Here is a 69,511-nt window from a genome sequence, read left to right as displayed (position 1 = left end):
GGGTTTGATGGGGTTGGTTGGGGGGGCGATGGGGGGGCGTGGAAATTTTATTGTAATCCAAAGGGGGGCCCAGAAGAAAATCTTTGGGAACCACTGACCTAGACAACCAGCGGTTGAATGACAACACGCGGCTAAACATGTCATCACTGGTCAGATAATTAATTTTATAAAAGAAAAGAAAAGAAAAAGATAAGGTCAGTCTTATGTCAGTTATCGATAACAGCATGACAGTCCAGCATGTCTACTACTAGTACTAGTGTGCGCAATTCAGACACATTAAATTGTATTTCTGATGCCAGTTTTGCAGAGCACTTGGCAGAGTTTTATGAACTAACAAAGGAAGACTCGGACAGAAAAAAACAAATTTTTGTGCAAACTGTGCCCCCCGGGACTTAAAAAACAAGTCAATACACTAGCCAAGTCCACTTAAAATCTAAAGCGACGCATCAAGTTAAAGCACCCGAGCTATCTTGGGAAATATTTGCTATTTAATGAGGAAAGTAAGAAATCATTTTTGATTGATTGATTAAATTAAGACATGAACTTGAACTAGTTAATTTATGGGTTTGTGAACTTAGTTCTTTTTTTCAAATGTGAACTATAAATGTGAACTATTTAATTATCAGCGGTGTCAATTGAATTTTGAGCTAGTGCTTTTTAACTATGAACTCAACCAACATGGAGTGAACTGGTCGACACGAGTGTGCCAGCAGCGAGACCAACACAAGGTGTTGATGGGGGTGTGTTTAGAAACAACTCAGGGCAGAAGAAGGTAGACGGCTGTGCAGGCAGTGCTCATGTCTGGCGAGCTATTATGAAGAATCGAGAGTGGCAACCCTTCCAAGTCTGAATCCTGCATGGAGAGAGCAGTCCACTCTGATCAGGGAATAAGCGTGAAATGAAAAAAACAATGGTTAGTGAAAGATAGAGGTTTCAGATGTTTTAATGAAGTTTTTCATATCTACCATATAAAGAAGAAGTCTTTTCAGGAAAGGAATGTTGTCTTGTCACCCCATTTAATCCTTCATTCACTTTAAGTGATTTTTCTTCCTGTCTGAGCGATTTTCAAGCATACTTTTGCTTTTTCTCTTTTAGTTACATTTAAGTTTGTTCACTAACCTTATTATTATTATTACATGAAAGCTAACTGATTGCGCAAAACTTCTGCGTCTTTGTTTTAGTACTCTCATGAAACTGGGCATGGCATCTCTGCCATGCTGAATGGTATGTGCCAGAGTTGGGTGAGGCAGTTGCAGAGAAGGTAGATAAACAAACTCTGTATTCTTACAGACATGCAGGGAAGTTTGTTGATGGGGTCATATTTATTTTGGATGCTTTTTTTCTTGTGCTAAGTCTGCCAGTAAGAGCAAAAAAATCTGGTAAGATGAGAACTACTCATCTTACCAGATTTTTAAATGAACTCTCCAGAGTTGTCTTCATCATAACAGTTTTTGACCACTCGAATTTCTCAAAATAAAGCAAAGCTATCTGGTAACTTGGTTTATGCTCAGAAACAAAAGGCTCACAAATATTTTTTTCGAGTCTCTTACAATTTGATTGATCAAAAATCAATTTTTCAATTCTGGATGACTAATTTAGGTTTTAATGAGAAAACTAACCCCCTTAGACTGAAAATAACGGGTGTTATAAGACATATCTCAAAGACAATTTGAGATTCATTTTATCTTAACTAATTGTCTGTATTTAAACTTTTTGTTAGATCTATTACTTAGATACATTTCATTTGTAAATGCATTTTCAGTTGTTTTTTAAAAGAAATGGTCACATGATGTGAATTCTAACATAATTTTACTGGAAGACTCCACCCTGCTGGATGAAAATAGAAATGAATTTCTAAATGGTTTAAACGAAACAAATGTTTCAATCCAGACAGCCTAAGCTCTTACTTTTCAATTAACTAGTTTTAACAAGTATTTCAAAGTGATCTGTGATATTAAAAATATGGGATGTGGGAAAAGTAAATCATAAGGGAAAAGTTTTTTTGTTAAAACAATTAAAATGTTTTGAACTGTGTGAGCAGAATAGTTGTTGAAAAATCTTTTTGGTTGTGTAGTTAAAACGTGAAAACCATGCTTACACAGTGTTACAGTTCACTTTTTATTTTTATTTTTTCCCTGCTTTTGAATTATCTGCAGTATCCTTTAAGAAAAAAGAAATTCAGTTCAAATATAATTTAACAAGATAATTCCTAAACATATATTTAGTATAATCAGAAAGAAAAAACTACAAGCAAAATTAATTATTCTGCTGACTTGAAAATTGACATAAGGTACCTCCACAAAGATTGTAAGCTATGTAGAAAAACAGACAACAGAAAATGATGTCCTATGTAGAGATCTAAGCTGTAGACCTCAGTTGCCACAAAGTATTGATAAAACATTGTTCTTTGCTGCCTACTTGTGGCAAGATGAGTCACACATAGCTTTCTAACTAAATAAATAGTCATTTCAACTCTATGTTTTTTTACATATCTTCTAAAACGTGAAGGATTTCTACAGTCACACTAACTGGGTAGAAATAGGCAACACAATCCCGAACTCAAATTTGATTAAAAAACAACCATCAGACACATAACAAGTAAAGACATCACACTTTGTAAATAAGAAGTAAGATGTTTGGTTGAGGTAACAGAAAAAAAGAAAGATATAGGTTTTGTTTATTTGTACATTCCAGTTATTATATCTATTTTTTCATTCCTAATTCAGATATGAACCTGCAGCCAAAACTAGAGCAACTTGTAGCAGCTGCAGTGGAGATGACAGCAGGAAAAATATCTTGGAGGATATCTTCCAGCAAAGGATCCTCACTTTGGTATATATTACTCTTTTTAGGCCCGCTATAAAACCACCAGATAAACATCTTTTTGGCAGATAAAACTACTACTGTGGTATTGTTCCTCTTTAAATACAAAGTTTTATATAGCATGTGATCTAAATGGATCTTAATGCAAAAATGTGATTATTTTTTAGTCTGGTTAGAAGGTTTTAGATCCTGGTCTCACTGGGAATTTTTTCAGTAAAATCTGTGTATTTATTGACACTTGCATTGACACATGTGGAGCAGTAGACCTGATTTTCAGCATTAAACAGAGTATATTAACTTTATAAAGGTACTAATACTTGTTAGTCAAGTGTAGATATCTTGTTCATGTTTATGTTTGGGAAAAACTTTTACTTTACTGCCAAGCACAGCTACCCTTATCAAATAGATTTGTTACCTTAAACCTGTGGGATGGTTTGTAAAAGATAAAATGGTATTAAAATTTAGAATGACCTTGAGGTCATAGAACTAAACAGAATATATTTATAGTTTTTCCAGGTACCTGTTAATTCTCTAAGAATTAACCTGGCTTTATAGTCTTAGTTCCATCAGCTCTACTTCTTGGCCAAAAGACTCATCCGCCTTAGTTACACAGCTGCTCTTTGTCCTTGGAAGGTGGACTTTAACACCAGCCGGTGATTTGGCACAGTGTCATTGGCTCTTCTAACTGAATTAAGAACTCAATTGTAAACTTTCCGAAAAGCCATCTTTATAAAATGGATTATACAATAAGATTACCAATGTAGGTGTAAATGGTTATAGTAAATAAAACAACACAAACAATACAGGATACTAAAACCTGAATTAGCACCTTTTTTAATGGCTTTTTGTTTTTCTTTGCATCGATATTGTTCTCCCATGTATGACTATCTTTTATTACAGTAAGAAAATGCAGTATTTGAACACCCTGCTATTTTGAAAGTTCTCCCACTTGCAATGAAATTGTCATCGTAGGTGCATGTCCACTGTTTTTAACTATTTATTTGTATGATTCGTCTGCAAATAAGCATTTGAACACCTGATGAAATCAATGTTAATATTTGGTACAGCAGCCTTTGTTTGCGATTAAAGAGCTCTAACATTTCTTGTAGTTTTTCACAGCACACAATTTGCACACACTGTAGGAGGGAATTTAGCTAACTCCTCCACACAGATGTTCTTTAGATCACCCAATGTCGAGAAACATTGGGTACATTCAAACTCATGGGCTGTGTCTTCCAAGGACGCAGTCTACCTGGACTGGGTCCTTCGAAGTCTGTGAAAATAAGGAGACCGGAAGAGTTTGGGCTGTGGATTCAAAGAGGTATAGCCTTCACCTGCTTTCACCACCATGTCGCTGTAGCTTAGCAACTGTGATGGATGACACACACAAAGCAGGAAAAGAATGAATACCGAACTTTTCAAAACTGTTTTTTTTCTCTTTTTTTTCCTTCCGTATTTTCACGACCATAAGGCGCACCATACTAAAAGGCGCAGTCTCAGTTATGTGTTTAATTATCTTTATACCCTGCATTGTCAATTTCTGAAGGCTTATGTATGAATTGATCTTGTTTTTTACTCTGCCTCTTTTATTTTAGTTTGTCCTTCCATTTGTCTTTTTACTCTCTGTATGATCAGATTGCAAGATACTTTCTAGTTCCTTTGTCTTATGCATTTTCTTAGTGTTTCAAATATGAATAGATAATGTAACAACCAATCAGAATCAATAAAAATTAGTAGAAATAAGTAGAAACTATTATTTGATTTAAATACATACAGAAAAGCTATTTAACTCAGAACAGTACTACAGACATAATTAATACACACTAAGAATTATTCAGTGTCAGTTTGATTCATATCATAATGGTTTTAAAATGTATTTTTATGCAGAAAAATTAAGGCTGTTTTCTCTCACTGTCAAGTCTTTTCCATAAACCCAGCATCTTTAATTGAAATGTATCTTTCCATTGTCGCCATTATTAATGCAAGTCTTTTGAAATTGTCGGCTTTTAGCTTAATCCCAAAGAAGAACAATGAATATGCTGAAGTGCAACATTTGCTGATGAAGACTAACCCCCATCATGTACCTATGCCTATAACTGGCCCTGGATCTCAGTTGTGTAAGGAAAGGAAATACGGGGTAAAAATAAGTCTGTGAAGTTTTATTAAAATGCTGCAGCGACCCCTGGTGTCTCTGTTGTTGCCCTTATGCAAAGCGTTTAGTTTTTTTTTTCTTTTTGGTTAGACTCATTGAAGTGCTGTGCTGCTCCGGTCTATCTGTCTTTCTGCATTTTATATGCAATTTAAAGAATCTCCTGACAGTTAAAGCCTGTTGAATAATCTTTAATTGATCCCTCAAAGGAAAGTACACAGTAAATTTTGCAGTATTAAAGTAACACTCTAAGAGTGCTTTTGTTCCCACTCGGAATCAATGTTAAATTAGAACTCTATGTAGTGTATATTATACTCCAGTTGTTGTTGTAATAACTCTAAAAGAGTCAATGTACTTTGACACTGCATAATTAACACCGGAATTTACTATGTATCACTTCGATGTTCACTCCTTTCACATATTTGTAAAAAAAAAAAAAAAAAAAGAAGCATTTTGAAGTAAAATTTAATCTCATTTTTCTAAATCTAAAAGCTACACTTGAATGCATCAGGCAGTGTGCTGATACAAAGACTCTATGCTTAAATAGAATGTTAATTGAACTTGATTCTGGGATTTACGTTTCTTTTCCTTTGACAATTATATTAATTGCAAAGCAAACTGCCGAGTTTATTGCTTCTGACAAATGCTGATGAAAAAATTTGACTTCCATCTCTATGGTTGAATTAAATAATACTTGTTATCCATTTGAAGACTTGAGGGGAACTGAGAAGTCCTCATCTGCTTAGTTATGGTGCTGCATTTCAAAGCTGCACCAGGAGGTGGTGTTGTAAACTTTAGATCCACACATAAAAATCCTGTGTATTTCCATGGGTTTCATCTCCAGCCCAGTTTGCCAAAACAGAATCCTTATAGAGGGACTCATAGATAACTACTTTGGGTCTAAAAGCCAGACATACCCAAAAACAAACATCAGAGGTAGCCAGGGTAATCTAGCCAATGAACATTGGAGCCACCAGTGGTGTCAAAAGTACACACATTTGTTACTTAAGTAGAAGTATAGATACTGCAGTTTAAAAACACTTGGTAAATGTTGAAGTATCAACTTGACCTCTTTACTCAAATAAAAGCGAAAAAGTATGTGCTCCAAAAACTACTTAAAGTATAAAGTAACCTTTAAAAAAAACAGCCTGATGCCACTATATGAATTGAAAGCTCAATTTTTCAACTATTTCGAAAAATTCTTTGTGATAGGGCCAAGGATGAGAGAGGTCTTGTTGGTCTCTGTCTCCATCGCTCTAGCTTGTGTCCGACCTTTCAGACATTTCAACACCTTTTTTCTGAATCCGACATTGTAGCATGGCATAGACATAGACAGTGCTACCCACTGTGCCACTCGCATAAGTCTTATATATTTCAAAAAACTAACACTGTTTATTTTAAAGATTGGATGCAAACTATCGGTACTTCAACAGACCAGGAAGCAGATTTCTCATCTCCATCAGAAACTGCACATATGCTGGGAATATTTTTAATATGTCATATTAAATTAAACGTTAATTTCTGCATGTTTTGCTTCTATGAATTTAATGATAATATCGCGCATACTCCCCTAAAGCTCAGAGGATACGTTGGGGTGCAGCAATACGGGAGGAACAGCGGAGGCTGTAGGCTTTGCTTTGCGCAGGTCTGGCATGCTGCGGGGCGGAGCAGTGATAGAGGATGTGGGTTTTCGGGGTAACAGGAGAAGAGGTTCAACTGATGTTTAGATACTGTCGTCAGACAACATGCAGTAATTTATAAATGCTTTAAATCAGGTCAGGTCCGGATGAGCCAGCAGGTGGGTCCGGGTCCGGACCGCGGTCCGCTAACACGTGACCTCTGTAAGCCAAGAATAATGAGTAACGTTTGTTTTAAAAATGTAGTAAAAGTAATGGTAATAGAAATAGTACAGATACTTGTAATAGAAAGTACAGATACTTGTGTGAAAATGTAATGAGTAGAAGTCAGAAGTAGGAGGAAAAATAAGTAATGGAGTAAAGTATAGATACCTAAATAGTGTACTTAAGTACAGTAACGAAGTATTTGTACTTTGTTACTTGACACCTCTGGGAGCCACACAGCATACCAGATAGAGGCAGCCTTTATTATACCAGAGCACAGAGGACAAAGGTGTGTCTCATGCCAGGTTGTAGACCTCTAAACAAATTAAACCACATAAAGTGCCTTTACCTTCTGAAAAGATATGACTCTCCCCACAAATCACACTATGTGCCTTGCACTATGAGCGGCAGAGAACTAAATCGTCTGTGTGCTCAAATAAAATGCTTAAAATAACATACATGAAACAGAGAAAAAGATCAGACAGGTTTGTATGAGTTTTCATGAGCCGTAAAACACTCCCACACGGGAAGTGTCGACCTTGTGGTTAGAGAAGTGAGCTTGTGCTCTGAGAAGGTTGCAAGTACCCGGTTCGATCCCCACAGCCTCCACTCTGGGTTCCTAAGCAAGACCCTTAACCCCACACTGCTCCCCACGGGCCGCACAATGGCAGCCCACTTCTCCCCAAGGTAATGGGTTAAATGCAGAGAGTGAATTTCACCCTTTGGTCTGAGGGGCACCATGGAGACACTCCAGGACTGTTTTGAATACTCTGACTGGAACATCTTCAAGGCTGCAGCAACATATGACAACTTGTTAAATATTGATGAGTATGCCATGACTGTGTCAGCCTAGATCAACAAATGCATTGAGGATGTCAGCATCAAAAAGAACATCACGACCTGGGCCAACCAACCACCCTGGATGAATGGAGAAGTTCGGAAATCGCTAAAAGCACTGAACACAGCTTTCAAGTCTGGTAATAAAGAGGCACTACGAACAGCGCGTGCCAACTTAAACCGTTGTATCAGATTAGAGAAGCAGAAGAACCACTGCCAGAAAATCCAGGATCTTTTCCACGACGACAGCAACACCAGGCGGATGTGGAAAGGCATTCGGATGATCACAGACTACAACACCCCCTCCCTCCCGTTAGATGCAGCCAACACTGACTTCCTAAATGAACTCAACAACTTCTTTGGAAGGTTTGCGGCACTAAACAGCACTCCAGCAGTGAGAGCTGTTCCACACCAGGGGGAGGACGCACTAAACCTAGACGTAGCTGAAGTGAGGAAAACTCTGAGGAGATTCAACCTAAGTATGTTATCAGCCCCAGGGCCTGATAACATACCTGAGCTGACTACCAGTCAGTCCGGGTTTTACAGAACACCTCTGATGTCATCAGTCTAAGCACAGGCTCCCCTCAGGGCTGCGTCCTGAGCCCCCTGCTGTTCACCCTGATGACACATGACTGCGTCCACAGGTTCACCACCAATCACATCGTGAAGTTTACAGACGACATCGCAGATTCCACAACAGTTTCTTCCCCACCGCCATTAGACTGCTGAATGTTATGTAAAATGGGTTATTATTTTTATTTTATTATATTTATTGTATTTTATCATTATATTAAAAAAATGAAAATGATAGAACTGTAAATTTACAGTCATGTGTTTATATTACAGATTTTATATACATTTTTTTGTTTGTTTTTTTACAATTCTTCAAGGCTGCACTTTTAAAAAGACGAAATTATCCAGAGAGCTGTTCCAAATGACATTTCTTTTTGTTTTTCACTTGTGTAAACAAAATGACAAGTAAAATCTAAGTCCAAATCTTTTGTGGGACAATAAAGGGATTAACATTTTCCGTAAGCGCTGTCTTTTTGTACCATTGTCACAAGCTTCTTTACTATATGTAAGAATGCTGAATCCCTATTGCTAGGAAAAGAAGAAATTTGCTAACCAACTGGTTTGGTGAATGTAAATTGAAGGACATATAGCTAGATGCATATTTCAGATAAGTTTAAGGATATAACATCTGAAAACCTCAACACACTGACCTAACAGCAAGTGTGGTAAAGATTCTCAGTCAACCAGGATATGGTAAATATAAAAAAAAGTTTACAAAAATAAAACGCTTAACATGTTTTGTCTTTAATCTGATGACTTTTAAATTCAAAGTTATTAAGAGCGAGTATAGCAGTTCTTTTAAGCCTTTTGGGATGTGCTGTTCAGCAGAACAAAATTCACATGATTTAAATTCCCCTAATAATAGGGCGTTATTGGTATCATTGTTAACTGCATCAATGAAAGGTACTGGGACAGAAAACACCTAACAAAAGAGGTCTCAAATTTCAGCTTTCAGTCATGCATCTCGTCTTGCATGTAACAAAACATGTGTGTGAGTCATGCTAACAATGTGTTCCTCCCTTAAATATTGTAATGATACAATATGAGGGGAATGCAGTGGTGGTAATTTGCAGCTTGTTAAAAATCTGTTGTTGATTTACAATTCAACATTTAACTCAGCAATCAACATGACAAATCTTTTTAAACTATTTTATTACAGTCATAATAGGTGTTTTTTTCCTCTGCCATGAGCTCAAAATCTACCCTGTTTTAACACACCTGAAGGGCAACCTCTGTCAAAGTCCAGTTCTTAGATGGTTTGTTTACTTTGCGTCATCCTGGAGTGAACATTTTGCATGATTTAATAATCAATCAGGGTAATTTATTGGTATGGAGAGGTAATAGCTCCCCCAAACAATCATATATCTGTTTGGTTCGAATAGGAAAGCATAATGGTATAGAAAAACAATGATAGAAAATCATCATCATAAAAAGTATTTGACCCCGTCGCAAACACACTCTGAAAACCGCAACAGCCATTTTTTTTTTATGTAAATAACTTCTCTGACTCATGAGCCAGGTGTTCTCTGTTTGGGAGGTATTGCTGAAGACTTAACATAACTACAATTCCAATGTTTATGCAAAGAACCAATGATAGTTTTACTCATCCTCATACTACACTCTCATGCTGGGTGTTATTTAATGCCTTTATAAACAGCTCTTTTCTAACTATCAGAATTCATTTTTAGATCCCAGTATTGTTGAAGCTTAAAAAGAAATAAAACAATCATAAACAGGTTGTTGTTTTTTTAAGCATCTTCAGACAATTAGGTGTGGTAAGGTGAACTTTCATCCCATTAGAAACCAAAAGTTAAATTTCATTTGTCATGCACATTCAGATAGGGATCCTGCCCTGCAACTTTTGCAGATTTTCATCTTATGATCGAAAAGATAGTTCATAAAGCTGTCTTGGCACCTGTCAGTGTTTCATTATGAGCATGCATTGCTAAATGTAAGCATTCACTCACCTTTGTTTTATGGAACATGCTAAAGCAGGAATGACAAATATGCAGGAAGTAAAGCTGTGGTTTGAACAAAGATTAAAAAAAAAAAAAGGTCAGAAAAAAATATTACAGTGGGCTTTTTTCTCTTAAGAGGACATGAAACAAAGAAGGACATTGTATTTGATTAAATTGTGTTCAGTATAACAGCAGAGATTTTGGTAAGGGAACATATGACTGATCTTATAAATGTGAAATGTAAACACCGAAATGCTCAGACATAGATTATAATCTGCATTACTGCATGATTAGAAGAAAACCCAAAACAAGGTCAGCGTTGCTCCACCTTGATGCTCCCCCTTAGCAGGTAGAGCAAGTCCAGTTTGACTCCGCCTTAAAGCTAACCCATATGAAGTAGGTGTTGACACAATAACCACAGACTGAGCAGAACATCATTCAGGTGAGCAGCTTTTTCCTTCTACTCCAGTGAAAGAGAAATACAATGAGAATGAGCTCTATCATCATAGTAGGTTTGAAGTAAGATCGAATAAAACCGAGATACCTTCTATTTGACCACTGTGTGGAAATGCAGGTGTGTCAGATGCAAATAGGCAAATTCTAATGCAAAAAGCATACAAATACAGATAAAACTACAGGAATTATTAAACAAATCAACACTTAGAATAGCCTGCATTGCAAAGTGCTTGATAAAAGCTTTACATCAGCTATCAAACTAAAGAAAAAAATGTATTTGTTTTACATGCCCTTTCCAACTGCCTTGAATTGTTTGGATTAATGTAGGTTGTAGTTTCAGAGGTTATTAATACCAAAAGATGAAAGAATCTATTGTGCTCATAATCCTAAAAAAGGAAATTATTATTTATGATAAAGTGTTTGGATCAGAAGTTTGAATATATTCATATTTGGGATCAATGTCAGTATAATTTCAGGCATTTAAATGATGTGTTCAAATATTTCATTTTCCTTACAGATTGAAAAAAAAACTACAGAACTGGGACACTTATTTGATTCTTATGTAAACTTTCTCTAATCAATTAAGGGGCAAATTTACACCTGTTCAAATATATACAGAACGATGCAGGATTGTTTGAGTGTATGTTCCTTAGAACAGTGATTTTCTAACTCGGTCCTCAGGAAGCATGTTTTAGGTATTTCCCCTCCTCCACACGCATGACTTAAATAAATTGGTAATTAGCAAACCCCCTTCAGCCTGTGGCGGCTGATGAGCAGAGAGTCAAATCAAAATTGAAAAGAAACCACAAATTATTTCAGAGCTATCATCCAGCTTCTGTAAAGTCTTTTGTAAATATTTCACTACTTTTCTAATCCAATGTGTTTTTGTTTTGTTTCTTTTCTGGTTAACCAGTTGTTTAGACCAATGTTTTTGTTATCATCTGAATAACAAAACAATTTTTTTAGTTCTAATGCCAGACTGTGACAAAGATTCAACCATCTAGCTATTGATTTGAAGTGAAATTGAATAATTTATATGTAGTTCTCAATTTGTTAGTCTACCAGCTTTATGCACTACAGCAGCACTGTAAGTGAATCTTACCCACACCTTTATGTTACCACCATTCTTGACATCTGGTAATGGGTGAACCTTAGGTTTAAAGCATTTCAGAACAGTTAAATAGCTCAATATTTTTGCCTCATTTGTTCATGCTACTTTCCCTTTTGAATTTGACATTTGCATGTGAGCTCCAAGAAACTGGAGAAGGTGCTTTTTTTTTTTTTTTTTAATAGATCTCTGATTTTATGTTGATGTCTATAGTCTACTTCCCTTTTCACTTGAGGTTGGCATTATAATAAAAAAAAAAAAAAAAAAATATATATATATATATATATATATATATATATATATATATATATATATATATATATATAATTTATCTCCTGGTTTTGTCAAGAAGTGATCCATGTACGTATGTATGTATGTGGTATTTTTGTGTATATGTGTGTGCTATTATTTTAGTTATAGCTTGGCAAACTGAATTGGATATAGTTGGATGTTTCAAAAGGACAATAACTCCAAGCACAATTTAATTGCACAAATATATTTATACTACATGAGCTAGGCTAACATTAAGCTTTTGGAACAGCCTTGGCTTTAATCTGAATGAACTTTTCTGGACTACAACTAAGGCTTTAAATGAACAATTTCTTACAAAGTAAGAGTATCAAATATTGATCCAGATTATGTGAGAATTTCTTTTTTAGGGTTTAACTTGAAGGGGGGCCTTTAACTACATAGGATTAGGAAGGGATGTTTGGGTCTTTATGTAAAATATTGACCCTTTGCAGTTTAAAATCAAATAGAAATTAAAATGTCTGCCAAAAATGTTTCTATACCTTAATATGAGCATATAAGTTTAGCAGTTTTTAATTCCCTCTGGAGAATTAACGTTCTGACAATTCAGTATTGAGCCAAGTAGAATATATTAAGACTTTGAGGACAATATTAACAGTATTTGTTTCACATTCAACATAAATGACTGATTAAGATTATTAATAAAAAAAATTATCTGAATTTCAGGTGTTGGTGAAAGTTGCAGCTATGATGCGCTTGTTGTTGGGTGTGTTTTGTTTCCTCTTCCTACACATTGGACCTCAGGCTTTTGAAATATTGCCAGGAGACTCTTTAAATCACCAGGAAATTACAGAACGAGCAATTCTGAATGCAACTGTGCAGACATGCCGTGCTCTGGCAGTGGCCGAAGGAGTCAACTTCAATTTTCCAGTAGGAATATACAGCCTTTTTATTATTCTAAACAATGATGGGATGTCTTAATAATTTTGCTTTCAATGTCCAAATATACCTAAATAGGCTCAGCCTTATACAGCAGAAAATGTTGCTGCTGCTTGCGGTGCCTCACAGTCATCGAAGACTTTCCGAAAAGCCATAAAGTCTATCACACTGAGGAACATCCGAGTGGACATCCGATATGCTTTGAATGCAAGCTACCACTTTGATGAGGAGATGTTTGTTCAGGGAAGGGGAATCATCACAGAGGGAATTGCTGCTGTCAAAGCCAGCAACAGGATGGAGAATTATGAGACTGCTCGACAGCAACTGGGAGAGATTATGCATCCTTTGCAAGTAATTAAAATCTTGAATTTAAAAAAAAAAAAAAAACATTGAAGGTATTTGGGTTGAACGATAATTCATCTTTTCTTGTTCTTTTTTTTAAGGATTTCTACAGTCACAGTAACTGGGTAGAGCTGGGAAAAACAGTCCCAAACTCTAATCTGATCAGAGCAGAAAGCAGCATTGGTAACATAGCAGGTAAAGAGATGCTATGAGCTGATGGCTGAGTTTTCAGCTGATGGTGGAGATTTTGAAAGATATTCGAATTGTAGGTTAAAAATGAAAAGTGAAACATTTGTTTACCCATTATCAGATGAAAGCAGAGCCACATGTCGCAGCTGTGATGGAGACGACTGCACCAACAATATTCTGGAGGACATCATAGAGGAGCAGATCCTGACCTCTGGGTACTTTGGGATTGTACCTATTGTCTCAACCAAACCACCCGGTAAATACAGATATGTTTTTTTTTTAAGGTTCATGTTGTAAGCTGACATGTGAAATTCAATCTTTGATCTACCTCTAGTAGTGTCTTGCAGGCTGGTTGTCTATTGCTATTGATATCCACACTACAAGTTTTAGAAAAAAGGCAGAAAATCATTTTATCCATTTCTCTCCACTCTCACTCTGTCCAGCAAGACTATTTTAGGCTCTTTGTTTCCATTTCTTAAGTTTATGTGATAGCTAAATGAACTGGATCACAGGACATTTGTCAAGTTTTACTCAAATTCAACTCCATTTAAATTATAAAGCAAATAAAAAAACAGAATTTTTATTAACGTAATGTACTATCCAAAAATACAGGGTAAAATAGGGCATGGGAACAGGGAGCATGATTACAAAGGGGGGGAAAAACGCCAGGAGCAGCTGATCAGTTGACATTAGAGTTGGTGTAGGATAATAAGGGTGGATCAAATTTTAAGGATAAGGGGGAGAAAGGTGATTAAGACATTTAAATACAAACACAAGTATTGTACAAATCAATTCTGTATCACACAGGGAGCCAATGGAAAGCAATCAGAGTAAGAAACATGCCTCTGCTAAAACAAAATCTTGTTTTTGAAACAGACCTAATTTAAGCATTTGATCTAAAGTCCCCATCTAATTTAACCCCAGACTAGTGGCAATGGATGTTACATGAGAATTCAAGGAGCAATGATTCACATTTATAATTTAAAGTTGGATTACTAATGGTAAGTTCCAACACTCATTCTGCAAAATAGGTTTACAGTGCTGATTTTTATTATCTAAAATCACTTATTTACTGTAAGGTAATGCTGCATTAACTATTTCTTTTATTTACAAAATCAATAAAGTATGGCAATTTAATATTTAGATAAGTCATTTTTAATCAAAATTCCCTACCATGTTTAAAAGAGCAATCTGCTCTTGTATGTTTAATTCATCAACTTTAAATTATTTTTTGTGTTTTCCTTGTTTCAACCAACTTTTAGGAAATGAGGCAAAGGTAACTTTTTAATAACAATTGGTCTGAAAGGTTTAGCATTTCTGATCATTTATTTTGGAGTAATTTGACTGTAAAGCACAAATTCATAGAGCAACAGTGGTTTATAAGAAGGTTTTGGACTGCAAAACACAAGGCGTGGATTTAACATGAAAATGAAATTTTATTGTACTTGACTAACAAAATGCTTGCAAATAATTTCAGAATCCATCCATATACAATTCTAATCAATCAGACACATTCAGATCAAGCTGTATAAGTTCAATTTACTTGAAATTATGATTCGATATAGCCAAATATGAACATATGTCCCCACTGATGCTGTGTTAAGTCCTTTTTGCAACACTTCCCCTTTTAAGAGTACTGTCTCTGGACTAGAAACAGTAGGGATGGGTTTCCTAGTTATGTCCATCACAGGACAATCATCCAAGCAACTTCTTTTATTGAATTGTGCATTTAACACTTCCCTATAACTCTTCCCCCTTCTGTGAAGGCAACTTCCTTAGCTTCATTGAAAGGTAGATTTGGATAACTGAAATATATCTATATGAATCACTACCGCTTTGGTAAAAGCACCCATAGTTTTATCTTGTTTGAGATCACATGTTTGTTATCACATGTTTGATCAAACAGAGACAATTCCATTTTCACAATCATATTATAACTATTAACATAACCATCAGGCAGGATTGGAGGAATCCTACTAGCTTCAATGAACACAAGCAGTGCTTATCAGTTTTCTGTTGGATTCACTCCTAAGTTAATTACATTCAGAAATAAGTATGTGGAAATATGAGTTTAGCTGACTTTCTGAACATACTCAACGAGACCGGTTTTGAAAGTTGTTTATTCCCCTCAGGCCACATTCCCTCCTGCCATGAATGTTCCTTTACCTGGGTTTTCTGGTTTAGTGTGTGATTCTCTGTAGCTTAATCATGGCTTCTTTTTTCAGTTCTGAAATACTACTTTGAGTTTACAGTGTTAACAAAACCATATTATTGTTGAAAATACACTAAAGACCAAAAGTATTCATAAAAACTGTGAGTAATCTCTTAATTTGACCAAAATGCTGCTTCTGAGAGGAAGTAAAATACATTTTGTTTTAGAGATACTGAGCCACAGTCTTGAAGGAGTCTAATAAAGAATTTGTAATGAGAGCTAAACATTAGGGTTATAGGAATACCCTATTGTTGTTATCAAAAAAAAAAAAGAAAATTATTCAGAAGAGGGTTCTGTATATAACTTTTTGGCATGCCACTCTTTGATAAAATATAAAAATCACTTTACAACTTTCCTATGCAAAAGTTGTAACTTCTCAAAAGGGAAACTTAGCTGGGAAGAATTACTTACAGTATCACCTTTTCCTGTCTAATAAAAGGAAAGTGCAGTCATGGAGGAGGAATTGACCAAACTAGTAAGATCGAACCAAAGGGTGGGATAAACAAGGATTCCTTCAAGTCTGAGCATGGACATCTCCACACACAAGCAGCAAATGTGGCGATTGCTGCAACCAGTCAGCTGCTGGAGGATGTTCGACTGGCAGCAGGAGAGAGACCCTTCCTAGAGTATGTTTATTTAATTATGGACCAATGCTTTATTATTAGTGTTGGTTTTTGCCTTATTTTGGTCCAACTATTTGTTTACCTTAGGATGGTGGGAATCGCAAGGGGTTCAAGCAGAGCTCTTTGTTTTGTCACTGACACCTCGAAGAGCATGAGTGATGACATTGCAGTGGTGAAGACCGTCACCTCCAGCATCATTGAAAGATATAAGGGAACAGAGAATGAACCATCACTTTACATCCTCGTACCTTTCAGCGATCCAGGTAAGGTTGAAGAATTTAGCAAGCTTTTTAAACTGTAAATGCAATTTCGGATTTTTTTTTCTTTTGCTTGTGAAGGATTTGGGCCACTGATTCGAACATCAGATGCCAACCTTTTCAAAAATATTGTTGATAGTTTAACAACTACTGGTGGAGGAGATAAGGAGGAAATGAGTCTCTCTGGACTACAGGTAATGCTATCTGTGTTCAAATGTTTCCAACACTGCTGATTAAAAAAAAAATGAATTAAAATTATCTTTATTGCATGCATGCATTGTCTTACAGCTGGCATTAACTTCTGCTCCGTTCAGCTCCGAGATCTTTCTCTTCACGGATGCACCAGCTAAAGATGAACAACTGAAGAACACAGTGATCGCCCTCATTGAGCGGACCCAGACAGTGGTATCTGTTTGCATACTAATATTGAATGTGTTTATAGCTCCTTGTAAAAATAATCATCTAGATCCTCATTTTTAATATAGATTTTGTCATTTTAAACACAACAAGCTATGCAAGTTGTTTTTTTATTGAAATCATCCTGTTTACTCTGCATTTAATTAAATCAACATTAGGCTCCTAAAATAGTAGACTTTAGAAGTCCCTAACTGGTTGCAGTGAGTAGCTTACATCCAGTGTTTCTGTAAAAGTTTCGAAAGTTTTTAAAAATGCAACAATGAGCATCTTAAAGACAAAGGAATGCTCCAGACAATCAGGGGAAAAAAGTTGTGGAGACATTTAAATCAGCGTGGTTTAAAATAATATTTTAATAACAGCTATTTGGGGGAGAAGAAATCCATTTCTAAAAAGGGATGTAAAAGGTAAATTATCTTTAAATTAGTAGCAAACCATAAAGAAAACTTGTGGAGTGAGGTTTTTTGGTCAAATGAGACAAACATTGAACATTTTGGATCGTGAATCAAAACTAACACTGCATATCACGCTGAACACACTATCCCCATAATGCTGTGGCGAGTCTCAATTGATGGCAAGATGAATGGATGTAAATCCAGAACAATTCCCGATGTCTACCCTCCTTGTACCCCACTGATCTGGGGCACAATGATATACGCAAGCAACCCCATCCACACATATTACTAGAGTTTGGTTCCAGGTGTTCACGGATACACACTAATGCTAAATACTAAGCTGCAGCTACAGATATACAGCGTGTGAATTGAAGTATTTAACACGCCACCATTTATCTCAATAAATATATTTCTAGAGGTGCTATTGACATGACATTTTCACCAGATGTCAGCAACAATCCATGCAATGCGCACTTGAAAAAGAAATCAAACCATAGATATTCTTAAATTAAGTTATCTGTTATAATGTGGAATGGCACAGGGAACTGAACAAGTACTGAACATGTGAAGAAAGGGAGGTGCAAGAAGGCATAGAAAGCCAAAACACCTGCCAAAATCTCTCAGTAGTTAGAAAGCAATACTGCCCATTGTCAGCGCAAATTAATATCAGCTGGTTCAATCCCAAATGATGGCCTATAAAAAGGTGTATCTGGCATCACACAAGAAACATCTCATGATGGGTAAAACTAAAGAGCTTCTGTGTTGTCTATTTGAGCTGTCTTGTTTTATTTTCTCTCTTTGCATATACTCTGTCTTGTCTCTTCCTCTCTTCCCTTAATTCTTATCCCCTTTCTTTTTCGCCTCCCTTTCCATCTCTGTGTCAGTTTTACACATTTTACTCCCTAGATAATTTTCCTTAAAGTTAATATACAAGTGTTGAGTGGAACCTTATGGTAAGAGTCATAATGGTCTGCTTGTAAACGCAAAGCTGTTGGGCTATCAGCTAGCTCTGGGAGATCTGTTCCCAGACCCATATTGGCAACAAACAAAAAAAACACACAAAAAAATACAGAACAATTCCATGGAAAATTTGTGGTAGTCCACACAGTAGGGGAGAGTTTCAGCTTCCAGCAAAGAAGCAACCGGAATCATATAACTAGGATAAAACTGTTTACATAAAGCCCCTGTCACACCATGACAATTTAACCAGTGTATACCTGATGTCCCAGAATCTTCTAAAACACTGGCATACGCTGAACTTTCTATGTACTTTTTTCAATTTTGGGCATATACATAGAGTATAGATAACAAGTCCAGAACTTATATCAAACCACAGCCTAACTTGTGCATAACACACAGCAGCGTAATACCTATGAAATGTTACCAGCCAGCAATGTGCTTGGAGGTGCCTGGCATGGATAAAAGATTTCTTTGATCGCGGTATTGACGTAGCTGTTGTTAAGCACTCTGCAAAAAAAATTAAGAAATTAAATAATTGAAAAGAAAAAGAAAGAAGGTTTGCATTCTCAGCAGTATTCAGCGTCATGTCTGCAAGGAAGTTTGTTGGCCATGGCCTTGGGCGTAAATGCAGGGAGGATCCATCACACTAACCTTCTTTCTTACTCTATGAGGGGGATGCACTCCAGAGGGGTACATGTGAACCCACATTTCTACCAAAACGCTGCCAGTATGCCATTATACAGTAGCTGTAAGTTAGAAAGATGTTCAGCAGTCGTCTGGAAAACGTCAAATAGGTTGATATGCGTTGAGTTCTTGATAAGTTATGCATAAGTAATGCAGAAGTTAATCGTAGGTTTTGGAGAAACTAGACACCATGACTTATGAGTTACTTACACTTAACGTATTTCAACAATCAAATAACTTACCTGTAACTTAAGGCCCATGCATACTCTGGCATACATCAAATACTTGCTGTATGTCGATGTGTGCCAGCGTGCTCCTAACTTATATGAAACTGACCCAATACTTATTCAACGTATGCCAGCATTTTTGCAAGATTTTCATACTTCAGGCATACGCTGTATATGTGACAGGGGCTTTAAAAGAAATGTGAGTGTTACGAATCCCCTGCAGACAGAAATCCAATTGAAAATCTAAGGCAAGATAAAAAAAAAACTTACCCAGATGATCCAATCATCCGAACTAAAGCTATTTTAAGAAGAATCTGCAAAAACATCTTAATGTCTCCCGGTGTGCAAAACAATTTTTTCATTTCTCTTTATGCACAAATTTGAACTGAATTTTCATATAAAATCCCCCAGTGTTGTGTTACTTGGTAACAAAAACCTTTTTACACCTTGATCGACCAAACACACAAATCACTTGAGATATTTCACCTCTTTTTGTTACAAAGAACACAATTACTTATGTCTATAATAGTTTAGATTGAAAGGGCTCTCATAGTTTGGTGTGAGGGGAGTACTGGCCTGGCGATTAGAGAAGAATGCATGTGTTTTTAATTAGGATGATGGTTCAAACCCCACAGTCTGCTACACTGGGTCGCTAAGCAAGACCCTTAGCCCCGTACTGCTTCCTATGGGATTGGTTAAATAGAGAATTGCAGGGATCAATGAAGTTGAATTATTTGTTTTCTCGTTACAGGTCAACTTTATGGTTACAGACACAGTAGAGACTAATCGTCGCAAGAGGAGAAGCATCAACCAATCTCAAGCAAGAGCGATCAATGAGCCTGAAGCTCAGCTGTACAGAGACCTGGCTCATGCATCAGGAGGTCAGGCCATTGAAGTGACGAAAGCTCAACTTCCTGTTGCAGCAGCAATTATTGCCCAGTCTGCCAGCTCCTCTGTGGTAATGTCTGCACAAGTCAACATGGTTCTTTGTAAAAGATGTCTCTAGACTAAGCTGCTACTGTGATCTCTCAGGTGACCCTGCTACAGGCATCCAGGAGCCCAGGACAGACGGATAGTTTTACCTTTATAGTTGATCAAACTGTTACAAACCTGAGAGTTTACATTACCGGCAAGTCCGTCACTTTCACACTCACAAGCCCAACAGGTAAAACTACCTTTCAAAAGTGTTCAGCCTCTCATTATTAAGGGTGTTCAATACCAAAAGCATAGTTTATAGTTTGGAACTAATGTTTCAGCAGACACTCAAAGTATGTTTATCACTGTCCTTATTCCCAGGTGCATCTCAGCAAAGCACGGACTCATCAGGCTCATTGATCAACAACCTTCAGCAAGTGGGAAACTTCATTACAGCGCAGTTACAAAAACAAGTTGGGAAATGGAAAATGGAAATGGTGTCGACTAACCCCTATACCCTAAGAGTCATTGGTGAGAGACATGCAGAACATTTGGAGCTACAACCTAAGCCCTCTGACTGCTTTAAAATATATTCAGCAGAAGAAAACTCATTTTTTTTAACCATTTTCAGAGAACATTCCTAATCTTGTAAGATTAATATTACAACTGTTTACTATTGTTTTTGTATCTTGTGTTTCATTTGCATATTTCTAGTAAACAATAATCATGCATTTATTTTCCTCACTTTTATTGCTGTAATAAATGTATGTAATAACTAGTTACGACAAGAACTCAAGATTTCTTGAACCTGTCATTATGTGGCACCCAATTTTCTTATCTTTTTACTAAATCACATGCAATAAGTGACACAGACATACAAGAATTTTCTTAGGCTGAAGGGGATCTGGCAAAAAAAAAAATCCTATTGTGATTCTTTTTTTTAACAATAACATCCCAGTCATGTAGTTATAGAAACCTGGAGCTTGAAAGAAATCTTGTAATCAGAGCATTAAAAAATAATACATTTTAATCAGTTGTTTTTTTATCATGCATCAGATAATTCAATTCAATTCAGTTTATTTATATAGCACCAAATTCACAACACATGTCATCTCAAGGCACTTTACAGTTCAACCAGATCATACAGTCAAATTGATACAAAGTTTTCTATCTAAGGAAAACCAGTTGATTGCATTGNCACATGTCATCTCAAGGCACTTTACAGTTCAACCAGATCATACAGTCAAATTGATACAAAGTTTTCTATCTAAGGAAAACCAGTTGATTGCATTGGCATTGATACACCTGCCATATTCTAAGTGGGTTACTTAAAAAAAAAAAAGACGGGCTGTAATACAGTTTTCCCCAACTAAAAACCCAACAAAAACAAAAAATCGGGGTAAAAAAAAAAACTCCACTAAGGTAAGGTATAAATTTGCTACTTGAAATTTACTTTATAAAAATAAAACATGAAGAAATTAAGACAAGCACAAAAACGGAACAAAAATGTACTGAAGCTTTCATCAATTGTGCCATCACTAGCCCGGAGTCTTCCTTATGCATCTTAGGCTTTGCAGCGAAGCTACTTTCGAGTTGCATCATTAGACTGTTGGTCTTGGTCGCTTGGTCTTTGTTTCTAAAACTAGGGGAGAAACTTTTAATGCCTTTGTGTTTGCAGGCCAGAGTTCTGTTGACTTCTTGTTTGACTTCGTTGTGCCATCTGAGGGTCCTTTTGGTGGATTTGATACTCTAGACACACGTCCCAGAGCCGGTAGGACCACCTGTCTGTATTGAATGTTTTAATCATGACTAAATTAGCATTAATTATACCTTTTTTGTTCTTCTAAAGGTGTCACGGGCAGGTTGCTGGTGTCTATAACAGGAAGTGACTCTGCTACTGTGAATGAAGTTGCTCTGGTGGAATCATCAGCTGGATCAGAGGAGATTACAGGAGCTGTTGCTTCACAGGGGGACGGAGATTATTTAGTCCAGTTCGATATGATGCCAGAAGTGGAGTTTTCAGTTCGGGTGAAGGGAAGAGTTCAAGGTTCTTCAAATGACTTTCAAAGACAGTCGTCCACTAACTTCAGAGCTTCCAATCTGACTCTTACTGTGAGTAAACGTTTGGTATGAACACAGTGACACGTTTAAATTTTAAACGTTTTTCTCACTTACGTTCTTTTTATCCAGGCCGATTCAGAAAACATCTTGATACCAGGGACACCGGTCTCTGTGCCCTTCACTGTGTCATGGACCGGATCAGATGGAAACGTAACCATCCGAGCCTCCAACAATAAAGGCTTTGACTTAACGTCTCCCAGCATGTTATTTTTGAAAGGTGGGAACAGCACAAATGGCACAGTGACCCTGTCAGCTCCCACGAACACCCCGTCAGGTTCTGACGTCATCCTGACCATCGAGGCAGAAACTCCGGATGGAACTGATTCCAACTACATCGTGCTGCGCTTCTCTATATTAAACTCGGTAAATATAAAACATTCCAACCACTCAAAGCTTATCTTAAATCTCATTTTAAACCCAGGCAACATTAGCATATTATTTAAGTATAACCTCTACATAAATATATATATTTTTTATACCCAACTCATTAGTAATGGGTACAGATTTGAAAACGTATCTGTGTTTCTATAGAAAAAAGGACAAAGTCACTTGCTGAAACTAATGAGAATTTTCAAACAGTCCAAGAAACAACACTAGAAATTAATACATTGATCATTAAAAAGGAAAATTTAGTATGACATTGTAGTGTAGTGTAGCTGTAATGCAACCATACTACTAAACGGTGCTTATAGTGGTATTTGATCAAATATAAGGTATGTTGCTATTGATCTGACCTTTCCATGGAAGAGAAATGGGGGAAAAAAAGATGAAAATTCATCTTAATCCTGCTGCCAGTTTTTAGGTTTGTAAACATGGGGAATTGCCTTTCATGGAAGTCCTGATTTATTATAAAAATTTTTCTTTGTCCATATAAAGATTAACAATTGCCCATCCAAACTCTTCATGTACAGACTTAGTACTGTAATGACCAACTACTAATACTGTTTGTAGATATTGTCCTAAGTTATAGAACACTAAACCAACTCCTTTATTTCCACCACAGAATGGGGATTTTTCCCATCCAGATTGTGAGCTGCTCAACCTGCAGTCCAACTGCCCTGAAAACTGCAGCAAATCAACATGGAAGCTTGATGTCCGGGTGACTGATGGAGATAACGGGGCGGGCGTTGACCGCGTCAGCCTCATCCAGGGCAACGGTACCTACAACACCAGCCTGGAAGCTGGAACTGGGAACATAACACTAGTGTCCTACACTGCATCCTGCTGTGCGCCTGAAATGGAGCTGTTGGTTATAGACCGAGTGGGCAACGTTGGCTCGTGTCTCTTCAGCGCCAGAGACTCTGTGTCCATTAGCGTCTCTCAGTCCCTCTCTCTGTGCCTCAGCATAGTGGCTTTAGGATACCTTTTGCTGAATTAAGTTAGTATTGAATTACTTTTAAAAGGTGCAATAGTTTGTGTTTTTCAATCTAATATTTGTGTACAATCTTCTTGCAAAATATTTTATTAACCATGTGAAGAATATTGTCTGTTTTGAAGGATTAGCTGGTCCCTGTACTGGATGAAGCAGTAGGGATCCTTTCTGAAGGCCTCATTCTCTACTCCTTTTATTCCACTTTATGTGAAATGTGCATCTGGATATAGATTCTGACAGTTTAAAGACCATTGGATCGGAAAAATAAACTTTTTATTACTCAGGCCGTTATGATGATGAATTCAAAACATGATTTGCAGGATTGTGTCTTCATTTTAGTCATACATTTTATTTCCCTGTTTTGCCATTGTTGTAGTCAAGAAATATGCAAAGAATATTCATTTTGGGAATAATAAATTAATATTGGTAATAATATGGTTTGATTTTTGTAATGCAAATAAAGATTTTCTGATATTTAAGTGTGATATTTAAGTGTCCAATATGTTATGTCTCATTCCCTTAGTTTATTGAATTGTTAAATTTTAAAGCTACATTGTGTAATTTTCAGCGACATCTAACGTCCAGACTGCAGACCGCAGCAACATGAACATCTCCCCCCCACCGCTTCTCCCCCCCAACAGTACGGCGAGAGTTACGGGACAAAATGTCATCCACGACGTCCGCATCACCTACCTTCTCAAGTGATGAGGTTTGTTTACATAGATAATTTTACAGATAACATTTCATTAGTCTGTGTAGGGTATAGATTTCAGTACCGTCTCAGTTCATCTCTCTCAACTTGCCGTAGTTACTTTCGAGCGTAATGGGCGATCTCGCAATCGCTTGTTTGTTGGCTCTGTGCTGTAGCGCAAAGATGTCTGCCTCCATGGCTGCGAGACCCGCTCCTATGTAATTATAAATAACGAATTCTAAGGCAACGCAAATATTAAGGTTAAGAGGCTGAGCTCGTAGATGATGATAAATAACATAGTTATGTATAATATATTATATTTCTGACTGTATATCCCTGTAATTATTACACACTGTAGCTTTAATCTGACAGCTATAAATAAATCCAGACAAATGTCTAATTCAAATTAAACAACTTTGCTTTATATCGTATGAAACAAACTTTTTCTTTTTTCTTTTCTTTTTTTAAACCAGTTGTAAGCAAATTCATTCACAATCAGGATAAAATTACATTCTATTTGCAGAGGAACATCTCAACCTGGCACATTTTGTTGGATCGCTTTTGAAGTGCATGTTGAACATCCAGTAAATCAAACCTGTAAATCAAATTGCAGCTTCAACATCAGTTTCAGCAGATTGCCATATTTGTTCTTATACTACTGACACTGTGCAGAACCTTTTGTTTTCTCCTGAAAAGACATGCACACAACAAAGAACTTCACTGGGGCTCCTTTTTATTTTCTGTGAAGGAATCTGGGCAATGATGCATGTTAGTCCTGGGGACTCTGTTAAGAAAGGGTGCAACCCTGAATAAATGAGGAAGCCACTTTAGAAAAACAAACATTTTTATTGTGATAATGTGACTAGGTTTACTCTTTTACAGGAGACAAATGTTTTTTTTGGCATTTTTCTACAAGCTCCATACTTGTTTCCTGATCACTATTTACATTTTGAAATGTATTCAACGGTCTGAATGTCTTGCATACTTGTACGCTCCTTTCTCTATAATGGAGTTCTTCCTTTCTCTTTCGCTTTAGTTTTCTTTCTTTCTTGCAAAGCTGTTTGCTTCAGAACAAAAAAGTTTAATGGCCAAACCACTGTGTGTACATTTGTCATCTTAACAAATAAACACCAGCGTAAAAGCTGGAATTCATTAATTTCAGTTGAAAATCTTGTAAACATCGCAAACTTAATTTTTTTACATCCAACTTATCTATGTCCTTCAATTGCACAGTCCCACAACTCCATGGTTTTTCTGTCCATTCAATCAATAAAACTATGATTTCACAAATGAATAGCAAAAACAATCAAATCCAAGTTTGATAATATAACTTCAGGTATATTATCAAACTTGGATTTGATTGTTTTGGGTTTGGCTGTGATTTACAAATGATCAGTTATCTGCATTCTTTAGAAATATGTTAAAGGCACACCGCGGACTTTGTGACCTAAATAGTTGACGCATATGAGTTATTTTAAATGATTCCTCAGGCAAATATACAGTGCTTCACGGTAGTAATGCTACGAGCGGTCCTCCCAACTTGAAATACCGCCTATATAAGTTGGGAAATGACGCACCAAAGGCCTGGTCATGTGACCTGGAAGAATGTATAGCTGTACGGCAGCAAGCTCTTACATCATGGAGCTAAGGCTTTTGCTCTATTTTTCCGCCTGCTCTACTACTGGTCATGGCTGAGGGAAGGAAAACGTTTAAACCTTCTGAGGCCAAAAAGAGAAATCTTGAAAGGGATTGTGCCTGAGGAAAATCAAGAGTCGATCATGGAAAGTTCGTTCATTGGTGCAGGCTGAAAGAAGAAGCCGGATGTAAAACCGATTGTCTTTTCTCAACATCATTATTAGACTGGTAACACTTATCTCCTAGTATACAGTCATGTATCTTTGTTTTTTTGGATGTTGTCAGGGGTCTGCAGTGGTTTCTGTGCTGGCGCAGTCTTTGTTTTTCTTCCTCTCTGCCAAAAGCAGATGGCTGTCAGCACTAGGATGCCAGAGTGTTAGCCATATGTGGTTGTTTGGCTTCGAATCCCACAGCGGAGAACCTTCCGAGAGTCACAGATCTCTGTAAAGCAAATCAGGCTCTGGTCCACTCTCCAGCCTATCAGAGATTCAAAACATCACGCCAGCGCTAAAATCAGCGTGTACCCAGGTGACTTTAACTTGCCACCACCCCACAAACTGATCGGCCGAACCCTGCCTAACCGTCTACTTACCAGCCTCCTCCTGCTTGGCAGCCACCTTCCCCGCTGCAAGCTCCTGCATATCCCACCTATGGACCTCCCCAGCCCGACTCACTCCCCCCAGTGGATCGTTCATGTCTCACGCTGTAAGCTTTTTAATGCTGTCATTTTCATCGTACACATACTCCCATTAACTATCGCTCTCTGTAGCAGTGTGCCTCACGCTCCCTTCGTTTCAAGACGCCCTGAAGGAAAATCTGCGTGTCGTCTTTGTTTTTTTTAAATAAACAAACTTAAATCTGCCCTTCCTGTCTGCTTGGTGTGTTCTGCATGTGGGTCAGAAAACTAGGGACCATGGCAGATGTTTGGTAGAAGCAAATACCAGCAGTTACAGGTATAGCGTCCCTAGTGGCCAAAAGTTACACAGTGTGCCTTTAAATGAGGCAGTCTGGCTATGGATATTCAGAAGGGACATTTCTTTTCGGTGCAGTGAAAACGCATTTCTATGATAACGGTGATTCTAAAATTCAGACTGGTTCTTTAAGGGATGTGTTCACATGTGCATCAAGCAGTGCCATTGGTGTACTGGGAAAGCTTATTTTCCAAGTCACAGATCCGCTTCTCCTGTGACAAAACTGTGGCCTTCAGGTTCTGAAGCTCCTCCAGGAGTCTCTCAAGCAGCTGAGGCTGGGCAGGAACAAACATAACAAAAAAACAGGACAGATGCAGAAAGAGGGAAGAAAGGAAAACGTAAAGTAATGAAAAGGGGAGAATGATGAAGAAAGACAGAAAAAAAGGTCAAGGGTAGTGACCAACTAGAGAAACTAAACTAAAACACAGATGGGTGTTTTGGGTAGAGAGGTCGTGCAAAAGTGCAATAAGAAAAAATAAGAAAAAAGGTTCAATAAAGGGGATGTTAGGCAAAAATATAAGGAAATGGTTGTTTTTTTAACAAAAATATTAATATAAACAATATTAATTATTTTAACAACATTTAATATTTAAGCAGAAATATTATAATTAATTTAATCAAGTTTTTATTTAATTTCAGTATACTTTGACAATGCATTAGATATGGTAAGTCTGAACAGAAAAGATCCAAAACTTACAGGCAAGCTGTTGGTGTCCAAGGTGGACATGCTACGTCTGGTGGTGGGTCTGGATTCCAACACGTTTTTCTTGGCCACTTTCAGCTCTCGGCTCTTCGGAGGCACGTAACCATCCCTCATGGAGATCAGGATGGGGTCTTCATCACGACCATCCAACCACTCTTCGGGCTCCATGGCAGGATCTGGGCCTGCTGTGTCAGGGTACAAGTCATCCTGGAATAGGTCGGACTGTACCAGAGAGAGTCCAGGAAGAAGAGCAGGGTTACTTTTATTGTGTTTCTCCAGAGCAATTGCAGCTCTTTCAATATGCATGCCTAAAGCTGCTGTATGTTATAAATTTCCTGTTTAAATGTGATACAGATTCGAGCAACACAATATTGGCATAATACATATTCACTCATATTGACAAATTGCAATACCAATACTGTGAATGATTGATCTATATTTCTGACTCTTTTTTTGTGTCCTGTTTCACGGATATAGCTTTGGGAATCGCTTCTTAGAGTTAGAGTTAGATGATAGCCCAACAGATTCGGCTTCCACATGCAGAACATTAGGGTTCTTGTCATAAGGTTCCACTTGGTATTTTTAAATGAAACTGATTTCTGACCATTTCTTTACTAAATATGCATCTACCGGTACTATAAATCTCCAAATCACCCTCATATAAGAAAAATCAGACACAGGCATTAAAGGGTTAATCCATCCAAACCATATTACTTTACAGAGCATGCCTGCAATTTGAAATATAATCCATATTAAATGTTAGATTCAAGCTGTCCTTTATTCAAGGTGAAAGTAATTCAATATATAATGCACCCCGTTTTTAAACTGAGAAAAGGGAGATGTTGAGATAAAAGTGTTTTATCATCTTTTAGTTATGTGGGTGAGGTTTGATGCGTCTCTATTCTGAAAAGATCACGTTTACTTGGATCAGTGATATGAGATCCACAGTCTCTGTGAGCTTATTCGCTTACTTTTTTTATTACTGAATCATCTAGGTTTTACATTTCAATGCTGTATGAGAACCCAAAACAGAAAATAAGTTTAAACTCCTTTAGTGGCCATTTTGTGAACCAAGTGTGGCAGTCCAAATCACACTACTGTAAATCATGGCGATTCGATTCAGTATCAATTTCCTGATCCAATGATTCGATTATTTTCGATACTTAGAAATGCAATATTGAAAAGGAAAAGCGGAAAAAGGAATTACCTCTTTAAATGTGTGACTTAAAAAGGTATTAATTGAGGGTTTTAAATATCCATTTGGAAATAGGATTTGAAACCACACCTTTGAAGTCCAATATTTTAAAAAAAATTGATTAAAAAATCAAATTTAAAATTCCTCTTTGATAAATCAACTTTAAGTGTATAATTAATAAATATAAATAAAATAATAATAATATGATGATGATAGTTATTTTTCTACAGAGACCATGTACATTATTTCATTAACCTTAAAATAAGAAAGATGCATTTTGGCAGTTTATACCCAGAAATGTTAATTAACTCATCTGTAGTCCCTAGACCAGTTGATATAGATTATTTGAAGATTTATATAAATTGTGAAAGTGGTGATGAATCAGTGTGTGAAATAATTACAGTTCTTACTACTGCATAAATATAAAATAAGTTCTAAATCACATATTTCTATAAACAATTTAAACTACAATTCTACACACAGTTTGTACCACCATCAATTTTTAGCGAAAAGCTTAGCACTGTAAGCAGTGTCAGCTGCACTTACTTTCCTAGGAACGGTCATGGTGATGGGCTCACACTTTTTATCAAGCAGCTTGTACAACCTGGAAGAGAATACACGGTTGCAATGAATCAAACGAACAGTGATACATCAGCCATATGTTTATTACACATGATTTCTAAATAAACAATGGTCATAAATTACGTACAGAGATTAGCATTACTGGATGATGTAATGGTGTTACACTATAAAAAGTTATAATGATTTCGGAATGATTAAAATAACCTGTGAGTAGCATAACATTTACTGTGAGAATAGAGAGGCGAAAATACTAAAAAGAAATCACAGAGCACTTTACTAAAGCACTTATTGGAGTAGTGCTGCACCTGCAGTATCTTACCGTGCAATCTCACATTTGGTAACATCCACTCCTCTCTTAGGCATGAAGCCCATCCCTCTTTGGGGCTCCTTACTGCTGAAGGTGTTGAGGTAATGGACATATGGCGACTCCTCTGTGATCTCGAAGTAACGGATACTGCTGTCCCCCTGCGAGAGTAAAAAACCAACAGATGGAACGTTCTGACCAAAACAGCTCACTGCCTTAAAGGTCAATGGAGGATTTTCATGAGTTTTGGAAAAGACCCGCCCTCTCCACTTTAAATAAAATACACATGCACAACCCTGTACCCGCTCCCGAGAGGGAACGCTTATTATTGCGAGAGCGTGCACGAGCCAATTTCTCCTTGTGCACGCTCTGTTTAAAGGTTGTTTTTTGCATTGCTCATATAAGCTTACTTTCCAAAAGATTTGCAATTCCTCCACTATGCCAGACTCACCACCGGTAAGTAAAAATGGGGATGAGCATGTAGGATGGCATTACGTAAACATATCACCAGAATGATTGACAATTAGGAGGACCACTTGTTTTGATGATCCACCCGGAAAAAGAACATCCTCCACTATACCTTTAATTAGAGTTAGAAATATGACTATTTGTAAAACATATATATACAAAAATACCTAACTTAACTTAACTTGAATGCAATGCAGTAGGATCAAATTAGAATTTTTTCTTTGAACTTTATCCATTCTACAAACTGGACCGATTTAATTAAACAGGTACAAAAGGACTGTTTGTGCTTTGAAGTTTCCTTATATAATCTCTTTGTTGAATCAGTGCTAAATAAATAAACCCATATTAGCTGATTAATAGGATCAATATTTGACATTTTGAAATAAAGAACCATGTACCTTTCCACACAAGTAGACCATGTTTGCGTCTGCATCATAATAAGGTAATAACACTCCGTTACTTGTGTCCAACTCCAAAAGTGCTATAGGCTCTTCAAAGTTTGTCTGTAAGAATAAAAACAATAAATTCATTCAGCCTTATTTTGCAATTTGATCAGCCTGTTTTCTTTTTGCTTCCTGGTAAAGACTTTTTGAAATGTTCTGTTTTGTTACCGGGTCCCAGAGGCCGAGCTCTCTCTGGCTCATCCGAGTGAATCCGGTTGTGAAAATGTTTCCGTCTCTTATGAAAATGGCTCTCATCGGTCGGATGCCCTCATGTGGAGCCAGCCGTTCCTGTTAGAATAACAAGGAAAGATGAAACAACAGAAGTTTTTTCCTGGATAAGTGGACTCTAAGTGGCCTTTCACTTAGAGTCCAGCTCTTCTTAAAGTTCATAAGTCAATGACACTCTTTTCTCTTACCTACTACAGACTGGAAAAAATATAACATCATCTTGTATAGTTAAATGTTGTTATTTTTTTTAGAGGGACTGATCTGGACTGATCTGTCCTTAGGACTTTGATGGAAGAAGATAACTATTGACTAAGAAAACTACGAATTAAAGACCAATTGTGGAAAAGTGTGTCTCCTTTATTAAGACAAACATATGAGATTCTCTAAAGTTTTGGATGATCTTACGCATCATATTTTCAAAAGTTTGATACTCCCAGCAGTGGATGTCAATTATAAAGGATATAATGGTGGTTGAACATCTAGCATATAAGTTGAAAATAAAAGAAGATATGTTTGCAAAAAAAATGGGGGAAAGGGTTGACATTTAAGGGAAGACATGATTAACCAGTTGTTTACAACAGTAACACAGTTTCACATAGGCTCTGCTTTTTTTGTAAGTTCCATTTGCTTTAGTTGATTTTATTCGTTTTGTGTATGTTTCACTCCTACAATGGGACTGGTTGTCTTGTAGTGTTTTCCAGCTGTGAAAGCTGAATATGATTTTTTTTTTTAAACTCTAGACAACTTTATCCCTGACTGGTTTGCTCATTGATGTTTTGATGAATCTCTAAGTACTTGCAACCCACTCACCGCCACCACTTCCCTCTTTCGAGGGTCACATACACGCAGGCGTCGATCCTTACAGGTGGTGCAAAACAGGCTGCCATTCCGGTTCCAGCTGACGCTGTAGATTAGATCTGGATGGTCGTCCATGGAGATGAGAGGTTCACCTGTGCCCACATTCCAAATTATGATCAGGTTGTCACTGCCTGGAAAGGGACAGCGCCAAAAAAGAAACATGTTTATTCATCTTCTGAAAGCTTTCTCTGGTTTCTAACATCACTGCTACTTAATAAAAAGCTGTGTCTGTGTTTATGGATCCTACCGGCAGTGAGGAGGATGTTGCGTGCTGTGGGATGCCAGCTAACGATTCCCACTCGTTTGGAGTGTCCCTCTAACACGACGACGGGATCAGAAAGGGGGCGGGTCAGGGAGTGATCTGGGATCTGCCAGACCTGAAGAACAAAGAAACTAGTTGGTTATTATCTGCTAAGTCAATGCTGCAATAAATCTTTAAAGTGTTGAAAATTAAAGTGTTAAATCTTCAAAATACAGCTTTATCATTAGTTTTAAATTTTTACAACACAGGAAATAAGAGATGAATAATTCAATGAATAAATTATCATATAATCTATTTAGAATGTTAACAGGAAAACTACATACTAATTGAATTGTATAATCTTTTTACTCTGTAAATTAGTTACACATTTAACTATTAGATTTACATGATATCCCATTTTTACTTAACATAATATTCCATTCATTCTTTTGTTTTTTAAATAACTTTACAGTATTTTTCTTATGTTGCAAACTTGCCTTTACTAGTCCCTTGGTCTTGTTTGTTTTTTTTTACACCTGTGTGCATCTACATGTTTCATTTTCCTGCTGGTACATCTAACTTTCTGCACTGTGGGATAATAAAAGGTTATTTCTGTTTTATTCTAAAGAATTATTAAACAAATTATTTATTCATTTGATAGTTACACAGGCCTTCAGACTACAGGGAGCAGTTTAACCCTACCCTGTCTTTAACTTTATACATTTAATCTTATGAAATTAATGACTCAACCAAGTACAGAAGCGTATTGCATTTACCAAAGCAAAAAAATCTCATAATTATGAGATATTGATCTAGTATTTATAATTTAGTATGTTTACATGATAGACCCTTTGTTTTAAAAACTTAATTTAGTAAATTGTCCTGCCAATTATCTGGAGCTAGTTTCATAGATACTTTATGTCTCCTTATATGATCTATTCCATCAGCTGGATGGACCATTATTGGCAGATTTACCATGTTTGTAACTATAAATTAAAACATTGACTTCATCTCTAAGATGACAGCTGCACAAATCAAGTCCATCATGTTCATGTGTACTATAAGCGTCAATCAAAACAGGTGCAGCAGGACGTTTAACGACTTCAAATGAGTCACATTTGTCTAACTCTGTTTAAGGAATTTTCTTCTTTTGTTTAGCCTATTCAGAAAGTTATTCATTACATGAAAGAAAGATTTTATTATTTCCCAACCAAGTACTAGTGTACAATAGGAACAGACTGTGAATGAATGTAGTAAGCCCTTTTGTGTGAAACAGGTGGAGTTAAGTAATCAGTAATTAAAACATGTAGAGTAATCTGTTAACACTGCACAGACTTAAATATCAATGTTACCAACATTTAATCAAAGTTCATAGTATTTAATAGTTGTCTGCTCTTGGACATCAGAGAGGGTTTCAAATGTAAACTCTGTGCAAATGCTCTGTTGTTTTAGGAGCTCTTTTCACTTCATCTCTGGTTTCCAAATGCTTTTCCAAACAGGTCAAAAGTTATCAGGTTTAAAGTGCGAATGCACCAACGTTTTAACTTTTTTGTTTTTCTTTAAAAATGATTTCACTTTGTTGCACTTTACAATGGAAATCTGCCCCAAAGCAGGTTAGGGTTTTACAGCATAAGTGGCCTTTGTGATAAAAAAAGTGAACCAGCTTTATGAATTAGAGAATCCCAGTAAGAAGCTAAAGTTACCTCGATAATCCTGCTTTGCATACAGGCTCCAGGAGAGGACCGAACAACTTGATTATACTCTCAGTAATAAATATAAACATGCAGTGTTTCTACACAGAAGCAAAGCATCACTCGCACATTAACTCTCTCTACAGAGCCTTTCCAGCTGGTACAATGACCTGACTGTAAAATAAAGAGAATGACTTCAGAGTTTTGGCCTTTCTGTAAATCCACTCTGGAGACAGCTGCATCTGACTGTGTGCTGTTTGATATAAACAAAGACCATCTACAGTACAAATTCACACCCACACACACACACACACACCCCATACACATATCTAAGCAGTGTTGGTGCAGCTGCTACCCCCCCCCCAAAAAAAAAAAAAACAGCAATCCAGTCATTACATCATGCAGATTCCTGCCAACATTGACATGAACAAGTGGGCGTATCAGTGACAGGTGCTCCAATGCACAAATGTTGAAACAGGCTTTGATTGTTCAGCTAAAAATGTTACAGCTGACTCACATACTAGATGCCATAATGCACAACACTCCATGTGTTTTATATGCCAGAATATTTAATCTTAAAAAATTAGGAAATTAAAGAATAACATGTATTTTAGAGTCTCGTGATAAAATACATCCTCAATTGGGGAATACTGTTCAATAAATTCCAGTTTGAGAATATTTTGTTAATCTCCAATGGCATTAGCAGTATAATAAAAAAGAAAATTATCTCTGTTATGGCTAATACTAGATTATCATAAAAACCGAAAATCAGTTTTACATTTGTTGAAGATTTTTTTTAGGGGAGAAATATGGGGTTTCCTCCTGATGAGACGTGCCTCCAAAGGATCCAAGAAGCATCCCAATTAGATCAACAGATCTTTTTCAAAATTCCATCAGATCACACAGCTTCTTATCGCATCTCTGAGGCTAAATCAGGTCACTCTGAAATGAGTGACCTGATTCCAGAAAGGTTCAGACAGTTGTCTTTGTGATTTTTTTTTTTTGTTTTGTTTAAACCATATGTAATGACCAAAGGAGAGGGAATGTAGACCGACCAGTAAATCAGGAGCTGTGTTTTCTGACAACTATTTCTTCATCAAGGCAGGTTGGGAAAGGGAGCGCAGAACTGCAGATGAATCTCTTAAAGCCATCTTCCACGACATCCTACCATCACTCATAAACACGACACCCAGCTTCATATGGGAACATTACTTTTCAAGTTATATAAATTAAGTAGAAATAAAGTAAAATATATATATATTTTAAAATGCAATTGCTGTAATTTGAGTGTAAAATTGGGACATGCCTCCCATTTATTCCCACTTAAAATGTCTGAAATCAAACACAGCTAAGTCACATCAGGTGCCTGTTTACATATTTACTCAGAATGCTTCAGGTTTGTCCTGTTTAAACATTAGGCATTTAGTTTGTTAAAGGAGGACTTAACCCAGACACAATGTCATGAAATTAGTTTATCTCGTAAATTTTTGGCTTAGTGAAGCTTAAAAGGAGAAACAGATTTTTTTTTTTACTTTTCATCAGAACTCTTGCTACAGTATAACATTTTCGAAAGGGAGTCTGGTCTCAGATGCATTTTGTGGACTTCCCAATAGTAAAGACAGCACTTAATGCATGTTTTAGGTTATATTAAAAAATACATTACACAAAGTAAAAAGGAAATATCTAATTTCTATTAAACTCTACATTATTATTTTTTACTGTAACACATAATTTCTTTGAAGTGCTAAAGTTGATTTGACTAAGTAAAAAAGTTTCTTATTCAAACTCTCACACTCTTGTCCAAAAAGTAGAACTTCTGTCTTGTCTGAATCTTAAGAAAAACAAATTTAAAGTCACCCATGTTTTATATATATTTGAGACATGCCTGAAATCTTCTTAGCCGATTGGATTTCACCACAAGTAACACAAGTAAATCATGTACATGACCATCATGGAATTTGTCAACCAGATAAAACTTAAATCATAATTTTAAAGTGGACTACAATAAAGCTCTAAGCTAGCAGTCCGTTTAAATGAGCAAAAAGATGAAGTAGGACTATTAGTATATGCACTATGACTTTAGATACTATAAAGCAAAGTAAAGACCTAACATTATGACATTTTTAACATATTCCTCAGCTATTGTTCATAACAGAAAACCAAAGCCAAATTGATCAAAGTTAAACAAATAACCGAAGAAACAAGGAAATAATCTGTTGCATTTGTAAGGATTTGTAACAAAAATAAATATATTTTTTTAGATTCCATTGAGCTGTACATTAAAAATTGTTGAAATAAATCTTTATATAAAGCATAAAACAAATCCAGCTAGAAAGCTTTGCAAGCAGATATATCAATGCAGCTCATTTATTAAATATTTCAACTATGATTTTATTCTATAATTTTAGGTGTGCAGACTTAATAAATATAGGATAATATTTAACAATAATATCAAGAATAGTCATGCTGCACGGTGGAGCGGTTTGTACCACTGTTGCCTAACAACAAGAAGAGGCAAAGTCAAATGTGTAGCCTTAGGGTCTTTGCATGGAGTTTGCATGTTCTCCCTGTACATACGTGGGTTTTCTCCCATAGTCCAATAACATCACAGTAAGGTTAACTGGTGACTCCAAATCCCACTAAGGTGTGAGTGCATGCTTGTGTGTCTCTGCAATGAACATCTTTCCTCTTCAGAGAATAATCTGCGTGCCCTACGTGTGTGGTAACGGCTTATTTGCCACCCATAAACACATCTACACAATAAAAAATAAATAAAAATAAGACAATAGAAATGGTAATACCATTGCAGTGCAGTCTTCTGAGCAGCTGGCCAGGATGTTGTCATCATGAGGGCACCAGTCAATATCCAGCACAGGTCCAGAGTGGCCAATTACAAGCGGGTAGTTCTTATCCACACGCCCTGTCTGCAAGACAAAGAAAAAAGTTAAACTAGTTCATGCATTTATTATTTTTTTTATCAAATATCTGTGAAGATTCTCAGTCATCCAGCTCATGGTCAAGCCTTAAAGATTTATTTGTTTTTAACTAAATGCTTTAAAAATAAAGAATATCATAAAAACCTCACTATAAATCCTTTACCCAAAAAGTAAAGCAATCTGATTGTGAAAATAAAGTGCTTCACTTACTGATAATGAGGGAACTACACTGCTAACCTTCACTGTCTAAAACAGAGGTCTTTAATGTCAGTCCTCGGGGTCCGATATCCTTCATCTTTTAGAAGTGCCTCTGCTTCAACATACCTGAGTCAAATAATCAGGTCATAAGAAGGACTCTGGAAAACCTGACTAAATACTGAGGAGTAGTTTAGGAATTTGGGTCAGGCTGGCATTTAAAAATGAAATAAATATATTGTATCACAATTTAAGTCAGACCTTATGACAAAAGTATGAACTTGTGTTTCAATGAAAAAGGGTAAATTCATAGAGTTAATATAACAACCATTTAAATTTATAAAATACTGTGTAGTTTTAGGAATCTTCCTCATACTTCAGGGTTAGGTCAACTTAAATAAAAAATATTTAAAAAACTTTATTTTTTGTGCCAGCTCAGTGAATCAATATCAAAACAACCAAGCATTTATTGCAATTGCTTAAAATTATTTAGAACAGCAAGAACGCTAAACAGCTTATCTTCAAATTTCCAAAGGTTTATGAAATACCACAAAGTCTTTCATAAATATAAATTTTAACATCTTGAATGTTTATACTTCACTGATTGGTTTCTGTTAGGATTAATAAAGAAATAAGGGCTGTTTTTTTGTACTGATATGTAATAACCAGACTAAAATAACTTAAAGAGCAGCCCAGGGTAGCCATACAGCACTGATACTTTATCTGAGTTTAACAAAGACCTGAACTGAGCTACATTTTATATAGAAAAATATTAATGCAATCCCATGTTTTCCTTATACATTCATGCCATCCAGATAAATAATAGGAATATTAGCAACACAATACATGGCCTATCTTATTTTTTGATAAGATTTAAAGACATTTTGCTGAACCTCCATCAGTGACAGACTGCACCCTAAATGCACCAGGGAACGTTATCACAGATCCTTCATCCAAGCTGCTGTAAGACTTTATAACCATCACTTTTCCAAATAACCTCAATAAGTTGTTACATTCATGCTGATTTTTGCACAGTTTCTTAGTCAGTTAAATAACATGCTGCTGTCATTTTGCATATCTCTCATGTTGCTGCTATTTTCAAATATGCATTACTGTAAAAATGTCCATAGCTGTATATTGGTTATTTATTCTCCAGGTGCACAATGTTTATATTGTTAAAACACTTTACAGGATAATATTTCATGTGTTTATTTTTTAACTCTTCACTATTTTAGACTTTTACTTCCATATCAATGCGTCTTTTTTTGCACCTACTGCTCTCTTATTTTAGCTTGCTAACAAGTTGCAGTTTGTTCACCAGCAATGGGAAAATTATATTATTTTGGGTCTGAGCAAGTTGCTGGGTAAACAGCATGATTGTGACCATGGTAATATATAAAATACTTTTAGGAAGTCTGCAAACACATAGCAGCATAAATAGATCAAATAGGAAAAAAGAAAAGCAAAAATGACTGGCTCTTATCATGCAAACATGTGTATCAGCATTAGAAACATCTCCCCCTCCACACAGACACATGCTAAGCGAGGTGTATTTATAGATCCAATGACAGGCCGTTGAAAGGGGAGTTTTTCTTGTTGCCTGTTGGGGACCCAGAGAGGAGTTAGGGAGGATGAAGAGCAGTCCGGTGTTATAAATAGCACAACTACTCAACATGACTTTTCAGTTTCTGCTTAAATATTAGATATTACTTTGCATTTTTAAATAATACATTTACAAACAATTAAGAAATATTATTGTTAAAATAAACAAGACAGATTAAAAGAAGTAGCTACTTATTATCAATCTTGTGCTTTTTTTCCAACATAACTCAGAAAAGGCTTTACTATGAAGAAAAAAAAACACTTCTTATTACTATAAACAATTATCATATTTTTTAAAAGACTTGAAATGAGTAAGCCCTCAGATAACAAATATTGTATACTAGCACAGTCTTTAAAAAGTTTTCTTTTTTTTTTTTAAACAGCTAAGTCTCAGTGCCTATACCAGAGGTTCTTCACTGCTTGAATTAATGCTGAATGCACGGAGAATAACTCAAATAATTACTTATAATTATTAAAGCAGTCTAAGAAAGGATAACCACTTCTTAGAATACAGAAAAATAACAACAATATTAAATAAAAACATTTTAACATAATCTAACTTCTTTTTATATAAAGGAGACAATCCTAAATAGTTCATATTGCTGCTAAAATAATAAAGTGAACTAAAATTATACTAATATTATAGAACAAATATTTAAGCATTTGTTTAATTGTAAATTAGTATTGTATCTTTTTGCTGTTTTGCAAGTTCAAAGAAAGCCAAATAGGCTGGTTAATTAGTCTGACTCTGGTAATATGTATATAATTTTATTTTTTTTATTATTATTATTATTTTTAATCATAACACAAAAGCTTTATAGGATTTATCCTTTAAATACGTTGAGAATGAAACTACTGTAGAAGCAGGAATGAATAATAATAATAATTTAATGTCCTAAATTGAAAATGTTCACTGTTTCTCAAGTGTTGATGTTGCACATGAGCTGAGAATTTCAGCTTTTGTTTTTATAAATATTATCATTGTATAGAAAAAAAAGGGTGAGCTTTTGCAACTGTTTTCTTTTTTTTTCTGTTTGTCGACTTTCTCATTGCTTTTAGCTTTTAGGACCGCCACTAAGGAAGGAGATATTGACTTTTCTATGTATTTCAAACATTTGGAGGTCACAAAAAATATTTGACCTCACACAGCTGTCTGCTGAATGCTTCGTCATAAATGACTGAAGCCTGTTACAGCCAAATGCTGCCACTAATTCAACCTTGAAACACGATTTACCAAACAATTAACATTATTTCAAGGTTATTATCAGGTTATAAGGGAGGTGGGGATAAGAGGGCAAGAACACGATCATGTTCTTACAATCTAATGGTAATCATTGTGGCATCAGGTTGAAATTTTAGTAAGTAACTAATGTACCACATTTTACTGCTTAGTACTACTATATTTATTGATATGAAAGATAATACTATTTACTTCATAAGAAATTATTGCGCTCATTTAAGAATCAAATCAGTTATTCATAACAAAATGTTGATATTTTTACAAACATTTTTTAATTGACATTATTTAATTCAAAATTTCAGAATTGGAGAATCTGAGATGAGAATTTATTTTTATGTATGGGAAATTGTCATCAAATGAAGGGATTGCATCAAAAAAATAATGGAGGTAACAAAAATCTAACCTAATTATTTCAAAAGAAATTACAGTGAAACTGTAATTTCCCTATAGTATTACAAAATATTAGATTTACAACAATAAAATTTCATTTATGGGAAACATTTGATCAGCTTGATTCTTACTGACCTTGGAGAGAGGTAAGACAAGAAACGCTCCTCCTCCGCTGGACTCCACAATGACGGCCAAGAACTTTGGATTGACAGCACAAAAGGAGCTGTCCCATGTCACCTTGGAGACCCGGATGTCATCGTAAGCCTGCTCAGCTTTGACAGCCTGCCCGAAGACGTGGCGAAACTTACTCTGCCGCACGATGCTGCGACTCATGACTAGGGGAGAAGCACAAGCAGGATGGTACATAAGGAAGAGGACTAGGTTGACAATTAGGCAAAGAAGGACTAAAGCTCATTAAAGATGAAAAAATTTGCAATATTCACAAAACCAGTGCTATAATGTCTTGTGGCAGAAAATCTTGCACTGTTGAATTTTCTATTATTGTCAATTCTGCCTCCTGGAGTGCTGTAAAGTTGCTGTTATCATGATTCAGTCTAAATTAACCCCAAAATACTGGATCACAGGTATGTGGGGGAGATTGAAGCATAAAATTGTACTACCGTATATTTATAACTATCACTATTTTTTTCAGATGCAATTCTTCTATTACCAGAGTTTTGTACAAAAAATCAGAGTGATAGACAAGATTTGATTGAATCGTTAACCCTGTGAGAATACATTTGAACCACTGGTTCAAATACTAAAATAACTTCCTAATTGGTTGCTTTATTCTGAAGCCAAACCATGACACATCTGCCTGCATGCTACACAGTTAATTTGAGGCTTTTCCATGGAATGCTTTACCTTGTTAAAGTCTAAAATAACATCTCTTCTGGTGTTCATCCATCCATCCATTTTCCATCAGTCAATTAACATAACAGTCATGTTTTTGGACTTTGGGAGGAAGCGGGAGTACCCAGAAAAAAACTCATGCAGAAAGACTGGGAATCGAACCTGGAACCTTCTTTCTGCAAGGCAGCAGTGCTTCCCACTGCGTCACTGAGCATTAGTTTATTAAGTTTATTTACAAAATTTTAATCAAATATAAACACTGCAGTGTCATAATGTTGATATCATGTATTGTTTAAATTCTAAAATTACTTAATTCTTCCAAAATATTTAGGTCAAAATTACATTTAAAAATTACAATTTGATATGAATGTTTTAGAAAGTGGTACAGAACACTAACTAACTAGTAAATGATGCACAGCCTTGTAAAAGATACATGCACACTTTAGGCATTAAACTAATGCACGCATGCAATTTTTGTTTTTGTAAATGAAGTCATTTCCTCTATAACTTAATCAATAGAAATCTTGTAACTATTATTGTTTTTTCCTTTTTTCATTTTTATTCTTCTGACCACGAAAAATTTTTTTTATCGTAACAAGACTTACATGTATATTTTTAAGATGTTGGACTAAAACTAGCACTTTTGACCTGTAGTAATTGAATTTTCCACTAGATGGCGTAAGGCATTAGTAGGATTTGAGACAAGTTTTCTTTTAGAAAACATGTTCAATAAACAGCTTTGGTCCAAAAATGTAATAATAATAATAATAATAATAAATAATAATAATAATAAATGAAGAAATAAAAAAAAAATTTAGATTCTTATCACCTCTAGTCCAAAAATATTCAGTCTGATCAAACCTAAACAACATTATTCTACATTTAACAGACATGACAAGCAGCTTTAAATATCATGAAAACATTTCCTCATTTTTTTTTCCCAATTTGTTTTAGTTTTAGGAGTTTCCTAAATTATCATATATTGATTAGATTATTCAAAGCCCATTCGTTTTGTGTTTTTATTAAACTTGATTTGTTTGTTTTTTTAAGTTTTAGTTTTTCCACAAACATTAAATGCTAATGTTCTCATAAACCCAATAGTGTCTGTGTACAGTTATTTGATTTAAATACAAATGGTTTTTTTACATTTCAAATAACTAATCTATTAACACTTTTTTTATGAAAAAAGGTCATGTGTTTAAAAGGAGAGTGTTTAAAAAAGAATTTCATCCCTCTTCATCCGTTATATATTTTTATGTGGACACTGTCTGTTAGTTGAGGAACATCTTGCAGCTTTAAATATCCCTGTGCGTTAGCTACATGACCTAAAAGCCCTTCAAGCTTTTAGCTGCTTGCTGATAGACGACTTGCTGTACAGCAGCTACTGCAGGCTGCAGAGCGGCAGACCTCTAATCCTCCAAAAACACAGGGGATATTGTATAACAATGTTTGCAATCAGATATTAATAGTAGAATGTCTGAGCAAATATTAGGTTTCATAAAAAAAATGAAAAGCAATCACACATAAGGGGATAAAGCAGGAATATATTCTTCAAGACCGCACTGAGAAAGAATTTGATCTGAACGTGAAATATTGAAGAGCAGTATTTCAGTCACCTCTTATTCTCTATGCTTTATTTCCAAACTGCTGCATCTTGTTTTAATCTTTTAAAGTGGTCTTGATCAGAATATTTTTCAAGCTGTTCAAGCTTTACATTGAATTATGGCTGCTTATTCAACAGCAGAGTTTTCATTTCATCAAGCCACTTTAATTCAGAGCCTTTGTTCATTTAGCTATAAAAAAAATATTCAAACTATTAACTAGCTATTAAATAGATTTCTGGTCATTTTGATGTTACAGTACAACCTATAACAATAGGAAATTTTTATTAAACTGCCTTCAATAGAAATACACCAAATACCACAGAAAACCCCAGTCTGATCAAAGATCAAATACGCTATTCATCATCTAAATGACTCCCAAAGAGTGATTTGCTAAAAAAAAAAAAAGAAAAAAAAGTGGCTTATATTAATCTAAGGTGATGTAGCAGCCAGGTCCTGCAGATATGTTGTTTTTAGCTATACTTTCCAGTTTCAAACTCCACAAAGGTTAAAAAAGTAAATCATGTTTACATTTCCTAATACATTTTTCGCCCTTCTTTTTTAATTATATTAATACGTCTCCAGAGAAACCAATAGGTGGAGTGACGAGAGTTCTCTTAGACAGGTGTATCCAATGTGGTGCCCAGGGGCCATTTTCTCATTTAAAGAGGCTCCCAAATGCAGCTTTTGAAGGATCAAATTTGCTGTCTATTTAAATTCTTATCATAACAGTAAATGTTGGCATAGCATAACGCAAAGTATTCCCTCTAATAGCCATGCTTCATTCATTGTTCTTAGTTTGTCAATAGATAGAACCACAAATGCCTAGTAAATCTTACTTAAAACTAGACTTGGACCCCTTAATATACGCTTCATTCTATTACAGCTATAAACATTTGTTAAACATAATAGTATTTTTTTTCCTTAATTGACACATTTCTCTTATTTTTCTTACAATAGACAAAAACAATCCTTACCTCTACTTTATACTTCTAAACATTTATTCTTTTGACCCTTAAATATTTAGCCCACATGACAAAAATTGTGAACCCCACTGACAGAAAAATGTAGCCTGAGCATCACTTAACAGAAAATAAAAAATAACAGAAGTCAGAAGTTAATGTAAAAAAAAAAAAAAAAAAAAAACAGTTTGAAATATTTTTTTTCTTTATTAAAGCTGTGATACAATGAAACCAGAGGTAATCACATAAGAAGAATCTGACCAAAATCTATTTATGAAGAACTAATTTAAAGAATACTAATGATTGGAAATGTGTGCCAACAAGCTGTGAAAGTCCAAATAAACTCTTTGGAAAACATAAAAATTGCTGGGGTAACTTCTTATCTAAACAGTTTTAAGGTATTTGAAGAACTTTCCACTGCTTAGAAATATAGATTGAAGAAATAAAAGTCTATGCATGGGTTTTAAAGATTGTAGAATAAAATGTTGAAGAGGGCCCACTGAAAGTGAGATGTTGGATGATTTCACAGTAGAACATACGACTCAGAAATGACCTCAAATAGCAGGACAGACATGACTTGACAAGAGTGATGAGGGTACAGGAAGCCCTAGCTGCTTTCCTAGAAGCTCTACATTATCTAGAGATTTACATTCCAGCCTGCGGCCTCTGAAGCATTTGGGGCTCTTAGATCTGCAAATTGAACTTGTATTTTTTTAAATAAAGTTTTTATATATTTTAAAACATATTTAAGCATAAAAAAATTAAAACAGACTAGTTTTTTTTTATATTTCATCAAGCATAAACAACATTGCATAAGTGTTTTGAATAAAGTTGTATGTTAGTTCTTCTCATTTATCATATACGGTGTTCAACAGAGATCTAAGGCTGATATGTTAATACTGGGTGACACATTACATGATAAAAATTTTGATCAGGAGACGTTCTTATTTGGAGCAAAAAGTCAAATTTGCATTCGGCTTAAACTGGCTTAGCAACAGTAATAAAGCAAATGAAACACCATTTGCTTGGAGATGTAGTTTTAGAACGTTTTTCTCTATCACAGTAACTTGCTATGATTTACAAAGTTCTTCTCTCTCGACATGTGGAAAAATTGTTTTCTTTATGAAACTAATGAGGTAAGTGCTTTTTAAGAAGGCTAACAGCAGAAGTTTCAGAATAATCTCTGCAGCAGAAAATGCAGTTTAAAAGCAAACAAACTAATAGGATCTAATTGGGCTAGGATTTAAATATATGTGAGGATGATGATTTTAATGAACGTATTTTAATCACGCAGTTTATAAACTGTAGAAAGATTATGTTTATTTCATAAATTGGCCATTACTGTCAGTCAGCAGGAAACTTAAACTATAAAATTCAGAACAATTTAAAGTTTGTTGATTAGTTTCCCCATAACTCTTAACCTGCCTGCCTCCATTCAGTGAGTGATGATAGGTCCGTTGGAGTGCCATTGGGAAAACTGCAATACAATTAGAAGGGCCTAGGACAGAGAGTTCATCCAGATCAATTAGTTTTCCCTCAACAGACCCTCAAATACTGCAGGCTAACAAAGAACCCAAATGATTCCCCAGGGGTGGAACCGTTCTTCTGGTTCAATTTGCATGTTTTCTAAGCCAAAACAAGTTTTTGGGCTACCATAAAAAGCTTTGAATTCAGTTCTAGTTCTGACATTTTGAATTGGAAAAGCTTCCTGGAGGGGAAGCGAAAAGTCTTCAAACTTGGAAACAAAGTCCAATGGATTGTATTTTAACTTTTTGCAATGACTCTGACCTGGAATGCTGAGAACCTTCACCAGTATTTTGGAACTAAGAAAGTATGTTTCTCCATTCTAGATCTGTTTAATTTGAACTTAAAGGCACTAAAATAAAAAATCTTAACTTTATAATCAATCTTAGAAATAATCCAGAACTGTTTATATTATTTAAGTAGGACGTGTTAAGCTTCATCATAGCAAAAACCAAAATTAAATAAATAAATCTTTTATCTTTAGGCTCTTTGGTTTCCTTTTAACTACCCCAAGTTTATCAGTGGACCATAAAATTCCTTTTTTTCGATATATAAATGAAGAAGTGTGTGTAAACTGGTAATTTTATATTCTATTAAATGATTGTCCAAGTGAATAAAAAAAAACTCATTAGTCTGAACTGCTTTTGTCCTTCTAGCACAGGTTAATGAGAAAGCCCTCTGTGCGCGCGCGTATTGCGCATGGCACAGAGCGAAAGAATGACACTGCCACTTTCCTAATATAGACATGACGGACTGATGTGTCCCACCCAGGAGCCGCTCCTCCCACCTGCCTGCAACGTCCCAAATAGTCCCAGAAACCAGGCGGCGGACCCTGTGGCGCTGCAGCTCTCAGTAAATTAAAACGGCCCCTGCGCAAACACACATAAACAGCAGGACATAACTCTGAGAGGTGAGGAAAGTCAGGGGCTGTTTGATGTTCCAGCACTTTGCCATAGAAGATTTAGCAGCAAGGTGCGGAGTCTTCTAGTCTCCATGCGTTAGAAGTAAGCCAGCACACATCTAACGCCAATGCAGCAAACACAGACGCGCCTATCTGAGCAGAATCAGCTCACCTTAGGTTTTGGGGAGACCCCTCTTCCCTTGACAACTTCTTTCTATTGTGTTGCCCCCTCCTCTTCTTCTTCTCTATGGATTATGTTTGAATTATTTCAGTATCCTGCGATCCTCTGTCCTGAAGTGCGCACTCCTGGCGAGGGGACGCACTGGGGGATCTGCGCGGCGCAGGGGGAGAGAGAGAGCGAGAGAGAGGGGGGAGACAGACAGAGCAGGCAGGACAGGCGGGTGGGAGGGTGAGGTACTGTCTATTTTGGAATAGGCTCAGTCAGTACGTGGAAACGCGAGCTCAAGGGGTGGAACTGGGCGTCCACGGATGAGAAGAGGTCAACCACTGATGCAGCTTGGGCATTACTTAAAGGGCTGCATAAGAGATACAATGGTGTCATTCACACTGACAAATAATACAACTCTTTCTGGCATTTACTTGATCATATTTAGTGACTTTAATACAATTGTTTTGTTTCCTACCCTGCTAACATGAAACAATTGTGTTAAAGTCACTAAATATGATTAAGTAAATGCCAAAAAGTGCACTGTTAGAGTTGAATATTGAAAACTAAGGTATCAACTTTAATGCACTGTGTGTGCAAATGTGTTAATAACCCTGGTGGAGTTCGGGTTTTACATTTTATCAACAATTAGGTAAAAAGAATGTTTAAATATTTCAGGGAAAACAAAAACATTCTTGGTGTTAAAACAACTACTCAGGTGTCATTTAATCAGTTTTGACATTTAAAAAAAGAGAAGAGCTATAAAAGTATGGTATTTTCTTATAATTCCAAAGTGTGGGGAAAAAAAGTCATTAAAACATCAAATAAAGATTTTAAAACACCAATTTCTGAATGTTGCTGTCAGTGCGATTGCAGATCAGATTTGTGGCACTGAATGAAAGAATGAAGCAAAAAAAAAAAAAAAAAACAGGACATCATTTCATCTTTTATTTTCATCTTCTCTGAGTGCAACAATTTACCACTCAATTTCCTTTATTTTGGGTGATTGGCCGATACATGAAACTGATCTTGACCACGAATCTTATCTACCCTCTGCAAAAGTCTAGTAATCAGCCACCATCGATGCTCTAAACGTTTCATTTATATTTGTCAATATTATTGAGTCCAATTAAAGCTAATTTTTTTGTTTTGCGGGTATTCGTTTACATTTTTAATGAAATAAGATGAATACATAAAAAGGTGCATTATTATCCTATAACAACTACTGTAAAGAAAATATCGGTATTGGTCAAAATTGGAATCTGCATGTCAGGCTTTAAAAGGACTGTTATAACCCAGGAAACTGCAATCAGTGCACCCCTAAAACAGTAAAACCCTCTTAATACACCTTCATTTTTATAACATTGTTGAAATTAAAGTGTGAAGGTAATGATAAATAATACATCCAACAAATCTTTCAAGACCGTTTCTGTCCAAGTGCATTTATCCATTAGAAATGTATTCAGTATTGCTTCTGCAGTATAGGGACCATTACAGGGGCCAGAACCAGTACTACAGGGGCCCCGGTCACAGCACTTTTAATACAAATACCTACAGGCAGGATTGTAAAGTACATGTTTGAGCACTACAAACCAATTCCAGTCACAAGAGATGCTATGTAGTGGATCAATTACTTGCCCAAGATAAAAGCCTTAGAAAAAAAACCAAAAAACTTTGTACAGTATGCATGATAAATATCCTTAACTATAAACTGGATGTGTTTGGTCCACATCTGCTTAAAAAGTGCTTGTTGTTCATCAGTGAAGCCATCAGAAGGGCAAGTAGCATAAAATGGTACTGAAGTTAATATCACCTAAAAGTATCACTGGAAGAATACCAAATTAACTGAAACATTATGAATCCACCCATCAACAGACACTAGAGGAGAACCTCAAACCAATCAGAAGGAATGGGCAAAAACTACTTGCAGCTAGAAATAACCTGTGCTTTCTAGTATCTAGACCTACAGATCCCTTTAAAAAGACTCGCAGAAAACTTTACATTTAATAATCTCCATTTTTTAATGGTCACAGTTGAAGTACATAATATAAAATATTTACAAATAAAGATTTAAATGAAATTCAAAATGTATTCGACATTACACGCACGCACACACACATACCCGACACCTACTACAGCCCAAGCATGCTCCCTAAAAGTAGCAAACCCACATAAAGAAAGTCCCAATTAAATGTAAAAAAAAAAAAAAAAGGGAGTAAAGTGCACGTATGACAAACATCCCTGTACAGACATTTCTGATTGCAGAGAAGCTTCACTTGCCAGTCACAGGCACACTCCTAAAAGCTGTACAAAAGATATTCTTTCAAAATAAAAGTCAAACTCAGTCACCAACACAATTCAGATGTAAAAAAACAAAAATAAAATGTACAGTTTTTAAAACACTCAGAAAAGACTTGCATCCAAAATAGATCACAGCAGGAAACTTAAATATACACTCTGCCATTATGCCGTCAAAGCTAACCTTCATCCCACAGATAAATGTTATGAGGAATCTGCTCCGAGTGGCCTCAGAACTAGGAGAACAATGATAGGCAAGATTCTCCCCCCCCACTTAATTAAGCGTAATTCAAATGTATTTAAACTGAGGACATTCCAGAATACCAGAGCCTGATGTCTGCGCAGATCAGATGCGGTTGAGGTACTGCGTTACTAGAAAAAGAAAACATTCTTCCACTCGCTCTGTATCCAAAGCTGGGTTTCCACTTCCTGCTGAAGCAGCAACCTTTCTACTTTGCCTTAAACAGATGGTTGTTGGTGACAATTTCTGCTTGGATTGGACCGTTAACACAAAAACATTGACGCAATTTGAGGAAAATGAACAAGAAAGGCAACAGCTGCATCCTTCTCTCCAGAAGACTAAGAGGCATCAGCAAAAGCAGGAGACAATAACCTGTGATAAATGAGAACGATTGGCACAGGGATGTGTGTGCGTGTTTATACAGTTTTGGGTTTTGTTAATGCTTTTTAATAGTAATTATACTTTATTGATCTCACATTGGAGAAATTTACCTCTGCATTTAACCCCTCCCCTAGGGGAGCAGTGGGCTGCCATCGTGGGGCGCCTGTGGAGCAGTGTGGGGTTAAGGGTTTTGCCACCCAGAATGGGAGTCTGTGGGAGTGAGGGTTCAAACTCAGAACCTCAGGATTCCAAGCTCTATGCCTTAACCACTAGGGCCCCACACCACCCTGATTGGAGGATGGGTTTTTATGCTTCAACTTTTGTTGAGTTCAGCAGACTTCACCTCAACGGCTGATATCACAGAAGCTTTCAGTTGATCTATGGGAAAACGTGTTAGGAACGACTGAAACGTATCCTTTAAGGCAAGAGGCACTGGTTTGATAAATAAAACCAACATGTTGATTTCCATCTAAGAGTTGCACACACACACACACAGACATACAGGGTGATTGATGGTCACATTGTGTGATACAGGGTGCTGACAGTTCGTTTCTGAAGCTGCCTCAGTGGGTGAGTCTTTCCATACTGCTGCCTGTTTGTCAGAAGTGTTGGCCCAGGTGAATGTACGGAGTCTTGCTCAGTGTTTGGGAGTTTTTCTTTTGGGGGGCTCTGATTTGAAGTTGCCGAGTTTTCTAGACCAAGGTTCTTAGCTGGGCTAATGATTGGTTCTTGCTTTTTGCTACTTGAGGAACGAGAGCTGTGCACCCGCAGCTTCTTGGATTCATCACTAACTGGAGGAGCTTGGGTAGGTGGCGCCGTAGCGGAACAGCAGCTGCGCTCCAGCTCGGTCAGATCATTGGCTAGGAGCTCCAGGCAGCCCAGTTTGGCCAGTGATGCAGAGCGCTTCATTAGAGACGGAGGGGTCAGGCCAGCCTGACGGATCCTGGCTTCCACCTGTCTAACCCTCTTCTGCAGATTACTTCCTTGTTTTGGAGAACTTCCGAAGCTCTGGCTCAAGCACACTGCCTGGCAGGCACCACCTGACCCGACCTGCTGCAGGAAGGAACCCAGCTCACACGTGTCCCTCACTGTGATGTCAGCATGGGGTCCCTCTGTCAAACACACCCAGTCTACAGACGACTCCAGTTCGGTCACACCTTCCAAACAGAGGAAGTTCACAGAGGCAAATGGAGACTGTGCAGAGTGTTGGAAATGAGAAGAGGTAGAGAGCAGTCTGGTATCAACAGGCTGGAGTTTGTGTCCTTTTGTGCTTTTTTCAATAATTCCCAAAAAATTCCCTCTTTCAGCTGGTCTAAACATGCCAACCCCGCCCTCCTCTGTGGAGCTGACTACAGAGACCTGCGGGCGTACCGCTGCATCCTGAGGAGCTGCTGCAGTCAGAGAGTGGATGCTGTATGGGCGGCGCTGGGAGCAGGAGCTGCTACCAGTGAGAGGGACAGCAGAGGATGAGGTTAAGGGCGTCTTGTGTTCCCCTTTCATCCGCTGCTCTAGTTGTTGCGTAACTCTCCGCACAGAGCCTCTGGTCCAGTCGCTGTAGAGGCGAACGGGGCCACCTTCCTCGTCCTCTTTGTTTTTCAATTCCTCCCTTTCATTTTTGGCCACTTTCTGTGGGACAGTCTCCAGATTCTGCATTTCGTGTTTATAACTTATCTCATCTTGGTAGCGGGAGCTTTGTGGTTCTGGTTGGGTGAGAGTCTCTGTCTTTATTCCTGTGACCTGCACAGGAGCATGAGTTTCCTACAGAGGAGAGATAATGCAGAAGCAAAAAATAATGTTTCAGTAAAACGCGTCAGAACTGGTCTATATGCATTTCATCTATAATCCACTAGATGGCCCTATTGCAGCACAATAATCAAAAGGCTTAGTTTATCTAGTATATCTAAATACTCTATAAATCATTGTGTTCTTAATTCATTTACATTCAAAAGTAAAAACATACCATAATGATTAATTATAAAACATAATATTCCCCACATTTTATTCTTTTAATCTTAATCGTTATGGCTTACAGCTAATCAACGTCAAAAGTACTGCTTCTCTAAAACTTAAAATATCAAATAAGATCAATAAAAATATTTTGCAGATTAAATGTGATTGATATGCTGAACAAGAAGGGGAAGAGAGACCAAAATGTTATAGAGGTTGGCAGTATGAGCGTGTGTCCACTTTGATTAATATAAGGATAAGTTGAAGGAAGAAAAGTTTGATTAGAAAAATGTTTTCATGCAACAAGAGCAGCTGCAGCCTTTAGGATGGTGATGATTTTCAAGAGCAGGGAGGAATTCACAACCTTTGTATCTCTGTGTTCAACTGAACCAGAGACAGCATAACTCTAGTATGGACTGAGTAAAAGAAAAAAAATATTTAGTGGTAAAAAATGTAATTATTTGCATTTCATTTAGATTTCAATGTATTGGAGTCTGGTGGAAAAGGAAAAGGTCTTCCTCTGCTGACGGACTTGAGAGGTGATTTTAGTTTCCATCAGGATACGTATGGCGTCTGCTCAAACTATCAGCTGTACCAGAACTCTAATTCATCACCCAGAAAGCTGACCTGATATTAAACCCTCCACAGACTATGACTGACAATCAAGAAGATAAAAAAAAAAAAAAAGGCACCAGAACTTATGTAGCAGAACTGAAGGGAACTGTTAAAGCAAACATGGGTTTCAGGACACCTCAGCTTAGCAACAAGCAGATCACCTCTGCACCGCCCTGCAGAGATTCTTTGAATAGAGCGGTGTTTCCCTGCCCCTAGTGGTCATGAAAAGGGTACATGAAAATATTTTCTTAGGTAGTAAAATAGGGCTGTGATCTGTTCTGCTTTGTTAGAACCCAACTGAAAAATTAAACAAGCTTTTACTAACCAAAGGGTATGTTTTTCTGTGATTATAGGGGAGTTACATGAGTAGCATCAGATTTATATTATGATTTTATTTTGTATTCATTTCGATTCCTTACTAACTTCCAGGTAAGTTATTTATGGTTTTTTTTTGTTTTTTTTAGATAAAGGCATAAAATGCCTAAGAATTAAATGCTCAAATTAAAAGATTAAGTAAAATAGTCTGTATTGTATAATCAGTTATTGTACGTTCCACTTTTGGACAAGCCTCAATACACATCATATTTGACCTAGAGGGGCACTCATGGTAAAACAAAATGCCCAAAGCGGTACACCAGTCAAAAAAAGGTTGGGAAACACTGCAATAGAGGACATGACCAAGTATAGAGTATATAAGTGTATGTTGGTTAATATTTCTGTATTAAAAATCCTTTACATTAACCCAGGAATTGTTCGGGAATTAGTAACTCTAATTTAATGCTTTTTAATGCTCTTGGAAATAAATTTAACACCATCAACAAGTACCCATGATTCTCATATGGGAGAGTTGGAATGTCTGCCATACTCTAGTAATTTCTCCACCTTGAGCTTGTTTTCCGAAAATACGACTTTACAATGAACTGTAAGGAGTTCCACGCAAACACGTGGAACCAGTTATATCTGATATGATATATCTGACAAAATTGTCTTTATAAATGTGTTTTTTTTTTTTAAATAAAGCATTTTAAATGCCAATCTAATCACATTTGATAAATTTTAATGCCAATTAAGGCCTTAATTTAAAAAAATTATAATTTAATGACTTAATGACCTGTGGAAACCCTGTAATCTTATGATTTGAAGTATCTGACAAACAGGAGGCTGTGAGCATTAATCAATAAGATCTACATCCCTTTGTGTGTAGCGAGTCCATTAAGAGTTACTTATAAATTAATGAAAAATTATGGAATATGTAAAAAAATACTGTAGTAATTACTCTTATAGTTTAAACACATCTCAGAACATCCACAAACTTTCATACTAAGAACAAAGAATGAAAGAAGAATTAGAGGAAAACTTACAAGCAATGGTTACCTTTCTGCTCTCCTCCTCCTGCCCCTCACTGTTTACACCCTCCTGACCCAGAGGAAGATGATCTTTACCGCAGCTCTTAAGCAGAGGAGACTGCTGCACAGCAGCACTCTGACTTTTACCATCATGACTCATTCCCTTGAATTTTTCTCTGGCACTAAAGAAGTTAATATGATCAGCACTATGGCCAAACAGCAACACGTTGTCCTGTGGAACAGCATTAGGATGGCTGATGTCATTAGAGGAGGGAGGATCTGAGCCACATGTCTGATGATCCTCTTGTTTTTTTATAAGCACTGGTGCAGCTAAACTCTGGGATCCAGGCTGATGAGTGTTTGGTGCAGTCATGGGCTCAGGCACTGAAGCCAGAGGGGTAGACGAGGAAACCTGGAGTTTAGAGGCTTCATTTGTGGATGATGGAGCAGGAGAGGGCAGGAGGTGCTGAACGGAGGGAGGAGGGTTAGGCTGGCCCGCCACCACGCTTTGTGCAACAGTTACTACCTCTGTCCTCTCGGGGTCTGTAGAAGCCCTTGGCTGGGTGAGAGGAGGCAATGATGGCTGCTCCTCTGAGTCACACAGACCATTGGACAGGGTGGGAGATAACACAGAACCAGCTGTGGAGTCAGGATGGTGGGGGATGAGCTGCCTGCTGAAGGCTTTATCAGCCTGAGAGGGTCCCTCCAGGCTTTGAACTTTAGCGTCACCTGATAAAGATGCCATGGCACTAAAGCCAGAGGAGCCAAGCTGACTGGACTGGATGCCGGTGTCAGGCTGGCTCATGGAGTGTGTTGCTTTTCCAGTGCTCGGTGAAGTTCCCAGTGATTCCAGAAGATCTCGCACAGAGGGGCCCTGCATGCCGCTTGCCTGGTTATGGGGGTCAGAGCGACCAAGACTGTTGGGTTGGGCGAGGGACTTGGACAAAGGCTCGTGGTGCTCAGACAGATCACTGTCAGAGAGAGAACGCCACAGCTTGTTGTGCCTTTGCTTGCTACAGGAAAAAAAGGGACAAACAGATACATTGACAATATGAACAAAGTCTGGTGTATTTAGAGTCATTCATGTTAATTTCTGTCCTGTTTTGAAACCATATCATTTTAATGTTACATTAAATTTTATTCATTTTAACTGTTTTGATTTACTTTCTAGATATGCAGCTACTTATCCTGCCCCAATGGATGCCTTGCAGTCACAGATGTTAAAATCTAGTCATATTGAGTACTTGCTCTGGTCCACTATGCATCAGTCTGTTTCACAACAAGTCAGTAGAGCTCGCTTAGCTAGCTGCCAACTTAATTTTTTTCTCCAGAAAATGAAGTGATTAACTTTCACATTGATTAGACACCTTGTGAAAGAGGTGCATATGATATTAAGATCTGAAAATTTTGCTACATTATATTTGTGTTAAGCTCTTTACATTAAAGATGAGCAGAAAGCGTTTTACTTTACGTACGAATATCTTTATTTTTCCTGATGCCATATTTTCAGGTCAATAACCCAGCCAGCTTTTAAAAGCTTTCAGACTTTCTCCAGTGAAAGAGGACAGGTTGTAAATAAGATACATGTAGAAGTCCTGAAAGGAAAAATCTGGAAGCCTTTTAGTTAAAGAATGGTGTTCAAAAAAGTCTGCATGGACTTCATATGGATGTCAGCGCCCTTAAGCTAGCCTAATGGTTCAGAGCCAAGTATGTTGGTGGTGGGGTAGAACCGCCATGACGCCACGCTTCTGAAATGCATCTAAATGAAGACTTTTTTCCCCACAATGCAAAGTCTGAACTTGTTCAGAAATTTAATCAGCAAGACACCTGAAGTGGATTGTTTTCCATTTAACAAGCTGGGGTTGGTGACACTATACTAAAATTTTGATTTTTGCCCAAACTGAACATGAAAACTAAGAAGTCCCATTGTTTAGAGTCTAATAATGCATCATTGAGCCACATAGAATTCAATGCCCCTTTTTATCTTAAGAATACTCAGGAAAAATGTGGTGCATAAATTATGTCTTAATTAGATCTAAAAAATAAAACCACAGTAAACTAGCTACACGTCCTTCTTATGCATTTTAGTGCACAGAGACATTTTTTTTAAATAAGTCTAGAAAGTGTAGTGAAGCTCTACTGTTACCTTGAAGTGTATTTGATAACAAATTGCCATTAAAACTTTCTTAAATAGATGTATTAATTTAATTCTGACTGTTTTACACAGCCATAATAACCTGTTAAGCAGTAAGTTAAACACAGTCGCTACCAACAGACCAAATCACAAACTAAGTTTGGGCAAACATCTGACTAAATTAAAACAATAAAGCCATTAATTTGTTGAAAACATTCAGAGTTGTGTGATCCACATTCTCTCCATACTCTCAGAGTTTGGAATGATTACATTTTTGTATGCGTGTACCTGGCCAGCAGTATGCCCTGGTATTCCTCCAGCTGCCTCATGAAGGAAGGGTTGGGTTTGGTCACAGTCCGCCGCTCTTTGACGTAATTGAAGGCGTTTTTCAAATCCCATCCATACTCCTTCATGGCGTATGCGATCACTGTGGCTGCAGAGCGGCTGATTCCCATTTTACAGTGGACCAGGCACTTGGCGCCAGATTTCCTGGTTAAGACGTGAACAATTGAGTTATTCATCGTCGTTCTGTTTAAAAATTGGCCTGTAGAGCAAATGTTCTGAGACAGAGTTTTAAAAGAAGTCACAGCTTAAGGAAATAAAAAAAAAAAAAACATTTTCTCAAACTCAATCAGTAAGAAAATTAAAGATTTTGCCAAAGGATTTAAGTTTAAGGTGCAGCCAAATACACTCCCTTATCTGTTGATCATATTAAACCTTTAGTAAAGAACATTTTACCACAGACGTGAGTGCAAAACAGCAACAATGCAAAATTATCACAGTCACTTAAAAAAAAATATAAAAGGAAGACAAAACCATCATTAGGTACCATAGTAATGGCCATGTATGACCACGTGACCAGATGGAACAAAACGTTTATCTAGTAGGAAAGTATCATTTGTTGATTTAAAAAAACATGAAAATGAAAAATATTTTTTGCAATTATACCAACTCATAAGCCCAATTTTCCTTTAGATTTAAAAATTAGGGGTTAGATTTTGAAATCTTAAAATCCATCCCTGCTGGACTTGTTAAACTTACATGATTACATTCAAGAGGAAAGATAATTTTAAAACCCAGCTTTTGACCTTTGTCACATTTATTCTATTAAAAGTCTAAGTTTCGGTAAGTCACTGAGGACATAAGAGATAAATATAAACCAACTAAAACAAAAATTCTATAGTTTATTCTTTATTCTTATATTCAGAAATGTAGATCTTTAGCTTTAAAAATAAATGTTTTTGACTTAAAACATTTACATTTCCCCAGCACTTCACCACTTATACATCTACACCTGAACATTATAAAACACAACCACCATACTTCTCCAGACTGTAAAGGAATCCCATTAAAATAAAAAAAACTTACTTGGCTCTAGATATGAACTTATAAGTGTCATTCCAATAAGCGAGTAAGTCTGTTGCCTCCTCGTCGTATACGCGGATGTTGTGATACTCAAACACACCGGGGAAGAAGTTATCGATCTCCCTTGTTACATTCAGGATGTACTGAACCCTGAAGGACAAAAAATATACAGGTTGGATCAAAACAAGACAGCTTGCTTGTCAGGTGCTGGTAAACCATAAAACAAACCAGTTTACAACATGCTTACTTGTTTTCTAAGAAAATTTCTCCTAACATTTAAATTTAATGTATCGTCTTTTGCGTTTTTATTTCTGATTGTACAGAGGCTGCTGCATTTAGCCGTTCCTTACCCACACTTCTGCAGCTCCTCCAAGTTGGATGCATTCCACTCAGATCCCTGTAGGAAACCAAAGCAATCCTCAGTGTTGTTCCAGACCTTCCTCTGAGCATATTATCAGTGCTAAATCCCTTTGGCAAGACACGTCTGACATACAGTATGCATTTACAAAACAAGACCTTAGTACCTTAAAATTGAACACATCTTATAAAAAAAAACTGCATCAGATTTCTCTGACTACTAAGCATAAAAGGATGATAAATGGCTCAAGTGTAGCCAGAGTTGTCGCATCCAACAAATGTGTTTCTGAAATGTTTATTGTCAAAATACCAGGAAGACGTGGTCAAAGATCTCTGTAGGACTGTCCATCTGGCCAAGAATAACAATCATCTCTTTGTCGATGAACTCCTTGAACTCTCGCAGGTTGCATGTCATGCGCATTTCCAGCTCTGTTCGGATCTGTGAGGAACATTAAGTCAGGGAAATACTGTTGAGTTGAACCGAATTCAGAGGAAAGTTTAAAGCAATATTTTCGTCTGCACTAAGCATGAGAGGTAACTCACTTCTTTACAGGTGACATTCTCCAGATCCTTCTGCGTCATGATTTCCCTCAGGCTGGTTTTTATCTGTCGCTCTGTAAGCTCTCTCTCTGTGGGGCTACAGAAACATGAAAGGGAAATTTAATGCATAGTTCTACAAAAGAGCCTTCCTAAAGTATTCATACATTTTTGTCACTTTAAAACCAAAAATGCCTTTTTTCCCTTTTTTAACAAGGATTTGAGTGTCTCAATGTGCAAAGTTGGTAAAGACTTATCAAAAAGTATTTCTACAGTGTACCGACTCTTAAAGGCTGAACGTTAACACCTTTTAGATTTTTATGTGCAAAAACATCTTTTGTGGTTCTAAACAATTTTGATAATTACTCATTTGCATTGCTCCATCACATTACATCCCTATAAAACAAATTTATTTCAGAAGTTGTAAAGCAATAAAAGATTTTTTTTAAATATACTTTTGCACTGAATATTTACATATCAGAGAAAAGGACGGGTGAGTCAGCGCGGTGTGACTGAACATCCTGCATTGCGTTCCACTCGTTGATGCGGGTCTGATCAGAGGACACTCTGCTTTGATAATAGCTGACCCAGGTGAGGAACAAGCTGCCTGGGAAGTAGTTGTGACAGCGAGCCACTTCACAGGCTTTGTGGAGCGACTGCAGAGCGGACCTGCCATAAAGGGTTTGAAAGTGATTAGGAGGGAAGATTCTGACATGACAGTAAACAATTTTTATGAGAATGGCATCAAGGAGATGAAAGCTTGTAAATGATATAAAAAAAAAAAAGCTACATAAATTTTCAATAGTTTTTCCTCACCACATGGCTTGCACAGAGACAGGCTTGAATACATGCACTCTGTTATCGGTTGATACGCTGAATCCACTGAGAGGGAAAAAAAAAAAAAAAAAAGTACAAACACAAAACCATCAGACCATCTTGTATTTGGACTGTGCTTAATTCAACAGTGTCTAAAATGTCTTACCCATCTCCATCCAAGTGTATTAAGGTGTCACTCCATAAAGGCAAAACTAAACCAACTGAACATGAGCTGCAGGGATGGAAAAAAGGGAGAGAAAAACCTCCATTTTAATAAGGTTATCCATCAAAGCTGCACATAAAGGTTTGAGTGAGACATGGTCTCACCTATCAATGGGACTGAAATCCATGCCTAGCACCAGGCTCTCCTCTGTGTCCTGGCGTCCGATGGTTGAGACCACCACCATGTAGCGTGTGGCCTGTGTGCTAGCACTCTCCAAACGGACTGCCTGGAACAGGAACCAGAAAGGTCAGCATAATAAAATGCTAACAGAGAGGCTAGTCTGTGCTTTTACTTGTGCTGTGCACCCACCAGCTTGATGTTGTCCTCTGGTCTGAGCAGAGTGAACATGGTCTGCAGATGCTGCTGGATGTCTCCTGTTAAGATTCAGGAAATGGCTTGGATTAGATTGAAGGGATTCTTTGCAACAATTCTGCACAATTTATTTATTTATTTATTTTTTTTATTAAAAAGGTGTGGAATTTGAACAAAACTTTTTGCCTCACCTGCATGTTTACTCCGTAGTTGTGAGAAGCGAGAAGCCGAAATTGGAGAGGAGCCATTTCCTCGAGGCAGAAAGAGAGCAGCTCCTTTGACTGTCAGGAAACTTTCACTGATGCTGCATAAAGAAAACAACAAAAAACTCATTTTTTACAAAACACTCAGAGGTAGAGAAATCCATGTAGCACTAATATCTTTTGTAATTGCATTGTTTTAGTAAATACGCCAGTATGAAACAAAAACTGTTGTCATTCGCCAGACATTGCTGAAATATGTTTTCTAAAGTTCACTCTCGCATCTGGATTTGCTTTTGTTAGTTTTCATCACAAGGCCGTATCAAACAACCATGAACATATTTGTTCAACAGTATCTGCTAAACCCCTGCTATGAAAGCTTTCTGCTTGAAAAAGAGACGTGTTTTAAAAGTTCTGATTTAGAAGGTTTACTTAGTCCAGGCCTGTGATCTTCTAAATAAACTATCCTGTGCACAACAGTAAAGATTTATGAGTTTAAAAAAGATTAGATTGAAATGTGAAACAAACAACAAAAAAAACCCATCTACATCCAGTGACATGTTTGCAGAGTTGGATTCTATTTCCTCCAAAAACGAAAAAGGAAGACCTGTTTCCAGAGTAAATAAAATATCTTTGACTTAAACAATTTCTTTTTTCACCAGAATCTTCTTCTAATTATAGTTCACAGGCTTGGATACAACTACAGTATGACAAATCTGAGCAGGTAACTGGCACTGACTGCAACTCTCACTAAGCCACTTATGACAAGATGCCTATGGATAATGAATTATATAATGGACTTGAAATGCAGGATGCAAGACTATGAATGTAAAATTCTCAGGGGGTTTTGCTGCCGGTTATGTGAGAAATTTGGCTTGTTGATGATCATAAACTATGTTTAACAAATTTACATTCCAAGGATTGACCTGAAAAAGTGGGAAATGTCTGTATTTTATGATGACATGGAAAGCAGATTTGCTCACTGATGACTGGGTGTCCATATCCATCACTCAGAATATAAGCACAGGTAGATAATGTGCAAAGACAGAAAGTCTGAAAATATTACATCCCACCATCAAGATAAAGAAAGCAAAGGCCAAAAGCAAGATTATGACAAGTTACTAAAAAAAGTGACAAAAAAGATTAATTGAGCATCTTTTTTTTTTATCAGTTTAAACAAAAATGTAGTATAAATCTAAACACTTCTTTAAAAACTCAACACTTGAAGCAGATTTTAGTGAAGCAAACAACTTTTAATCCCTCTAAGACAAACTGAGGGATTGACAAAGATTAGACACACTATAAAAGCCTCACAACACTGACAGACCTCTAACAATACCTACAAGCTGTTTTTCCAATACAAAAAGAAATGCGGATTTCATCACTGTGCTGAAAGCAACCCTTTAGGATCCTCATACCAATGTTGTTATGCACGTGCTTGATAATAAAACACATGCAGGGAATATTTCCAGCTTTGTTGATCAAACAAATCACCAATAAATACCAGCGTGATCCGCAGTGTTCACCTCCAGAGCTGACATTAATTATAAGCTATGGGAATGTCTGGGGTACACGGTGTGCTCCTAATTAAGATGCATGGAAGCGCACGCGAGCAGGTGGAGCATCTTAAAGTTTTTATATATGCAAGGTCTCCAGACTCCTGTGCATTCGAGCAAAAACTGTATGCCATTTTAAAACAAGCCTGGGAGTGTGGACTAATGAGACCATAGCCAGCCAGAAAAAAGCTGCATGGAAGCTAAACGTAAACAGTTTATTATGAGTGCAAAATGTTTGCAGCTCGCATTCATATCAGCTCAGCTCGCTGAGTAAACTTACAGCTGATAGATTTCCCCGCGAGAAAACACGGAGTTCTCGGTGGGACAGGGTTTGATCTTCACCCCGCAGTAGGCGCAGAAGCAGCCGGCAGATGAGCTGCGAGGGGTCGGTATTACTCCGGGAGGCATCGCTGCTCCGGAGGCGGAGAGGAGATGCGCAGAAACGGGTTTATATCCCGAATATAGGAGGGAGAAAAAAAAAACAACTACGAAGCTCGATCCGAACCACACAAGGATTTTCTTAAACGTAGAAAGTCTTTAAAGTCAAACTTTCCCGCTGAAGCAATGAGACCCTGACACATTTAAACCAGATTGTGGAGGAGCAGGTGCATCCCATCTGCTCAGCGGCTCCTTTCTCCTGTGTCTGCGGCAGGCTGCGGTAAATCCTGACGGTTAGGGGGAGGAGACAGCGGATTGGTCCAATCCATGGAAACGGGGGGGGGGGGGGGGATCTGGATGACGGATTATCACAGGGGGGAGACAGGCCTCTTGAGTAAGAGACCTAGATTATGAAATATTGTTTTTTTTAAGTCAGTTTCAACATGCTCTGTTTTTTTCTATGTAAATCCCATTTTCTTTGGCTTCATTTTATGTTTATGCAGATTTACTCCTTATTGCTCTTCTGGGCAGGATATTTTACAGACATTGATTGGGCATGACAATATAACCTCTGACAGATTATGTAAATAAAACTGATTATCCTGTTAATGAGTGGTACATACAATTCTCAAAAAATAAAGGAACAAACAAATGACAAATCCTAACAAATCATGAATGGAAATCTAACGTATTAACAAGTGGAACTCTGGATTTGGAGTCACCTACAAAAATTAAGGGAAAAACTACAGGCTGTAATGTCCTTTAAAGTAAAAATGAGGCTCAGTATTGTGTTTGTGGTCTTCACATGCCTAGGCATGTTCCCGATGAGCTTGCAGATGGTCTCCTGAGGAATCTCATCCCAGAACTGGACTAAAGCATCTGCTCTCCCCTGGACAGTCATGACAATAGTGGATGGATTGAAACATGATGTCCCAGATGTGCTCAATGGGATTCTGGTTTGGGGAACCGGCAGGTCATTCCATAGCTTCAATGCCTTCATCTTGCAGGAACTGCTGAAGCACTCCAGCTACATGAGGTCTAGCATTGTCCAGCATTAGGAGGAAGCTGGGGCCAACCGCACCAGCATATGGTCTCACAAGGGGTCCAAGGATCTCATCTCATTACCTAATGGCAGTTAGCTATCTCTGGCAAGCACATGGAGAGCTGTGCATCCCTCCAAAGAAATGCCACCCCATTACTGACCTACTGCCAAACTGGTCATGCTGAAGGATGTTGCAGGCAGCAGGTCGTGCGTTTCTCCACTGTTTTTCCAAACTCTGTCACGTCTGTCACATGTGCTCAGTGTGAACCTGCTTTCATCTGTGAAGAGCACAGGGTGCCAGTGGTCAATTTGCCAATCATTGTGTTCACTGAAAAATGCCAATTGTCCTGCACAGTGTTGGGCTGTGAGTACAAGCCCCATCTGTGGACATGGGGCCCTCCTACCATCCTCATAGAGTCTGTTTCTAACAGTTTGTGCAGACACATGAACATTTGTGGGCTAACAGAGATCATTTTGCAGTGCTCCTTCTATTCCCCCTTACACAACGGTGGGTGTAGCAGTCCTGCTGCTGGGTTGTTGCTATCCTACGGCCTCCTCCACACCACCTGGTGTACTGACCTGTTTCCTGGTAGTGCTTGCAGCCTCTGGATAATATACTGACAGACTAAGCAAACCACCTTGCCACAGTTTACACTGATGTGCCATCCTGGATGAGCTGCACTACCTGAGCCACTTGTGTGGTTTGTAGACTCCGTCTCATGCTACAAGGAGTGTGAAAGCACCACCAACATTCAAAAGTGACCAAAACATCCACCAGAAAACATAGGTATTGAGAAGTGGTCTGTGGTCTCCACCTGCAGAACCACTCCTTAATTGAGTGAGTCTTGCTAATTGCCAATCATTTCCACCTGTTCTCTATTTCATTTGAAGAAAAGCTTGTAAATTGTCAATCAACCTGTAAAAGTAAAACATATTTACATATTCTGATAATGTGACAGTAGAGAAAGTTAATGAAATAAAGTTCTTGGAATTAATGATAGATAATAAGATTTGCTGGAGACCTCATACAAAACACATTAAAAGTAAAATATCCAAAAGTATTGCCATTCACAGCAAAGCTAAACACTTCCTAAATTATGCTGCTCTTTATATTCTGTATTCTGCACTTATATTACCTTACTTGAGTTACTGTGTAGAAATATGGGGCAATACCTATAAAACTTTGCTGTGACTGTTATGCACAATACAAAAAAAAAATAATATATAAACTAGCTCTAAGCCTTAAGAAGGTTTGTTATTCCTGCTGTAAACACTGCACCTGGTTCTTTTCGATTCCTCTTGTTTATGGGGAGTTTTTCCTCTCCACTCCACCCATATGCATGCTCCATATGTGGACTTGCTGCAAAATCAACGACAACATGCATGCGACTGTCCACTATCGTTACATGGTCATTTAGGGGGGAATAAATGGCTCTATCTGCTGGATTTCCTTAGATAAAAACAAAAACAACTTTTAAACCAATCAGTTTTTATGATTCATTTGAATTTAGTCTAAAGTACCTTTGGGTGACTTGTTTTGAATAAGTGCTATATAAACTTTTCCATATGCACTTTTCCAGACTTACTTTTTTCAAATTCTTTGTCCTTTATAGCCTATTTTTGAAGATAAAAAAAATAATACACCGCTGATATAAACTAGTTGTATTTCTGAAATAATTGGGATTGAGGGAAGGATGGATGGATGTTTAAAAAAAAAAATGGGGAACATATAAATACAAAAAATAATCCAGACCATTTTCTTTTTCTACTCACACCCAGACCTGTGAGATTGCATCTATGCTTTTCCAGATTGTGTAGGAAAACCTACAGAGAGGAGCAATTTTATTCAGACCCCCCTCCCATTAAACCACACTGTTGAAACTTCCCATAAATTTAGAATCTCTGACATTAGAAAGTTTGCTCAAGAATTTTCTTGTGCCCTCCTTCCTAAATACATAAACTTGCATCATGTAGAGAGGCCTCTTGTCACATAGTAGGTCACTGATGAACTACGTTTGTGTTTTCTGATTACTTCTACAGGAAATAGAGCTCCAGTAGAATAACAGCAGGTCTGTGTTTGACCTTGCTACACCTGTGAGTGCTTTCAAAATAAACAACAACAACAACATGACAACGGAGAAAGACAGTTGAGAAATCAAAACTAAGAGTCCAGCCTGCCCATGTGTGAAGTAGAAACCTGAGCTTAAGCTTGGTCATGCTACCTCTTGATCACACACGGTTTCTGTTTTAAGGCTATGTTACATGCTTAGGGCAACTGCTAGGACACCGCATGACAGCAAAATAAAAAACAGGATAAACAACTGTGGTGGACTGGGTTTTTTTTTTTTTCTATGGATCATATATTGCTTGTTGGGTATCTAAGTGTAGATGTTTATTTTGGGACTTTCAAAGGTCATCTTTGCCCTTACTTAATCAAGGAAGAGATTGCCCAGACCAAAATACATGTAACAATCTCTAATTATCTTCAGAATCGGTCAGTTACCAAAACAAGACACAAACATATCGTTTACCTGATCAACTATCAGTTCTCTTACTGACTTTTTTCCCCCTAAACAAAGATCTGTTTATCTTCCTTACTCTGATTATTTGTGTTTTATCTGACTGTGTGCTTGTGACATAATTTTTGAATACCTTACAGGTCAAGCTAGAAAAGGTCAGAGGCCATCGATATGTCTGTGTGTCGTTGCCGTCTCTCAGGTTCCACCTGACCGCCTTCCTGTTTGTCTCCTGAAACTCAGAGCATCCAATGACACGCAGCGAAGGCGAGGATGTGGTTTTTACAAGCAGACAAACAGACACTCCTCTGCTCTATTGTTGCCACGTGTATGAACACACAGAAAGCTCTTTAATGATCACAGAACAAACTACAGCTTCCAGAACAGCACCCTTTAGTATTGAATATAAGAGCATATATACTCACTACTGAGCAGGAATAACGCAAGAATCAAATAAATCAGAATGTCAACAGCCACATTAATAATGAAAAATAGTTAACATACATTTGCACAGTGAATTAAAACAAGGTGCATATAAGAGGAACAAAAATGAACATTTAATTATTCCAGATTTTCCTCAAAGGGGACTGATTCCCAGAAGGAGATTATAATGGATCAGGAATACTGATTCAAGGTCTGGGAGAAAATACTCAAGAGTTTTTCTAATTTCTCTTAGCTGATCAACCGGCGAATGATGCTTTAGCTACTGCTCTAAATTTGCTGATGTCACAAGGCTTAATCAGCAGCGCTGCAGTGGGCCTCGCTTACGCAGGCACAGCCACTGCATCACCACATCCGTGTCTGAATGAGCGGCTGCTGCAGAGCGTCAAACATTTCAGCAGCGTCTGGAGGGAAAAAAACTGCCTTTGCTCTCTACAGGGTAGATTTAATTCAGAATACCAGACCCAATCAGTCTGGAGCTTCAGAATGATGATTTAAAAGACAAATTGACACATTTTGAATATTTAAAATTAGTTTTCCTTGTACCAATTTGCATCAATTACTTTGAATACAGAGCTAGTAGATCCATGTATTTCCCAATTTAAAAAAAATCCATACTTTTACAGATATAAGTCCAATGTGTGCATTCTGCAAAGGGATCTTTCCCACCAATTTTAGGCATTTTCTCCAAAATTGTCCTTTTTAATTTCAGTATTTAGAATAAAATGTGGTTTTGAAACAAGACTTGCTTCTTATAAGAATTTTTTCCTCTGCCTTAACACTGGATTAGAGCTCCACTTTCAACACCGTTGACCAATGTGTCCTTGTATAACAACTTCATGTTCATACTTGAGTCCTACACGATGTTCACCATGGCTCTTGTTAGGTCTATTCTAGGGGGACCTAACTTCCACATTTAAACACTCTACACCTAGGCATATCATTTTCACACTGAAATGAAACTATGCATGTTTCATTTCTCTCTAATGCTTTAAAGTCCTTGATGACCTGAAAAAGAGAGATGACTACATTTTTCTTTCACTTAAACTCAAGATACACTTTATATATTAACTTATGTTCAAGACCATCTTAATTTGGCTTCATAAACTACAATAACAAACCTTGGTGTTTTTCCACATCAGTATTTTGCTTTTACATTTCATGGTTAAAAAGATTACAAGCATTGAAGTCTCATAAAATTTGTAATAATAAAGAAGTTCTAAAAGAATATCATGTCTGTGCATTTGTCATTTTCCGTGTTTGTCTGTGGTAAATTCAATCACTCATTCCAAGATTGTTATTACATCATTAGCTACCCACGATGCATCTGTCTATTTTTTACGCATATGTCCTGTTGTATCAGCTGCTAGGCAGTTTCCAAAAAGCATATTTGGTGGTAGATATTTTTTCTATATTGTGCATGCGTATCACTATCAGTTGCCAACCAATTAAAAAAGAAAATAAACCAGTAAAGGTCCGGGCACATTTTTAATTATAATCTGTTAGTTTAAACAGCATTTAACACTGAGTTAAACATTTTAAGTCAGGTTGGGTACGGATCAGCCACTAGGTGGGTCTGGACCTCTGCAAAATATATACACACACACACTTTTATATTACACTGTATACTGGGGTGGAAAATGTCAAGAAATAACAGAGTTGGTCTACAACCATTCTGCAAGCACAACACAAGGCACAATGAACAGATTTCATTTTCATTCAGGAAAATTCAGCTCTTCAATGGGAAATCTGACTACACCTCTTGAGACCAAGTTTAGGGTAAATAAAACTGGCCAACAGGGAAGAAGCAAAGGAGATGATTTGTGGACTAATTTCAACATAGAAAGATAAAAATAAGAAAATGCATTGGTTAAAGAAGTAGGGGGAGAACAAGCAGGGGTGCAACTGGGGGGTTGTGTTTTAAATTTTTTTTTGTTTTTTGGGGAATTTTTAAAGTTTTTTGGAGCAGAAGGTCTAGGGAAAAACCAACAACATTGCAGATGAAGCAATGTTAAAGCTAATATGGCATGGTTAGTGTCAAGTTATCTATAATAGAATACTTTATACAAGTTTAACAACCTGCTGGGAGTGAATCTTTTGACTGGAGAACCTTTTAACTTCTTAAAATATACACTTTCATTTTTATTGGCTGTAAGCCATGTTAAAAATGCAGCTGTTTTTCTAAATCTAGAGTTTGTCCTAATCCATTTCATCATTTCAGAATTTTAAAGAGTATGTGTAAAATAAAAGCAGCTAAGATGTTTTTTTTTTTTTTTTTTTTTTTTGAAGAGTTATCCAAAAGAAATGAAGCTCGGGGGCTCAAATTTAATATTTTCTAAAAACCTATGTAATTCTCAAACATTCACCTGAATCATGACTGTTTGTTCTTAGTATATAAAAATACAAATGATATCTCAAGAAGTTTTTACTTAAATCCAGTATTCCTCTTTAAAAAGGTTAAAAACATGAAGATAACCCTGGAAGTTTATATATTTTTTTCTAACAAACTCCATTTTCATTTTCTTTCCATACTATCCTATCTGAACGCCTCTAAAAGTATATTCTATACTTTTTCAGACCCAGTATGGAGCGGTATTATGAGAGCACTGTGAGCAACAAAAAGCAATGTGTACTAAAATAAAATCTTTATCTAGAAAAGTTATTTATAAAAAAAAAAAACACTCTGTTACACCAAAACATAAAGGTTTGGGGTTAAAGACTTTGTTTTGCACAATGTTATAAGTGGAAACTTCGACTTTTGTCTCGCTAAATGACTGTAATTCCATTGTTTTGGTGACAGTTGGAGAATCTTATAAAGTCTTTGTTCAGCTTGGGGTAGAAAGGATAATGCTCAGGTTTTCCACCAGATATAACTTCTGGCTACAGTAGTTCTCCAAGTCAAAACAAACGTCCCCCGAGGTGGACAAAGGTTTCTATTATGAGCTATAAATGAACGCTGCAGAAAAGTTGGGACAGCACTCTAATTAGAATACAGGCTGTATGGGATTCTTTACCATCAAAACAACAGCAACCTGGTCAGTTTAGTGTTAGAAAACCCAATGGAAGAGAGGAAGGGCAAAGTTAGTTTAAAAACATACAAAAAGATATTCCCAGAAATTAAATTGATTAAAGCATGTTAGAATATACCTGCATGCAGCATCCCCCCAAAAAACACTGTATTATGGCAAATATGTCTATTTAATGGTCATCCTCAAACATGCAGCAAAACAAACTGTGTCAGATAAGTGTGTGCTGATCATTAGAACCCTTCAGCATTTAATGCTCTTTTACTTATAGTCAGTTAAGACTTGATTTATTCATGAGGCCTCTTTCAAGAGCCTTCAACTGTAGAACATTTATAGCAACAGTAATTGTTAGTGTTTACACCATCAATAATACTATCCATTAGAAGCATTCCTCATTGATATATAATAGATTTATTGATTATTTGTGAAAAAATCTTTGTGAAAAACTTTAATATTCAAGAAGAGAAATTAATGGATATTAAATGGTTATTGAAGTGGGTTTTGATTTAAAGCAACACAGGGGTATGAGAACAGGTGCAGGACAGCGTCAGTATCCATTATATGTGAATGTTATATAGCAGACATCCCCAAAGTTGGTCCTCGAGGGCCGCTGTCCTGCAGATTTTAGAGTTTTCCTTGCCTCAGAACAGCTTATTTTAATTTAAAGCTGATTGACAGGCTTTTTCTAAACTGCAATCATCATAATCAGCTGTGCTAAATCAGGGAAACCTCTAAAAACTGCAGGACGGCGGCCCTCGAGGACCGACTTTGGGGATGCCTGTTATATAGGGTGTAAATTAAAGCAGTTTTATTGACAGAAATAAAAATAGACAGATTTTGCCGGATGACAAAATAAATCGGATTTTACAGTTTTTTTTTTTAGTAACCAAGACATAGCAGGATAAAAGTCCTTTGATGCTACCAGTAGCAGTAAAAAGAGTGAATGTGATCAACTAAATATTAAAAGGACGGAAAGTTTATTCATATAGAACTGAAACATGATGCCGCCAAAAAAAAAGGGACTAAATGCTCCATTATTTGAATACTAATCTTCACATTCATAGCATTTGATTTTGTGGCAGAACTATTCAACTAAACTATTCAAAGAAAATATGACATCCGATCATCATGTACCTTTAATTGTGTAAACAGACTGATAATCAGCCTATGTGTGCAGGCAAAGGTTTCCCTCCCAGCTGAACAAACAGAACCACTCATTTATCTCAGAGGGATGACCAGACGGATACACAAATGTTCTGAGTTTGGGAGTGGTTACCAGTCTATCCCAGAATCAGCAGGGCAGCTTCCCTGACCCACAACAGGCGCTGCTGCCCTCTAAAGGACAGAAAGCAAAACACCAGTCATCATCTGGCACTGGGATGTGCAATTAAAGTGACAAACCTAACGGCTGAATGAGGGAGCACGCTGAAATCATGTACAACAGTTTATCACATTAGGCAATGATTCCATTGTTTATGACCGGTAGGTCAAAAGCAGCAATGTTTGTATTCAAGTAGAACCGGGTTAACCAGCTCTCCAGCTTTGTAAGCAGTGAGGGGCAACAGTGGACTGAGACGTGACAACAGCACCAAGAGCTTTTACGTCACATCAGAGCCATAGATAAAGACGCTCTCTCTCCAGCACTAGGAAAACATAAGACCTGTGCTCTTTTCATCCAAGTTTCAGGGGTAGAAAAAAAAACCCTTATTAAATTGGATTTAGGACATAATAATCATAATCCATACACAAACATTACA

The 69,511-nt window shown here is 36.9% G+C and overlaps 3 protein-coding genes across 3 annotated transcripts; 1 reads left to right on the top strand and 2 right to left on the bottom strand.

Annotated features, from left to right (window-relative positions):
* Positions 1-10,602: 10,602 nt before the first annotated feature.
* LOC107097641 (von Willebrand factor A domain-containing protein 7-like) lies at positions 10,603-24,037 on the top strand. The gene is made up of 16 exons (XM_015394867.1): positions 10,603-10,623; positions 12,721-12,924; positions 13,012-13,284; positions 13,377-13,470; positions 13,586-13,720; positions 16,116-16,302; positions 16,387-16,562; positions 16,638-16,750; positions 16,845-16,961; positions 19,988-20,194; positions 20,269-20,401; positions 20,533-20,682; positions 21,830-21,922; positions 22,001-22,263; positions 22,342-22,635; positions 23,276-24,037. Exons 2-16 carry the CDS (start codon positions 12,742-12,744, stop codon positions 23,648-23,650), a joined length of 2,793 nt encoding a protein of 930 aa, XP_015250353.1. The 5' UTR covers positions 10,603-10,623; positions 12,721-12,741; the 3' UTR covers positions 23,651-24,037.
* Positions 24,038-27,012: 2,975 nt separating this feature from the next.
* On the bottom strand, positions 27,013-46,228 carry LOC107097632 (coronin-6-like). Its single transcript, XM_015394856.1, has 11 exons — positions 46,030-46,228; positions 40,153-40,352; positions 36,456-36,578; positions 31,970-32,099; positions 31,675-31,853; positions 30,805-30,924; positions 30,592-30,696; positions 29,741-29,886; positions 29,386-29,443; positions 27,639-27,866; positions 27,013-27,216 (listed from the first exon to the last, which is right to left on the bottom strand). The coding sequence occupies exons 2-11, from the start codon at positions 40,348-40,350 to the stop codon at positions 27,094-27,096; spliced, it is 1,410 nt and encodes a 469-aa protein (XP_015250342.1). The 5' UTR covers positions 40,351-40,352; positions 46,030-46,228; the 3' UTR covers positions 27,013-27,093.
* A 1,786-nt stretch (positions 46,229-48,014) lies between these two features.
* Positions 48,015-60,900, bottom strand: LOC107097639 (protein phosphatase Slingshot homolog 2-like). The gene is made up of 14 exons (XM_015394864.1): positions 60,632-60,900; positions 58,787-58,899; positions 58,593-58,657; positions 58,388-58,509; positions 58,227-58,292; positions 58,061-58,126; positions 57,719-57,913; positions 57,251-57,344; positions 57,018-57,146; positions 56,701-56,747; positions 56,354-56,500; positions 55,274-55,474; positions 52,880-53,864; positions 48,015-50,701 (listed from the first exon to the last, which is right to left on the bottom strand). The coding sequence occupies exons 1-14, from the start codon at positions 60,757-60,759 to the stop codon at positions 49,460-49,462; spliced, it is 3,600 nt and encodes a 1,199-aa protein (XP_015250350.1). The 5' UTR covers positions 60,760-60,900; the 3' UTR covers positions 48,015-49,459.
* Positions 60,901-69,511: the final 8,611 nt, after the last annotated feature.

The sequence above is a fragment of the Cyprinodon variegatus genome, unplaced genomic scaffold, assembly GCF_000732505.1.
Source record: "Cyprinodon variegatus isolate N-32 unplaced genomic scaffold, C_variegatus-1.0 Scaffold712, whole genome shotgun sequence".
NCBI classification, from domain to species: domain Eukaryota; kingdom Metazoa; phylum Chordata; class Actinopteri; order Cyprinodontiformes; family Cyprinodontidae; genus Cyprinodon; species Cyprinodon variegatus.
Note: the sequence above shows the minus strand (reverse complement) of the source record. Positions and strands in the feature narration are given on the sequence as shown.

What these genes read in the sequence shown, in the direction of transcription:
- LOC107097641 (XM_015394867.1), top strand. Translation starts at nt 12,742, where the DNA reads ATGATGCGCTTGTTGTTGGGTGTGTTTTGTTTCCTCTTCCTACACATT. An exon ending in AGTCTGCCAGCTCCTCTGTG is followed by an intron (nt 20,195 to 20,268) that starts GTAATGTCTGCA and finishes GTGATCTCTCAG; the next exon opens with GTGACCCTGCTACAGGCATC. An exon ending in AGACACACGTCCCAGAGCCG is followed by an intron (nt 21,923 to 22,000) that starts GTAGGACCACCT and finishes GTTCTTCTAAAG; the next exon opens with GTGTCACGGGCAGGTTGCTG.
- LOC107097632 (XM_015394856.1), bottom strand. Translation starts at nt 40,350, where the DNA reads ATGAGTCGCAGCATCGTGCGGCAGAGTAAGTTTCGCCACGTCTTCGGG. An exon ending in CAGAAGACTGCACTGCAATG is followed by an intron (nt 32,100 to 36,455) that starts GTATTACCATTT and finishes TTTGTTCTTCAG; the next exon opens with GTCTGGCAGATCCCAGATCA. An exon ending in GAAAGAGGGAAGTGGTGGCG is followed by an intron (nt 30,925 to 31,674) that starts GTGAGTGGGTTG and finishes TTATTCTAACAG; the next exon opens with GAACGGCTGGCTCCACATGA.
- LOC107097639 (XM_015394864.1), bottom strand. Translation starts at nt 60,759, where the DNA reads ATGCCTCCCGGAGTAATACCGACCCCTCGCAGCTCATCTGCCGGCTGC. An exon ending in GATTTCAGTCCCATTGATAG is followed by an intron (nt 58,293 to 58,387) that starts GTGAGACCATGT and finishes CCATCCCTGCAG; the next exon opens with CTCATGTTCAGTTGGTTTAG. An exon ending in TCTTTGACCACGTCTTCCTG is followed by an intron (nt 56,748 to 57,017) that starts GTATTTTGACAA and finishes GGTTTCCTACAG; the next exon opens with GGATCTGAGTGGAATGCATC.